General features: G+C 36.3%; 2 protein-coding genes across 2 annotated transcripts; one reads left to right on the top strand and one right to left on the bottom strand.

Annotated features, from left to right (window-relative positions):
- The first annotated feature begins 19,796 nt into the window (after positions 1 to 19,796).
- On the top strand, positions 19,797 to 20,948 carry LOC129742774 (uncharacterized). Its single transcript, XM_055734716.1, has 4 exons — positions 19,797 to 19,889; positions 19,948 to 20,181; positions 20,250 to 20,376; positions 20,871 to 20,948. The coding sequence occupies exons 1-4, from the start codon at positions 19,798 to 19,800 to the stop codon at positions 20,946 to 20,948; spliced, it is 531 nt and encodes a 176-aa protein (XP_055590691.1). The 5' UTR covers position 19,797.
- A 28,917-nt stretch (positions 20,949 to 49,865) lies between these two features.
- Positions 49,866 to 69,201, bottom strand: LOC129746930 (inactive hydroxysteroid dehydrogenase-like protein 1). The gene is made up of 4 exons (XM_055740877.1): positions 68,923 to 69,201; positions 68,613 to 68,849; positions 50,296 to 50,744; positions 49,866 to 50,220 (listed from the first exon to the last, which is right to left on the bottom strand). Exons 1-4 carry the CDS (start codon positions 69,086 to 69,088, stop codon positions 50,122 to 50,124), a joined length of 951 nt encoding a protein of 316 aa, XP_055596852.1. The 5' UTR covers positions 69,089 to 69,201; the 3' UTR covers positions 49,866 to 50,121.
- Between the last annotated feature and the right edge of the window lie 2,888 nt (positions 69,202 to 72,089).

Here is a 72,089-nt window from a genome sequence, read left to right as displayed (position 1 = left end):
ATGATTCCCGGCGAAGAATTCATCCTACACCGACTCAGGTGACTCACCCGCCGACGACGTGAAGTCCCGAGACCCGAGAGTATTTCGCGGCGCAAATACTCTTCCCCCTACGAGTTCGACTACGAAGAAGATCATCTCTTATCCCCACAGCCTCCCTCGTAGGGAGTGCGTTTTACTCAGATACTCCGCGGCGGTAGACACAACGTTCGCGACGTACCTAACAGCTCGGCATACGCAGAAGGTAAAGTCTTATCTTTGTATGCTTTACTGCTAGGATCGGACGCACACTACTCGAATGCCCCTCGCCGAAAGAGCATTCTACTCCGACCGTGGTCCGGTCTTCCTCCTCCCTTTTTGGCTGGCAACCCTAGGATTTTTGCACGCCGTGTGCTGAATCGAGAGCAGCTTATTCTAGACTCGCGCCTGTCACAGCACACGTACGGGTAATAAGCGCTTGCGACTCAGATTAATCCCGACGGTGATGTCATCCTACCCGACTTGAGTGGCTCATCCGACGGCGACGTGAGACCACTCTACCCGAGAGTACTCCGCGACGTGAATACTCTTCCCTACGAGTTCGACTGCGGAGAAGGTCATATCTTATCCCCACAGCCTCCGTCGCAGAGGGCGCGTTCGACTCGGATACTCCACGGCGGTAACGTTGGAGGTATCCTACACACAGACGCGCAACGTACCTAGCAGCTTGGCATACGCAGAAGGTAGAGTCTTATCTATGTATGCTTTACTCAGGTGCTATCCCTACACCGGTTGCGGACTGGTGCTGGTTCCAACTCCTCTGCAAGGCAGTCAAGATCCGGTTGAACCCATCGCTGACCACGCACCAAGTATTGGCATCCTCACACATCCTCCGCACGATGTTGTCGGCTGTCGTGTCTGGTCCTTCCAGGCTGCCACTCCGTACTGTAGAATGGACGAGGTCACATTCGCCAGGACCCTCCTTCTGCTGCAGCGGATCGCCGAGTTGTTCGACATGGTCCGTGAGAGGGCTGCTGTCGCCATTGCCGCTCTTTTACAGGCGTAGTTGACGTGGGCCGTAAAGCTCAGCCAGTCGTGGACCATCACCCCCAGTTATTTAATTGCAAGCTTGGACTCGATTGCGCACGGTCCAACTGCAATCGTCCCTGATTGTGCTGAGATCAGGTTGGTGATCAGCACCATCTCGGTCTTGTGGTGAGCCAGACGTAAGCTCTTGGAGCGCATCCAACTTTCCACCTTCTCGATAGCTACTGTGGCGAGTAGCTGAACCTTTTCGGTTGATGGACCCGATGCCAGGAGAACCACGTCATCGGCGAATCCCAAAAGTCTCACTCCCGTAGGGAGAAGCAGTCTCAGCAGTTCGTCGTAGACAATGTTCCACAATACCGGGCCAAGTATCGATCCTTGTGGAACCCCTGCCGAGACTCTCACTGTTTCCAGTCCCTCATATACTGTAGTTGGCGGTCACGGAAGTAACACTCCACCATTTTACACACTTAATCTTTTCTCCTGTGGTCGGAACGGTTTTCTCCTGTATTTTCAACAGCTGAAATTACAGGACAAATCTCGGGACAGAAAAAGTGCTCAGGAAAACAACTGTCAAATTCACCTGTAGCTTCGAATCCGTGTTTTCCTGTAATTGGCAGGACTGTTTAAATTTTCCTGTGAGTTCGAAAAGGCTTTCTCCCGAGATTTTTCATCAATTTAGGTTTCCTTCCTCCCATTTTTTATTTTTAAAATTTATCCCAATGCGATATTAGAAAAAAGAACACAATTTCTTGACGAAAAGATTGAAATTTATTTTCAATTGTTCGAACTTTTTTTTTCATTTTTTAAGTTTTATTTACCAATGTGGACACACATTCATAACCGCTACAAAATACACAGGCGGAACACCTTCTCTTTAAAAAAATTGTTGAAATTTTTAATAAAACGCCGGACGGCACTCATGCTTACCGAAGCGCCGTGCGAGCCTGACATATACCTTGCATTCCGGGGTGCTGGCCAAGATCACACGCGGGGGGAAAGGTCCGAATCAGCCTGATTCTCCAAAACTGATATTATTAACTGCGCTGGAACCTAGTCCCGGTCGCATGTTATTCGCAACTACAACTTTAATTTCTGGGGCTGTTGTTGATGAAAGGTGCCGCTATTTGATCGGACCACATACGCTGACCTTGTCGTCGGTTTCTTGATTAGCTTATTTTTTTTTAAATACCGGAACCTTCCGGTTTGGAGGAATTTCTTAAATTTTGACACATTTTTCATACAGCTATGCTGACTGTTGAAAGATGGTGAAAATTACCAGCACTTAAAATTTTCACAACTGACTGTCGAAAATAATCGCTGCAGTACACTCATCACACGATAGTGAAGGACAGAAAGATACAACACAACAAAAAACGCGCGATGACAGATGAGCCTTACGTGATACAGGCGATTGCTGTCCCGATTTCTGGACGATTGTTCGAGTTCCTGTGCACTCGTAGGAATTTCATCCCGTAATGAAGGAATTGTGAAGCGTCACGAGATTCGGAAGGGTTCCCATTCGAAATTGACCAACTTCCCTGTGATTCAAAGAGTCATTATCCTGAGCGCAAAAATTCAATCTTAGTGTGTACAAATATATGTCGGAATCGTACAGTTTACGAGAACCTTGGCTGGCAGCAAGTGAAAACGCTAGCTCTGGATTGCCAGCAGTGAAGATCTTCTATTACAGCCCTATGCGTCGGTCAATTGGCATCGGACCCTTAGGTAGGTAACAGGTTATGGGCCCAGACACGTCTGGAAGAAACACAGAGAAAGGGGTACTCTCAAGCTTCAGACTTACGGAAAGCATGAGTTACCAGCGCAGCGAAGGCAGTCGGTGCAGATATTTGCTGTTAGCAAGTAAAGACCGTTCACCAACCAGAGGAGGCAACATGTACAGAAGAACTAGCCAGAACAAAGACCATTAGCCAGGAGCGAATATTGGAAACAGCTGATTGCCGAGAGGGTTACTCTCGTGATGTTGTGCTACGCTGCGATCAGCATTCATCTGCTGAAAGGGACTTCTGGTACTTTAGGGAAGGTTTTTGGGTGACGGTTAGTTGCCAGCCGCGCCTAATTGTCGACTTTTTTTTATTAGTTGATCACTTAGGTGGTAAATCCTTTTTCCGAATCACATTCCAAGGCCCAGCGAGCTACTGCGTCCCCCCAGTTTGCCACTCTGCGTCCATGGGTGTAATTGGTCGACTCATGATACTATGTACCCCTAGGCCATAAAGTCCACCTGGGGACTCTGGCCATTATTCCCATCCGGACCAGCATCGAAGGCTGTTCCCGAGATGGGAGACCAAGTCCGCGCTTAAGCGCTCATCGGCTTACCCAATTTCAAGTAAAAAATCCAGCATATATAACCTGCCTCTTGTTACGATTCAAGACTAAAGATGTCTCCTCTGACGACTCGAGGTTCAGCCTTTACTCGTAAATCGAGGCTCGCTTGGTTTGCCCGACTCTAATCGCTCCGCCTCTGTTCGAGACCACTACAAGAGACCAATGACCTCTCCTCTAACGACTCGAGATCTTGGCTCCACTTGGTTTGGCTCGAGGCCCTTTCCTCTGTGCCCGTCCGTGTGCCGAATCGAGAGCGTGCTGTGGGAACAGCTCGTCGACGATCTCTAGCAGTTTGTTCGGACACGATTCCTGTGGCGCACCTCCGCTCCGCGTCTTGGCCATGACAATCCTGTAAGCGTCGCCCCAGGGGTTGTCGTTGACATCCTCGCAGAGTTGCCTGAATCGTACCTTTTTGCTCGCCTTGATTGCCCTGCAGACCTCGCGATTGCGTAGGGTACTCTTCGCTCCGCTCTTGCTGACGGGGACCTTGCGCTCTGCATATGTTGCCTAGCCCATTGGTAGCTAGTACGCAGGTCCGCGATTTCTGTCGTCCACCAGTAGACGGGTTGCCGAGTGTCCTTCGGCTTGGCCCTCCTTGTAACGGCAGTGTAACATGCGCGTTCGAGTACCCTCGTCAGGTTTTCCGCGGACAGGTTTTCCAAGTTCTGCTCCCAATTTAACACTTCGACGAAGACGTTCCGGTCGAATTGTGTTGTCTTCCAGAGGCGTGCTCCTGTTGTCGTTTCTCTTCTACCTGCATACGTACTTGTGCCCATGCGATAACGAATCGCAAAGTGATCGCAATCGGTAAACGCATCGCTTACCCTTCAGTCACCGACGTCGATGATGGACTCGCTCCCATTCCTGTGGTAGGTCCTTGTATCGCCTACATTCCCCAGGTCTACGTTCAGCCTTACCAGGGCTTCCAGTAGAAGCTGTCCCCTGGGGTTTTTAAGGGGACTACCCCATTATACGGCTCACGCGTTGAGGTCCCCGCCTATGACAACGGGGCTCCTGTCCATGAGACCTATATCTGCATGTGCGGCTCATGCGTATTCTTCATCGTATTTAAATGCATTGCATGATTTCATTACGACAATCCGTATATCTCCACCTACAATGTGCGGCCCATGCATAATCTTTATCGCAACCGCAACCGGAAGTTTCACGAACGCCACCTGACCGAAATCTGATCCGTTTCGATCTTACACAGATCATCGGATTCTCGACCTCAACATCCATGGCTATCTCTTCGAAGTTTTTAACCCTGACGGTAACCGTGGTGCTCAGGGCTCGGATTTCCGCAGCTTCGCCAACTATCTCCTGGGTGAGCGCACTTTACTCCGCGCTTTGCACCGTTGAGCCACGTCGGAGTTCGAGGATCATCTTGCCATGGCGTGTTCGGCGGATTCTCCTGACATCTCATCCTAGGCCCACAAGCCGCTTGTCTTCATCTGGCAGAGGACATCGGCGTAGGAACCTTCCGGTGCCTTCACCACCAACGCCTCCTCCTTGTTCCTGACCCGGTTGGGTTTGGATTTGGACTTGAGTTTGGCTTTGGCCTTCGTGGCCTTTTTCCTTTTGCGGTCAACCGTCTGCCACCCAGTTGGCGCTTCGGAAACTTGGCCTTTCTCTTCGGCCTCTTTTTCTCCCGGATCAGGGCTCCTGGTCTCGACTCTCCTAGAGACCTTCTTTTTCGCTTGCCGTTTCCGGCAAAATCCTCTTCGCTGTTCGTCTATGCGCAAACTTCTTCGGCCGAATAGAATCTGTCCGCAGAGGGGTCACCACATCCTCATGTGCCTTCTTCCGGCATTCTGGTGCAGTGAGCAGGCTCATCACCGCTCTGTTTGCCTTGACGAACATCGCCATCACGTTAGCGAGTTTCTCCCGCAATTCCTTGTGGATGTTAGGCTTCTTTCTAACACAATCCACAAGTCTCAGGGTCCTGAAGCTCCGGGGAGCTTAGGAGATTCTCGACTGCCTGCTGGGCTCCGACGAAGGGGTCTTAATGCTCTTCAACTTCCGCCGGCGTCCTCACCGGCTCGGCGAGATGCGTAACCGGCGAGCGACTTAACCTACCCCTGTCGAACGGATTGGGACAATCGTCCTACTGCGCCTCACTCACTTCCCCCCGAGTTTTATTTTTATTAATTTTATTCATAGTTGATCCCACGAGTTGCGAGGTAAATAAACGGTCCACAGTGACCTGCTTAGCGCAGCAAGGACTGGGATACTGTGGGGTGTGTTCTGATGCCTCACAGACAACCGTTTGGGGCTGACGTGACTGAACGACCCGCCAGCCTAGTGCAGAGAGACGGCCCTAGCAGGCGAAAAAATTGCTTTTTTTTCTTAGGATGGTCGAATAAAGTAGACCGAAACGTAAAACTAGCGAATGTTTTCAAAACATCACCCAACAAAATCAACAAAAGAAACCCCGAAAAATTACATCCTGCGGTGATCTAAATCGTCGTGAACCTTCACCAAATGGAATAGGTTTCCAATAGATGTTCCATGTTCATAGTCCGATTTTGTTTGCAAGGTTCTTTATAAGGGGGGGGGGGGAGGGGGGGCTATAGTTCTCTCGGCCGTACATCTGCGGTAATGCAAACACGTTTCCACTCTGCACCACGGAGAGGTGGAACTTTTTCGCAGAGCATTCATTCTGATACACATCTTGATTGATAGCCAAACAAGACGGCTTCAACCATGGCTTAGAAATACCTCTCTAGAAAATGGCGAGGTACAGCATCACTTTCTATTCAAACTTATGTTTGAATTTGTATTTAATTTTCGAAGAAGTTGTAGAACTATCCTTGGAGTAGTACCCATCGTTTCCGGAGATGTGCGTCTTCGAAAGAGGGAAGTAACTTCCGTCGTGAAAACAACACATTTCCCGGAATATTTTTTTTTATCCTGAAATCTGATCCTCAGTGTATTCTGGGGCTCTTGTCTTCTTTTGGCACTTAATTCCAACTTTTTTTAATGCAGTCTTCGTCGTGTTCTCGCCGCGTGCAGTTCGTCTTTCATACTTTGTCCGTACGTCGATTTCATTTCAGTTTTTGTATTCATTTGATCCGTTAATAGTCTCCGTTTATTTCAATGATAAGATTGCTTTCGTGATGTGGAATTGTTATTGAACATTGAAAGAATGACTCGTGTACGTTGTGCGGAAAAGTTTCATTTTCTTTTAAATGGAAAAATGCTGAGGAAGCAAGCTCAGAATTATAGCGCGTATCTGTGTTAGTGTTTTGCTGTTGAAATGAAAAATTTGAACGGTAGGCCTACTTGTTTTCGGCGGTCGTTACTGTGTTCTTGTAACGTGAAGATGGAAAGGCATGGGAGGTAGCTGGAGAGGGGTATTGTAGAAGAAAGTTGTGGCCACCATGTGTGAGTGGATTAAAATCTTGCTAGATGGTTGATGATTATTTGGGGCCGTGGTAAATGTGCTAATTATGGGGCATTGAATAGAAGGGGTGGATAGAAGCAGAAAGCATCACTGTGTTGTAGTTTTGCGGGAAAACGTGCGTAGCTTTGCCTGAATTCGAATGGTTCAAGTGATAAAATATGTTTGATTTGTAGTATGTCCACGAAGAGGAAAAAAGCTTAGCGGCTATTTTGAATTGTGTCAGGAATGGAAGAAAATGCTATCAGCTCGGAGATGTAGGATGGAGTACCACTTTTGCAGCTCTTTGGTTGAAGATATTTTATGGGCTTTGGGTAGTAATGTGAGTGTATGAAGAAAGAAAATTTGGAATCGAGCCTGGTTATGAATAGCTAAATTAGTAACCGTGCGCCTCTTACGTCAGAGAAAAAAAAACAAAAAAAGAAAGAGAGGCAAGCAGAAATTAATACAAGTTTTACTGCGCATTCATAGTTGTTGCTCAATTTTAATGGTTTACCGCTCGGGGTAAAAATAATTAAAGTAAGTGGTGTGCGTGAAAACGAAAAGACAGCAAAATCAATGAGATTGCGCTACGTTTGTATATACGGATGAGATGAAAATAAAGTAATTGAGCACGAAGTATGGTGAATAATGTGCCCGAAAATGAAGATGTGTGGGAAGGTAAACTACACTGAAGAGCAGGTGGTAAGGCCAACGTGAAGCGTGAAGACGTCAATCGCTGGAAAAATAAGAGTGAATAAGGTAGTGGTGATATTCTTTTCTTTGAGTATACCACAGCAAAATGGTAAGATGGTATGAGTATGAGTAAGTTGAGTAGGATGAGAAATATGGTAAGATGTTAAATAACTAAATAAAGATTCATAACAATTGTTTTGCAAAATATATATGTTAATGATCCATCATCTGAAAACTATCCAGGTATATACACTAGACTGCCCCAAATTTGTATGGGAAATTCAAAACCTGTGGAATGTTATGCGCTGTAGGCTTAAATTGATCCTAGGCCTAGTACAAGATCTCATGCCAAATTTGGGCCAGATCGGATCACGGGAAGGGGTCGCTCAACGAGCCTGAAGTTTGTATGGGATTTTGAGACATTTTGTTCGGGAGAAACATGAAAAACCAGTTTTTCGTCAATAACTTTGGTTCCCGTCGGCCGATTTCTTCCAAAAACGGGTTTTCTTAAAGCCTAAATTATGAAAAACATTTCATCCGAAGACTGCATATCGATAAGTGTTAAGACAAAAAAGTTATTAGGCTTCCAAAATGGGCTAACTTTTTTAAGGATGGTATTCATCACTGTAAATGAGTCGGGGCGGTCGAACTTATTGACGCCTCATTAGCAGTGATGAATACCACCGTAAAAAAAGTTAGCCCATTTTGGAAGTCCAATAACTTTTTTGTCTTAACTCTTATCGATATGCAGTCTTCGGATGAAATGTTTTTCATAATTTAGGCTTTAAGAAAACCCGTTTTTGGAAGAAATCGGCCGATGGGAACCAAAGTTATTGACGAAAAACTGGTTTTTCATGTTTCTCCCGAACAAAATGTCTCAAAATCCCATACAAACTTCAGGCTCGTTGAGCGACCCCTTCCCATGATCCGATCTGGCCCAAATTTGGCATGAGATCTTGTACTAGGCCTAGGATCAATTTTAGCCTGCAGCGCATAACTTTTTCAAAAGTCGGGTCATTTGGGGCACTCTAATATACACGGATGCCGGAATACCTGTAGTAAATTTATAAAATTAATCATTTTATAAATTTTTGGCTGGTTTCTTAGGTGATGGAAACATTCTTCCAGAAAAAACAACACATTTAAACGAAACACACATAACATAACAGTTCACACGAAGCCATGGCTACCGGGTATGTTGCACGCTGTCTTGAAAATTCGTCTTGCTAATAAAATATCTAAGGAAGGCAGAGAGGAACATACTTTGGCAAAACTGCGGTGAATCCGTACACCCATGGTGGATTTACTACATACATACATACATAATTCCAACTTTTTTTAATGCTTGCAATACTTTTTGCCGAGATTTTCGTGCAGTTCGTAGAACTGTACAACGCGCTCGCGAAACGCCTCTTATTTCGACGGCATTTTGAGCAAAACTAGGCAAACATAAACAAAACAAAAAATACTGGCGAAAAAAGGAGAAAAAAAGCTTACGCATGCACACTCTCATTTTTCTTTGACCTCGTTCGGGGCCTTGAAAAATTCCAAAATTTCAGTTGCCACCCGTTATTTAGAAGCAATATTATCACATACCAAATTTTTGTTTAGAACGGGCCAACTTCTATGAAGTGGTAGATAAAGATTGAGTTGCATCTACCACCACCACACATTGGGGCAAATGTGTTTCGCTCCACAAGCGGAAACTTGCAGTGCGAACGACCATCTTAATTTTTTTATGGCTTACCGATAATTAGTTGATACGAATTCATCTACGTTAAGATACTGTCGAGCTATTTCATGAATCAACGTACGTATGTACATTTGAGCTCTCAACATGAGTCCATTAGATGATCCCGGTCAGCACATGATGGTCTGGCTATGTCCGTAGCTCAATAAAACAGATTATGAAACATCATGTTCAGTACATATTTTTCTCACTCATTTCTACATGCCCAAACACCTCTGTTTTTATGATTATCTCACTTTTACATATCAAACCATTAAAGAGAAATAAAAATGCATCACCATGAGTAATTCGAACCTATTCGAGCGTGTCAAGCCACATCGTATTTAATCTGCAACGGGGGTAAAAGTTTAGATGGCAAGCAAAAGGTGACACCCTTCAAAGCCCTAACGCGTGGATGACAATCATTAAAATATCATTTAGAACGCTCGCTGGCTGGTAACAATTTTGGACAATGTTTGAAATTGATCCTCAAGACGGCCACTTTCGATTGAGTGGAAATTGATTGATCCGCCCTCGTAATAATTTCTTGAGAGGTTTTTTTTTTTGGTGTGTCGTAGGGTGAAAGGTGACGTTTATCATCGATTCAGCTCACAATTACCGGTAAATATTTTGAACGAATCATACAAATTACCCTCGTAATTGAATTGCCATCGATTATGATGAATGCGGTGCTTAATGCATTCTGAATCACGCCAACGGCTGTTAAGAGTTCTCATCAAATAATCCAAAGCAATTGTTAAAAAATAAAGAACTCGGAAAGAAATGAAAATCGCTTTGGATTGAAAACTCAATGCTTAGCAAGGCTTGAGTTGAGAACAAAATATGATTATCAAATCGAAAAACAAAAAAAAATCGAATATTTCAATAGTGATTTTAACGATGAGTTTGAAAGTAAAACTTGATTTCTGCAACAAATTTTCCAATGATTCTACAAACAATTTGACAGAATATTATTTCGAACGTTTTTCTTAGGAAAGGAAAATATCTAAGAAATTCACTTGAATGTCGAAATCGACTAAACCAACAGAAATGACCAATTGATCACCTGTAGCAAATGTTTAGGTTTCGGAGGAAAATTGACAGCAACACAGAATCGATTATTTATCCTTTTCCGTAAATTCCCAGTAAATCAAGTGTCGACCGTCAATTTTAGGGCATGTCCATGGGAGAAAAATTACTTTGGAATACAATCAATGCCATTGTACTTCTGCCGTGCTGCGGAAGAATGTTTTTGAACCATGGAACTGATCAAACAAGATTCTTATCAGCGGGATTAGTTAACATTTCATGAATCCTGAGTGAACTGCAGAAATACAAACACCCTATTTTATTACAGTTTAACAGGAAAAATTTGCGAACACGGCAAGGTACATCGTGGAACTATTTTTTTCGATTGGTATTTTTTTCTACTTAAATGGACTGGTGCTGTGACATGAGTAAAATTTTTGAACATATGCGTCACCGAGCCAAATAGTTTAAGCACTGATCATACTGACTTAGAACAAAACTTCAACCATTTCCTGTCTAATTTCTTTTGTCAGATTTCGTAGGTTCGCAATACCGACGGCAGGTGGTGAACCTGAAAAATGTGAGAAAAAAAAATGCCCTGTAGGAAAAATGTACCTGTTTAGCCCGTTTTTGTCGTGGAAATTGCCTGTTTTTTCTTTAAAGTTGGGTGGCATTTCCTGACTGGGATAGCATTTCATAAAATCGATCGATGCGCACTCTGAAATCGATATTGCGCACTGTTGGAAAAATAATCCAGAAAACGAAATCGAGTGTCCAGTCAGTATGTTCAGTGGATTGAGTTTGACTATATGTTCAGTTTATTGAATTTTCATAACAACAATCATGAAAAAAAGTTTACAACTTAAGAGATGCAATTCCATAAAATCGTCAGGGCAAAGGTAGGTTGTTAGGTAGCAGAACTTAAAATTTAAGGCGATCTTCAGGGCTAATAGTTATTCAAGACGTAGACCGTCTGACCTTTTTTGGTCCGGTCATAGATTTTTGGATAGAGGACGTCAGGCCCTAGGTGTTTAGGTTGCAGGTCTTCGGATCTTAGGTATTCAGACATAGGTTTAAAAGGTGTTAATCGTCATAGCAAAGATTTTGAGACCGTAAGACATCAGGCCGTAGTTTGTCAGGCTGCCAGACATCAGGCCGTAAGTCGTCAGGCCGTAGGTAATTAGGCCCTAAGTTGTCATGTAGTAGGTCACCAGGCCGTAGGTCGTCAGGCAGGCCGTATGACGTCAGGCAGGCCGTAGGTCATCAGGCAGGCCGTAGGTCGTCAGGCAGGCCGTAGGTTGTCAGGCAGGCCGTAGGTCGTCAGGCAGGCCGTAGGTTGTCAGGCAGGCCGTAGGTCGTCAGGCAGGCCGTAGGTCGTCAGGCAGGCCGTAGGTCGTCAGGCAGGCCGTAGGTCGTCAGGCAGGCCGTAGGTCGTCAGGCGGGCCGTAGGTCGTCAGGCAGGCCGTAGGTCGTCAGGCAGGCCGTAGGTCGTCAGGCAGGCCGTAGGTCGTCAGGCAGGCCGTAGGTCGTCAGGCAGGCCGTAGGTCGTCAGGCAGGCCGTAGGTCGTCAGGCAGGCCGTAGGTCGTCAGGCAGGCCGTAGGTCGTCAGGCAGGCCGTAGGTCGTCAGGCAGGCCGTAGGTCGTCAGGCAGGCCGTAAGTCGTCAGGAAGGCTGTAGTTCGTCAGGCAGGCCGTAGTTCGTCAGGCAGGCCGTAGTTCGTCAGGCCGTAGGTCGTCAGGCCGTAGGTCGTCAGGCCGTAGGTCGTCAGGCCGTAGGTCGTCAGGCCGTAGGTCGTCAGGCCGTAGGTCGTCAGGCCGTAGGTCGTCAGGCCGTAGGTCGTCAGGCCGTAGGTCGTCAGGCCGTAGGTCGTCAGGCCGTCGGTCGTCAGGTTGTCAGGCCTCGACGCTTGAACTCTCCTCTAACGACTTGAGAACCGACATCTCCTCGCATTGACTCGAGATTCTCACACAAAGCTCTCCTCTCCGCGACTTGAGACCCCTCCTCGCATCTACTCGAGGTTGACCTCTCCTCTGCACGATTCAAGGCCCGATCTCTTCTCTAAAGACTTGAGATCTGACTTCTCCTCGAAACGACTTGAGGTGACCACTTGTACCCCTCCTCTTGTTGATTAAGGGCCTGATCCCTTCTCTTACGTCTCGAGATCCGACCCCTTATCATAACGACTCGGGGTTGACCACACAAATCTCTCCGCCTGGAGGTTCGAGGTCTGACCTCTCCTCTAACGACTCCAAGCCTGACCTCTTATTTCTTATCTCGAGGTTCGCCACCTTGTCTGTCGTGTCCCAGATCGAGAGTAGCTTATCCTTGACTCGCTCCTGTCACGGCCCACGCGCGGGACCTAACGCAACGATTCGGATGATTCCCGACGAAGATGTCATTCTACCCGGCGTCGAGAGCCACTCTATCCGTGGGTGTTCCCCGATCGTGGAATAACCCTCTCCCAACGATTTGCACTGCGAGGAAGGTCAAGTTTTATCCCTGCAGCTTCTGTAGTTGGGAATCGCCCAACTCGGATAATCCCCGAAGGTGGAGAATCCTACGCACGAACGCGGCGCACCCACGGCATCCGCTATGCAGAAGGTGTTGCCTTATCTTTGTAGCTTCAAACAGTGGGGTCAGACGCACTGTACTCGACAGCCCCCCGTTGATGAGGTCAGTCTACTCCGACCGTGTTGTTCGGTCTTCTTTATCCCCCTTGGCTGGCAACTCTAGGATTTTCTGCCCGCGGTTTTTTCTGCTCGTTGTGTGCCAGATCGAGAGCAGCTTGTCCTGGACTCGAGCCTGTCACGGCACATGTTCGGGACTTTGAACTTCAAAGGTTTACAGACCTTAAGAGGTCAGGCTGAGGTCTTAAATTTTCTAAACGTAGCACATTAAGCCGTGAAGCGTAAGGCCATGGGTCATTTGACTGTAAGACATCAGACTGCACATCGTCAGTTACTAAATGCTTTAGCAGAATGTCTGGAAATCTTTAGGCAACTTTGTTATACGTTTCATATACATACATTATAGACCTTGTGTATTTGAGCCCTTGAATTCAGACCGTAAATAATCAGGTTGTAGGTCGCATGATCGTAGTTCGTTCGCGAGCCTTAACGTTGCAGATCTGATAGTGGTGGGTCTTCAAAAAAATTTTTTTTCTAAATTATTGTAGATCTTAAGGCTGCAGGTTAAGTCAAACTTAACAACCTTAGGCTCAGGTCGTACGTAAAATATATAGAAAATAATGTTGAACAAAAAGCTGTTCAAATTCTTATTATGTGCCAATAAAAAAGTCAATCGTCTTTGATGCATTTGACTACCAACTGATACATCACTTGTTTAGATAGTAGGGAGAAAATGAGATACCGTAACAAACCGTGCGACCATAAAAAGGGTGTCGATTAATTTACTTATGAGAAAATAAAGTTTAGTTATTAGATGGCATATAAAGTCTTAATTTCAATGAAATATAAATTGGATTAAGAAAGACAAAGAAAGATATTCGGAATAGTCAAAACATTTTGGATATTCATTGAAAATACAAGCATCTACCCTATTTCGAACCAAACACCAGCGCTCTTTTGTCATTCCAGTCTGACTATGATATAACACCTAGTGGCCGTTTTTGGATTTTGCATAGCCACGACACAGTGGAATCGCTGTTTTACTTCATTATTCTAATGAACACATGAATTTACTTGACAAAATTTGAAGAATAATGAATTATTTTTCATTATTCTGGTAAAACAAACCATTCGAATGCCAAAATAACGATACATCGAACAATAAAGTTTCCACTGTACTGTGGGGTACGTATCGCTTGTTTGATGTTGACTACTCCACGCATCTGTCTAGTCCGTTAGATTCAGGCCGCTGGTTTCACTTTCGTTCAGCACTCCATAATTGACAGGTGAGATAATTATTCTACAGCTTCTGTGTTTTTGTGCGGCTTTATGCAGACTTCTGATTCTACATTATGAGTATGAGTAACGGGCGTTTGGGTGTCAGTTTGTTGCCTTTGCCTAGTATTAATTTTAAGTAAGAAAAAATGTCTTTACATGAAACTATTAGATTGGAAAAAAATATCAGAATTATTTTCGAGGTAACAGGCTCAAAGCAAAAATATTATCGCTCATTTCTAACAAGGTCAAATGAAGCATTTTGCTACTGTTTTTGCTCTTTAACATCCATGAAGTGATAAGATGAAAATTATAAGTTATTTAGTATTTCAAGTGTTTCTTTATTCCCAAGTTATCTTTTGACAATATAAATTTGTTTTCAGCATTTCCGTACTAAAATGTTTGTTTCGTGTCAAAAAATAAAAAAAATTCGACACTTTTCAGAATCCTAGGAAAAACTAGTAAGGTTATCTGCAGGTTTCAGAATATGTTTTCCAAAAGGGTATTCACCAGCTTTGCAAAAAAAGTGGGTGGGCAACTCGTTACAATACTCATTTTTTTTTTTATTTTGGGCAGAAAGAATCCACTTATTGCGACTTGTTGCACTAATAACTATTTACGCAATTCAGTATTTAAAAGTGCTACTTTTCGACACTGTTTTTTTTTTTGTTTGTTCCACAACCTACTTCATCAGTCATTGGCATGGTCATTCACATGCGGTTATTTTCTGAGATATGCTTTTAGTAGGTTATTCAATATATTTTAAGGGAATTTTCGAAGTTTGCAAAAAATTTAGTATGCAACATGTTGCAAAACTGGGTTTTTTAGCATTCGGCTTTTCCACGCGTGCCGACTCGTACTGCAAAAAATTCACTTTTGGCTTCTAAACAATTTTTGAATCTAAACATTTTTGATGGAAGTGTTGGTACATTCCGAAAGTCATTGAAGTCAGGAATCGACACCGTTGCTGATTACTTAAGTTGCGTTACTTTTTCAGTTTGAAGAGATCAAGAAGAAAAATCAAATGGTTTTTTTCGGATAGAAGACATTTCCATTCACTAAAGAAAAAAGAGTAAAACTGAGAACATTTTTTATGAAAAATAACCGAGCAATCAGAATTCCCATAAAACGTGCTCAGAGAAGCCTAATAAGCCCTTCTACCTTTACCTAGAGAACTCAATACAACCCCAAATTTAAGGCTTTTAAAGTAGCTCTCGTAAAACATCGATTCAGCTGAATGTGAACTTCGGAGTTTCATCTCCAAGTAAAACGTGACTTTTGGTTGCTTGGGTACTGATTTCATATCAGGTAAGATATAAATCTATATACAGATTGACAATAATAACTTCTACATTCAAGAACTTTTATAATATACAATAAAAATAAATTAACCAAACAATAGGAACAATTCTTTGGAAGCTTAACTATCAGGTTGATTTAATCAATTATGAATTATGAGCTTTTCTCGATTTTTTTTCTATTAATAATAGAAAAAAAAATCAAGAAAAGCTCATAAAACTTCCGTAAAGCTCCATACATTTTTTCAGTCAGTAGAATAAGAAATTCCTACTGCATAGTAGGAATAAATGTCGTCTGTCGTCGTATAAAATGTCGTCTGAAGTCAGGTTTATAGAAATGATAGAATATGATATGATAGAAAGTCCGCCATATTTGTATATTTTAAAATGATTTTGCTCCTGCGCGGGCTTAAAGCGAGAAAATCATCGTCATGTTCTCCCTGCAATCCGCAGTGCATCCAGATGGCTGAAAATCAGATTGGAATTGAGTTATACTGACCAATGAGAGAACTGGAAAATACTGCCGTTGTCAACGACTTGAAGGCTATGAAAGCAAAGTCTTGCGCTTGCTTGTTACTTGCATTTATGCAATAAATTATGTTTCCCATTTGAGGCCCTTGGGGCCCAAAGGCCCCAAAGGGGTATAACCCAGACAACCAGAAGTCGTATTTTATTTTACAGATTATATCGTATAGAATGTTATTTAAACTCATTTTCGTATATCTGCACCTACAATGTGCGGCTCATGCATATTATTTATCGTATTTAAATGCATTGCATGATTTTATTTCGACGAGAAGAGAGACTCGTAATTATGTACATATGAACTCGACCTTTGTGTACGAGAAATAAAAAATCCTTGAAACGACCATTTTACGACGATAAGCCGTGATTGACAGATTTTGTCGTGCTTTGCATAAAATAATTCGAAATTAAGATTTTTTTCAATATAAAATACTATTAATATTATCATAACAACCAGGTGTTAGATCTTAGCAGAAAGTACATTTTTGTATCAAACAAGATTACTTAAATGAGAGATTATACTTTAAAAAGGAAAAAAAAACATATAATGTCGGATGAGTGGTACCTACAGTCGGTTAGTTCAGCGATGCAAAAGTACTAAAAGTTCTTCCCAGAGTGTTCACATTGAGCGCGAAACATTTCTACCTGTAATGCAGGCAAGCTTGCGAATTTTGATTTTTTTTGCCCGAGTCGAGTTTTTCTTTGACTCCATCCTTATGCTGCCTGAGTTGGGTAGCGAATCCGCTCAAGCTAACCCGGACAGAGCCGAGTCAAATAAAATCACCACTCAAGATCAAGATCAACTCCCTACTCAACCGAGTGGTGAGTTTAGCAGACTCGCAAGGACCTTGAGTCTGATGGGAAAAAAATCCGTAGAGTAAAAATAAAATCCGCTCACAGGTAGGCTGATTTTAAATCCTTGAGTCGGGAAGAGTCTCTTGGTTTTGACTCGCTTGAGTATTTTATTTTGACTCGCTTGAGTATTTTTGTTTTGACTCCGATTCTTTTCGGCTAGCTTGATTTTTTTTAGATTTTGACTCAAGGTTTTTCTGGCTTGCTGGAGTCGTTTTATTTTGACCGGCCTGAGTCGTTTTTTTCTACTCGCTTGAGGCGTATGGAGTTTGGATTCTAGCTCGGCTCGTCGTTCGTGCACTGGTAGAGATGATAGATTCCTTTACCTGTATTATACAGGCTGTATATACCGGGACAAGCGTCGGGTGTCTGGTTTGAACCAAATTTGTTCGCTGATTGTAATGCGCTATATAAATTACAAGAGAGTTTTTAATTTCTATCTGTAAACTATCTGTAACTTATTAAGAAACTGTTTTGAAAAATGACGGCATAAGCCAATTAAGTTTGTAATCATACAAGAAACAATACGTTAATGCAATTATTTATTATGGTCCATTTTCAAATTTTCAAAACTACTGAACATTTTCATTGATCATTGAGAAACTGCGCTTTGAAATTCTAAAACTGTAATTTAAAATAAAGAATGCTCTTTCAAAAATTCTAAATTTGACACTTTTAATACAAATTTATTACAATTTTATAATTGATATTAAAATTTTTGAAATTCGTAACTCGGGGTTGAAATTGAGTGCAAAATTAGACATTTCAGATATTAGCAGATTTCAGAAATCAAAATTATAAATTAAAAACATAACATTTGAAAATAAACATTAAAAATTCCATATAAAAAATTTGGAATTCATAGTTTAAAATGAAAAATCTGAAATTTTAAATTCAAAATCCGATTTAAAAATCAATTTTAAAAATTTAGAATTCAAGATTGCCAATTCTAAATCCAATTCCAAATTCCAATTTCACAATTCAATAAACAAAATACAAAACAATTCAAAATTCTTAATTTAAAGTTTAAATTTTGAATTCAAAATTCCAAATTTTTAATTCTTAATTCATAACGCTCGACTAAAATTTCCAAATGAAAAATTCTAGATCAAAAATTTAAAATTTACAATTCAATGATAAATTCTGAGTTATTATTGGCGAAACCGTGAATTTGATGAAACTAAAATTTAAAGTGGAAAAAAGTATTTTTATTGTCACTAATCAATAATTTATAATATTTTCAGTGGTTAAAAAGGTTTTGTATCAATAAAATTTGATCATAAGATGTAATGTAAGATTACTAAACATTAAGGATCGATTTCAGTTCAAATTATTCATCTCTTTAGCAATTTTAAGATTTTTTCTTGAAATAAAAACATGTTGAATATCAATTTTATAGTCTACATCTAATTAAAGTGAATTATTAAGTTTTTATGGAAATTATCGTCGTTATCACTTATGTCAATTTTGAAAAAGAGTTCAAGGAAAAATGCATCAAAAAAATTTCTTCTGCAAATTTCAATTTTTATTATTTTAATCTTCAAACCTTTGATTAACTAAAAAGTTTACTTTGTCGAAAAACATTTTGAAATTTGCTTAACTTAGACTTTTAAAGTGTGTTTCTCGAAATCGTTTATGGACAGATAATCCTTTGTTTTTCATTTGAATTTGAAAAAAATTAAGGTCCTGGAAATGGTTTCTGAACGATTTCTTAAAAAGCGTGATAAAATCAAAACAATGACCGTGAAAAAATAGAGCGTGAATTTGGCGAGTATTGATGAAATCGAACAGTGATAAAATCGAAAAACTAGAACTGTAATTATTGAATTTGGAATATGTTACTTTGAATTTTCAATAAAGATTTTCTATAGTAAATTTCGTATTTAAAAAAAAAGAATTATGGATGTTAAATATAAAATTTTGAATATAAAATTTTGAATGTGAAATTTAAATTATTGAATTTTGAAAGTTTTGAACTTAAATACTTAAATTTGAATTTTGAATTTCTAAATTTGGATTTTGAATTTTAAAATTAGGGTTTTTCATTTTAAATTTTGAATTTTAAAAATAGAATTTTGAATTTTGAAAATAAAATTTTGAATTTCGAATGATTAACAGCGAAGAAATTTGGTTCAAACCAGACACCCGACGCTTGTCCCGGTATATACAGCCTGTATAATACAGGTAAAGGAATCCATCATCTCTACCAGTGCACGAACGACGAGCCGAGCTAGAATCCAAACTCCATACGCCTCAAGCGAGTAGAAAAAACGACTCAGGCCGGTCAAAATAAAACGACTCCAGCAAGCCAGAAAAACCTTGAGTCAAAATCTAAAAAAAATCAAGCTAGCCGAAAAGAATCGGAGTCAAAACAAAAATACTCAAGCGAGTCAAAAAAAATACTCAAGCGAGTCAAAATAAAATACTCAAGCGAGTCAAAACCAAGAGACTCTTCCCGACTCAAGGATTTAAAATCAGCCTACCTGTGAGCGGATTTTATTTTTACTCTACGGATTTTTTTCCCATCAGACTCAAGGTCCTTGCTAGTCTGCTCAACTCACCACCGAAGAAAAAATCACATGTGCTGTGCTGAACAGATTTTCTACACGGAAAAATTGAGTTAATCATAAAATGTATTGCAATTACAGGTTCTAAATAACTTAGTGGTTGTTGTTCAAAATTTGTGTTTTCCCCATTCAATTCTGAGTAGTTTTGGGTTGACAGTATACAGATGTGAACTAAAACATGATTATTCAACTCTGTATAAAAAGTTTGCTGTTGTTGGAAAGCTTTGGACAGGGGTGTCGAAGCGAAAAAAAGAAAAAAAAATCCAACATTTTCATTTTCATTCTTCATTTTTTACTTTACTTTTGCAGAATGTATCGTTTCTTTTCCTTTAAACTTCGTAAAGTGGTGAGTATAGATGTAAGAATTTCGATTAACTTCAAACTTCAATATTTTTGTTGTTGTTATCTAATTTCAGACTGACTTGGCGGAAGAAAAATCTGTTCGATGAACATCAGGAAACAATTGAGGGGATACGAGTTATGGTTATCCCGTTCTACTTGGGTTGTCACGATGCGCCGACTGCTTCCGTTGATTGGGTAAGAATTATTAAATTAAATCAACAATAATTCAATAATGATTCTGTTACGTTTTCAGTATCGCATCAGAGAAGAATACCAGTCATGATAAAGGAACAAAGCAAATCACAGGGGGTAGACAAAAAGGAGAACAACAAAGATTAATCCGGTATTTCCTATTTCAACTCGGAGGAGTACGATTAGAAAAACCGTTCACAAGAACAGCAGCAGAAAACAGCATCCGAATCCGGTTACAGAAGAAGCCTATAGGACCGGCAATGAGGCGGATGTTAATCGAAATTTCAAGCAAAAGGTATAGACACTTGAAGTTTGTGATTTTACTTTCTCAGATTCTCCCTATTTTTTTTTACTTCAGCACAGGCGACTGAAGGTGCGGAAAAGTGCCGAGGAAGGATCTGCTCCGGACATCGTCTTCGGTGGATGTGCATCGAACAGTTCTTCCGACCGAGAACAAGAAGTCGATCCCTCTACGAAAGCAAAAAAAAATGTGAGTACATATTAGTAAAACGCACAAGCCCATAGAATGCATCGGGTATCTTAAAAAGATTTTCTTCCTCTTTACTTTTGCTTCAAAATTAAACTGAAATGCTATCCTATTTGTCAATCTTTTTTTTTTAATTACGTTTGAATCAATACCCACTTTTTTAGTTTTAGTCAAAACACCCTACAAATTGCCGTGTCGATTGGCTTAACTTATTGTTCAATTGTTCAAAAATGTATCTCAAAACTTAGCAGAATTATTTTTATTTTTAGTCTGACAAAACTCAAAATTCCAATATGACAAAATTTTACTTAATATTTTAAATACCTTAAGATTTTTAAATTTTCGTTGAAATTCCAATTTAGAATAAGAGCTGAAATAGTTTAGATTCAGAATTATAACTATATTTAAAAAAATCAATTTTTTGTAGAGTTAATTGTATATACAGTGCAAACTGTTTATTGTGCTATAACTAAATAATAAAATTTATTTTTTTTCAGATTTTACATCCCGTCCTGGCATATGAATTGGGCAACATTGCCATGAAGAAGTACCACATGATGGAAGTTTCAAGTTGAGCCATGAGTTTGCCGCCAAAATAAAAAAAAAACTTTATTCCGACACAAAGATGATCGATTTCATATTAAATTGACAATAAAGATTCAGTTGCTAGGTAAAAAATAATTTTTGTCGTTTTTTGAGAAATTGCATTAATTTTCACTTTTTTTGAAGATATCTTGAAATTGCATGGGCATCCCCATGTCAAAATATACAGAATTGACTAACTGGCTGAAAGCTTTCCAATGTGTAAAAGCTTTTTGCTCACGCTCTGTGTAAAGCGCCCAAACATAAAACTAAGTGGAGACACTTTTCTCGAATCTGTATGGATTTTTATACAGAACAGAGTAACTTTGTTTACCGTGTAGTCATCTAATTTGACTCTACTCACCACTTGAGCGATTTTTTTTTGGAGCGAGTATGCGGTGCTTGGTGAGTAAGGTTCAAAAAGGAATCTTGATTTTATTTTACTCTCGCTCAGCCTGGGGTGGATTTTTTTTCTGTTCCGCCTCACACACACGTTCGTATGAGCCGATTTTTACTCGTTGAGTTGATTTTTTGCAAGCTTGAATGCAGGCCGATACTGTATCCAATATCTTACCTATCGATGAAAATAAAAATTCACAGGAAATTTACGATAGGGATCAGGAATCCTCCGAAAACTGTAAGATACTGTTGTTATACGCCTATATGCTTAAGTTACAGTCTTATTTTTTTAGCTGGCAGCACAAGACTAGTTGATAAAACTCGAAACTGGTCTTCCGAATTCCATATTACCCACGCTGCTTTGAACTCCCTTGTAGGAATTCTGAACTCTGACTTACATCTCAATCTTCTGAGCGATGCCCGCACCATTTTGAGGACGCCCAGAAATCTGAGCATAATCAGTATGGGGAATGGTGGAAAGTATTGAGAGCTGCCTGGGCGGCCGAAGAGCCGAGCCAGGCACAGCACGGACCCAATGACGTCCAGCAATGTTGACGGATGCTGGTAATGCGGCCATATGTGTTCAAGTCCTAGAAAGGTCAGCACGGGTAGATGGATGCTGACAAGGCGGCGCGATGGAGTTAACTATAGAACGGCCAGCACTAGTTGGCGGGCGCTAGCAAGGCGGCGGGATGGTTTTCTAAGCAAATATCGGGGTCCTGGATGTTCGAACGCTTTTCACGATTGGTGGCGTTTGCAGGATTATGTGGCTTCGTCGAGATCTTCCATCAAAATGAAGCGGATCTTGCCTGCGGTCTTTGACCCCGATCTCAGGTCAAAGGCTTTGTGGTACATCCATGGATTCCTCCCATCATGTCCTTTTGTCATTCTAGGTAAATTTTTTTATTAGTTTATCACCCAGGTGGTAAATCCGCCTTCGTGACTCGAGACCTTCTTACGCTCATCCCTCTTGGCACAATTCGAGACGAGAACAACTCGTCTCTCCTCGTGTCTTGAGGGCCCTCTTTCGATCCGGCTCTTGACCCAATTCGAGACGAGAACAACTCACCTCTCCTCGAGTCTGAAGATACTCACATCCAGTGCTGCAATTTTCTGAAAGCACAAAATGAGAATGACTTTGAATTTCTATCAGTGTAGAAAGCTCAAGCTGACATGAATGGAGCCGAGACGTCAACAAATTCAAAAGCTTCTGATCAGCTCAGTCAATCTCATGCTTTCGTCAAGCTTAGTCGATATAGCTGTCAGTCAGTTGAAAGCTCATTCGTGAACCAGGACAAACTTGTTACGCTCGGCTGCTACGATAGCGATTTTCGCTCTTTGTATTCGATCAGTGAATGCAGCTTTAGCATTCAATCAGTGTCAGCGAAAGTTGCTGATAATTTCGGTAGACATTTGTTTTTGCCATTTTTGCAATTGGAATTTGAAATGAAAACACGATTTGTAAATCGCTATGACTAATCGATTTTTCAGATGAGGGACGGGTGGCTTCGTAGGTTAGAAATTTCTTACTGAATTAGAATTTTTTTAAACTAGTAGTATTTTAGCGACAATGACTTGAATGACAAAATATATTGTCTGTTTTTATGACGAATTATCTGCACGTAGTGTTTGTTCACAACCTTCTTTTAGTTTTTCTCAGATCATCTTTGTGATAAATAAAATGACCTCCTCATGAATTAATCAATTTTATTGCATTCGGATTATTTTACTAGCAAATTCATAAGTATTCCATAATATTAACCTGCAATCGTAATTGGTTTTGATAAGTTTCAGGAGAAAAATTTAAAAACAAAATGTTGAGAAGTTCAACAAATTTCAATATAAAAATGTGACATCGCATGCAAATGACCGACTACTCAAATAAAAACACAATTTTGAAAGGTTTATTTATAATTAATTGCATCGTTGATTGTCGTAAACATAGTTTCTTCCGCAAGCCTAGCGAGTCGATTCGCCCAAGCTTCGTCACCATTCGACTAAACTTAATGATATTGAAATGAAGCTTTCATCACTATCAGCATTGTTTGCCTGAAACTGAAAATGAAGATTTGCTAATCTCATGAACCTGCAAAAAGCCTGAATGTATACTAACAATCGATGTCTCCGATTGGTGAATGAGTGTGCAGAGTGCTTTCGGGATTGAGCTTTCTGTTCATTCTCGTATGAATCCAGTTGGAATTGATCTGACCGATACACTGCAATAAATTCAATTGAATATTGAAAGCTGACACTGAAATTTTGCAGCACTGCTCACATCACCTAACGTGTTCTCCGTCTCAACTCTTTGAGACTCAGTCTGAGACCCATCCACTGGGCGCTACATATTTACGGATCAAGGCCCTCTGCCCGTCGTGAGTCAATCATATCCGCAAATCGAGGCCAAGAACTTCCCCAAAAAGCAGACCGATCGACACCCGTTCGAACACTTGGTCGTCTCGCATATCGCGACTACCCGATACGCGTGACGACCCCTCCCTCTTGCGACTGAGCACTGTTACCAGGGCACCCTGTCGCACCACGTTTGTGCCACACTTGGTACGCATGCTGTCATCGAATCTTGACAGTACCAAGTGTGAAGTGTAGTTAGTTCTCTTGACCGTATGCCTCATTCTTGGTAATTCTTGTTAATTGAGCTACCAAGACGTGCAGCACCATCTATTCGCCAAATACGCCCCCGTTGACCTAATCGCGCTGGTTGGTGGTGCGCTAAGAAATATCAGGTGGTCCTCCTTCGTTTCTTTCTAAGGCGCTACCTTGCATAGTACACGCTTTTATTAAAGATTCCTACTAAACTAGGCAACACATATTATGCTGGTTACAAAATCAAAAGAAAAGTTAATCGATGGAGCCTTGAGTGTAAAATTGAACGCATTTTCGTTTGATTTCCTCCATCAAAGTCTTTACAGTGTCATCTGGTACCAGTTTCTCAGTTTTTTTTTTAACTTTCTTATCATATTCTTCTCGTCTTTGACTGCCTTCTTGCTCTTCCTAAGTTCCTGCTTCATTATTGCCCAGTTCTGCTCCATCGGACGCAGATCCGGACAGTTTGGCGGGTTCACGTCCTTTGAAAAAAAAAAAAATGGATAGAATTGGCCTCATACCTCTCCAGGGCACTTTTAAAGTAATGGCATTATGCCAAATCTGGCAAAAATGGCGGAGCTTTGCCATGCTGCTGCAAGAACCGCAAAAGGCACTTCTCGAGACACTCAGATTTGTAGATCTCGCCATTCACTGTACCCTTTGTCACGAAAGATTCACTCCTCAGTCCGCAAGAGCAGATGGTGATAGCGACATTTTCTTCTTAAGTTGGTCGTCCACATCAAACTTGCTCTTGTCGGTGAAAAACTTCAACCCCGGAATTTTCATAAATTCGGCTTTTATATACGTTTCGTAGTCCATCACACAGCAGCCATATTTTGTCAGCATCCTCACGTTTCCGTGCCCATTTTTAGCCGTCAATTGTTGCCGCTCATCGCGTTTTGGGAAGTTCTGTACCTTGTATGTATGTAGACCGGCTCACTTCTTTGCATTCTGGACGTAACTCTGCGCCATGCCGATCTTTTTAGCCAAATCACGGCTTGAGACGTTGGGATTTTCTTTAATCATTCTTTTCCGTCTTTTTGTTCTCCGGTCCTGGTTTTCTGCCAGCTCCTTTGTCGTGGCCCAACGTCAACTGCTCCTGGATCCGCTTATACACTCTGGAAACGGTTAAATGGTAAATGTTCAACATTTTCCCAACTGCCGGTGCGATAGGTCAGAAAATTCCAGGTGTCTGGAAAGAATTTTTTCTCTCGACTCGCGTGTGTTCACCTCCATTTTCGTTGAATCGAAAAACACGACTTCGAATTTGAAAGTATGTAAACAATACACGTCAATGAGAAAGTGTGCGTAATCTGGTTGATTTCTACCCAATGGTTCAAAAGTGATGCCCTGTTGAATGTGTCGCAATTATTTCATGTTCTCCCTTTATGAGGGATAATTTAATTTGCTTTTAATTCTCTGAAAGACCACTCTCAACGAAATTGATATTTTGAATTTAGGGTGAAACGTATATAGTTTTTCGGCTAGTATTGTTATAAAACGTCCTCGCAGCATCGATTCGATACTTCGGCTTACAGTACTGACAGAAGTAGACAGGTGTTGATAAATACTACCTATATAGATGTAATTTTTCATTTTCCTCACATTATCTGTGAATGTCTAAAAATTAACTGTAATAACCATATAAACGCCCTTTGACCGGGTATGGCACGAAACTAGGCAAGATTGCCAATCTTTCGATAAAGGTAAATCACACGAATATTAATAGGAACAATTTTTATTCCAAGAAAACGACCAAATCCCGTTTATCGGTTATCAGTTAACCGACAAAACAACGTCGCTTTTTCGGCTTGATCGAGCTACTCCGATAAGCCTAGAGTCTTGGGGAACATTTGCAACTGCATCGAATTTTGGCGATTCATCGCTAACGAAATCTAGAAACCTCAACTCAACGCACATGATGGGAAACATATAGCCAACTAGCTAAGCTTTTCCCTTTCAGGGAGTGGTTCGATTACGTAGAGGTATCGGGCCGAAGCCATCGACGACATAATCGTGGAAGCAACTGTTTTCACTTTTCAAGGTTCTTATCGGCTGCTGACAAGATAAAGAAAGCCCCTACGAATGCATGTGATCGAAAGTGAATCCCCAATGAGTCCCCCCGAAATCGGTAATGTTCCCACAGACAGTTCCAATCGAATGAACGATCAACCCATCCTCGTCTCCGGATTGGATCAGCCAAATCTGCGTGAGAAAAGCTGTCATTAAAGCTGGTCGAATCAATAAAATCTTAAGTTCACTTATGGCTTGATGACGAACCACACCGGATCGGGTCGATTTTGATCGAATCATCAGACGACGAAGATCGTAAATTGACATCGCGATGCGGCAAGATGGGACGAGCCTGTTTTAAACTTTTCCTTTCGTTTGAGACTGGACTGTTGACTTTGGTCGTAAAAGGAGGAAACTCACATTGTTTTGCGGAAAGGGAAATTGCGTTACAGTCAGTACACTCGATTGGGAAATTATGACAGCTCTAATGAATAGACTAGATTTTATTGAAACTTATGAAACAAAATTTAAAACTCACTCCTTTTGTTTTGAAAAAAAAAACAATTGTGCAAATTCTGCAGGTATCTTAAGATCATTTGTAATATTTGTGTTAAGTTGAGCTGGGCCGAATTTGGTGACAATATTTCAAGGAGTTTCTGGCATGAGACTGTTAATCGTGCGGTTTTATGGGGGGGAGGGTTATCGGGATGATCACTAACCGCCTCCTCCCCCAAGCGGGAAAAAACCTTTAAAAATACACAAAAACGCTCGAAGTTCTATAATAATTTAAATCTTTTCCAATTCGGTAGACCCTTGAATTTTCAAAATTTTCCACTCCGTTGGGATGTTCACCAAATGGAAGAGGTTATATTTTCCAATAGGCATTTCAAAAGCGTAGGGCTTCTTCTGGCAGTCTCACTTTTTATTCTTTCTTATAACATTCAGTTCATTTCATAATGTTATTCCTCTGAAACCCATTTTATTCGTTGAAAAAATCACGGAAGTTTAATTTTATTATTGATGATTTATACCACTAGACTGAGTCGATTTGAGGTCATTTTTGAATTTCTCAAACCCTGGGGTCTTAAAAGCTTCGTTTTGGTTCAAAACTCATCCAAGATTTTTTGCAGAATTTTTAAGTAACGTTTACATGAGTAAATTTGGACTTTTAGGTTTTTATGGGAAAATTTAATACTTTGTACTGAAAAATCATCATTATTTTTGTTTCTTCTGTGCAACCGAGCCTGCTAATGGTTTTTTTTGTGCCAATTTATAAATTCTTCAAAGGAAATTTTCCGTTGAACAACTTTGTTTAAGACCCCAGGGTTTAAGAAATTCAAAAATGACCCCAAATCGACTAAGTCTAATATACCACTCCAGTTTTATAAAAAAAATTATTGTTCAAGATACATTTTAAAATTTTTTTCCAAAATTGTATAATCACATGCGCTAAACAACTTTATTTCAGTACTTTTTTGGTTGCGAATATTGAATATATTTGTCGATTTGCTGTCGTTTTTAAAAAAGCCGTCATTCGACGGGGTTAAAATTTCTTCTTCTACAACTTACATAGAATTTTTTTTCTAAAAAGAATGACTCCAGAATTGTGGTTAGTTGGAAACCTTACTTTCAATAGCTATTTAAGATCGATAAACACATAGATTTCTGGCGCTACCTTAGTGATTTTTTTCGAAAAATAGTTCCGTTCCAGTTTCCTCATATTTTTAAGCTTGAGCGTAGATTCTGCTTTTGTATCTTTTAAAAGCTGCTTTTCAAATAGTTGTTATCTATAGGGGAGAGTGGGGATACTTGATCCCTTTTTTCTTATTTTCACCATATCTTTTTGGAAAAATTTAGCAACTCGTCGTCTTTGACATTTTCTGACAGCTTGTAACTTGAAGTTTCTATGCTCCAAAAATTAGAACGATACTTAAACCCGTTGATGAACTAGAAGCATTTTCGTGAGAGTAAAAAAATTGCGATTTTTCTGAATTTAGGGTGATCCCCTTTTGAAGAAGACTTGATCTTTTATTCAGGAAGCCCTGATCCATGTATAAAAATCAAACAAAACTCCAAGATAGAATGTTAATTGACTATTTTGGTCATGGTTGTTCTCATTTCACAATTTATAGCAGACATAAGAAGAAAATTCTATAACTTTGTCTTAACGCTTATAACATTGCATACTTAAAGGCGCTATTTTTTATAATTCAGAGAAAATTAATTATTTTTACTCTTTTCTTCAGACAATTGTTTGATAAATATTAGTTTTTGGATAAATATTAGTAATTTCGTAATCACGAACTTGGATTTGGTAGGCTGATTGTTCTAAACACTGTTTTCAGTTAACATTTAAAGAATAATTTAAAAATTTTTGAAAAGCATAACATAATACATGTGCACAATTAATTTTTTTAGTAAGTTACAATAATATTTTGAAATTGATCAATGATGAATTGTATTGTTTGTTTTACATTCAACATATAACAAAGGTTATGTTATTTTTGTTTTAATGAAATAAGAGTTAAAGAACTTACATATTAGTTGAATATACATCACTTACAACATTCTGAAATTATCTTGTTGAATTTGTTGATGTTAATAGACGGTCGCTTAGAAAAAGGTTGGGTTTATTATAGCTTTTACAAATATCAGCCAAAGAAAATCTTGCTAAATAATTTTTAATTTTTATCACACTGTTTTTATAGAGAGATTGTTACGCTAGTGGGCCAATATATGTTATTGACAATAAGTTTAATGATTTCTCTTTTAAGTGATGTACATGTATACTCTTGATTTTTCGGTTTGTATTGTAGAGTTAAGAAACATTTTGTTAGGAACAATGAAAGCACCGGAGAATATGTTAACTAAGATCTATACACTTGTCAAAAGTGTCTCCTGATCATATCCCTTTTCCCGCATCCCCACAAAAATTGTTTTGCTAGGATGCAGAGGTGACCTCGGTCCTAAAGCGTAAATTTACAGTCTATAAACCCTTTCTCTTATTTTCCTCTCTATCTATTGACTACTATCTATCTTTTGACCTCTGGACAAAATTGATGGCCTCGGTCAATCACGGAGTAGCAACCATTGGTGATGTAGAATTCATTCTACTGAGCCACACCTGCGGTTATGGAATTCGAAATGTCTTGGTACTATTATGATGGAATAAACTATGGAAAACTAGAACTTTATATCATTTTAAAAGTATAATTGAGAATTTTTAACGGCATTTCGGGTTCAATGACTTACGGTGGATGTGAGTAGTCAATCAGCTAAGCAAAGCTAAGCTAAATATTAGTAATTTCGTAATCAGCAATCATAACGATCAATTCAGAAGAAGAATATGCCGTTTGGAGGGGGGATCAATTGTACCCATAATCAACATTTGCGAAAACTTTTTCTGAAAAAAGTTCAGAGTTTTCCATTGCTTTGAAAATATGGCATTATGAAGTTCATTTTACGCTCGAACGATTGATACATTGGATCAAATATTTTTTACATTATTTTCCCATGTAAGGAACATTTTAAATTGATGAAAAAAGATCTTCAAGTTACATTTTGTAAATTTTTTTTAACAAAGTTCAATTACTCAAACAATTATTTTGTTAAAAATTTTTAAACTACAAGCATTGTTATTTTGCTCATTTTGGCACATTTTTCTAGAACATTTGATCTTTGTAAGACATTCCAGTTTCGAGATATAGCAAAGGAATCAAGTATCCCCAGGGATCAAGTATCCTCATTCTCCCCTATATGTTTTACGTGAAACGTCCACATAGTTGCAAAATTGAAAACTATAAAAATTTCGTAGTGCGCTGGTATGAAGCAGCTCAAGAAAAAACGATAATTGAAAAGTTTCTCAAAATTTTCTTCTAATCAAAAAGAAGTTTATTACATATTTCCAAAAACATATCACACAACATACGAAAATCATTTTTTGATTAAATGGATTTAAAATGTTTCAAGTGATCCGATAAAGTTCAGTTTTTGACTTTTTGTTGCTTTAAACCCCGTAGCGCAATGTAGCATAAATATCATGATGAAATAAGTCAAACGTCTCTGGGAGTATTTTTTTTTTTTTCAAAAATAAGTATTGCTTATTTTTGCACCATTCGAAAGATGTGTCTTTCCCCTTTCATTTGATAAATAAATTGAACGAGTTTTTCCGTTTTTGTTGTTCCAACTCCACTGTCAACCGCATGATCTAATAAGAAAATTCCCTGGCTACAACATTTTCAAAGATATCAAAGTGATACAAATTGAGAGAAAAGTGTTAAAATGTAATAAAATGATTGACCATTATTTCAACATATTAAAAAAAAAAAAACAACCTGAAAACTGTTTCGCTTCTTCGCCACACTTTACCACACCACTTTTATCTGGATATTGTGTTTAAAAATGATAATATTTATTTTTATTTATTTTTTTCTATTTTCAATTAGCGATTGACTTTATCCCTATGAATTTAACCACAGAGAAATTTAACCCTGTTGTAGTTATTCCCAAATCAGCGGTTATCGTTAAGTGCTCTGAACTTTCAACAACTATAAAAAAAATTGGACTGGAAAACCATTTCAATGGAATAATTTCAACCGTACGGGACGGGGTATTATCTTTTGAAAGAAAAAAAAAATCTCGACAAAATGCACCTGCACTTTAGTTCACTGAACTGAACCATCTTGTTGTATTAATTTCTGGATGGTTTGCATTCGCTCGCCGAAGTAAGTAGGTAGATTTTTCAATTCTGTTATGGTTATTTTAAGTGTCAACCCGAGTGTCGTTCGAAGTTAAATTCTTGGAATAAAAATCTTTACGTTTTTGTTGTTCATCTCTTTAGCAAGTTGATTGATTCTAGCAAACATATGACTAATTTTTTTTTTCATTTTAATTTTACTATCAAACAAAACACTGAATTCGACATTCGAGAGAAACATTATAATTGAGAGAAAAACATTTGACAATTTTCAGTACCATAAAACGGGGTAACTTTGATCACGGGGGTAACTTTGACCATCAATAAATTTTTACACATTATCATCAATAACTTAGTCTATAATTTAAATTTTTGAAAAACTTTTTTCTGCGTTTGAAAGCCAATAAATTGAGTATCAAGTAGACAAAATAAGGTTTGCATTTGAAATTGTTTTCTGTTAGTAATAATGTTATTTCAAAATCTTAAAATATCTAAGGCTTGCAAACAAACAGCTCTCCTGATGACACCAAAAAGTATTTAGAACAAACGGGTGGTTGAATGTGAAAGAACAATTTTATTCTTTGTTAATGTATAGTTATAGTGCTATTTTTATAGTCATTTAATGTTAATGTTAATGTTTAGTGTTTTGATATTAAAAAAGTAAGGAAATTTTCCAAGAGTAAGCTCTAATTGGACAAATGGGTAGGAATCCTATCCAATTATTAACCTTTAAAAAAAAAAATGAAAATGGAAATAGTGGGAGGGCCTAGCGGAATGTGTGAAGGTAAAATTTTATTTGTATTTTGAAACTTAAACTATTTAGCAATTATTATAATTTTTGCCCCTAGATGTATGCAGCATATTTTTTTTCGGTTATAAATTTTTTTTAAAGAAAACGTGAAAAAGCAAGGTAAAGAATTTGTTTTGTATTCTTTATGATCAAGAAAAACTCGTTAAAACCGTCAAAATGGAGACTGGTCAATGTAACCCCAAAGCATCAATTCCTGAACAGTGACGAAATCAATTTTTAAATCAAATTTAAAGTGGTTCAAAAAATTTCTGCAACCATGTTTTACGTTCATAGTCCCGTTCTGGTTTAAAAAATATGAAACATGTCACATTCCCCTTAACCGAAAAAATAATCGAAATATATTGAATAAAGTGATCAATATTACCCCGGATTACGGTAATTTTTTGGTTGAAATTTTCACACACTCCAACCTTTTTTCTCTAAATTTCGAAATATGTATTTTAAAACAAACTTATATAATTTTTTTTGAATAATTTTTGGGAAAATTGTTCCACATCAAAAATAACTTAGATATTTCAACTTATATGAAAAGTGAATTTTGTGCATATTTTTTAGATGGTTGTCGTTGCTTCCCAACCCCGCCTTTAGGCGAGACTTATGCTTCATCTCTCCTACCAAACTTAGGATCTTTTTTCTCAACAAATCTATCCAGATTGATGGTAAATCTTAAACCTTACTATGGATTTCTGAGGCTATCAAATCGATGAATGTTCGAAAAATATTTACAGTTTTGTCATATTTTTAAGCTTCTCTTAGCTGTAGTTTTGATAACTTCTAGTCAAGCAGTTTGCATTACTTTGAGTTGTTAGATTAACATATTTGAAAACATTCTGCGCAAAAAGTACGTAAAAATAATTTTTGGCATTGGTTTTATGCCGATTTTAGTGGACCCCGTCCAAAGGCGGGGCTGGGCACTAGAGGGTTAAATCGTATTCAGAAGATCTTCTCACATTGTATTCTATTCATAAAATCATACCTGAGATGCAATGAGGATTCTTTATATTAGTTTATTATACTAAGATACTCTAGATTTCGACAGGAGCTAGTTTTCGACAGATTTTTAATAAAAGGTTTATCTTACCATTTGGTTGTTCAAGCTGAATATGTTCATATTTTTATATGTTTGCTCTCCCATGCAAGCATATGTTGAATATAATAATGATTCTTAATTAATTGTTTATTAGTAGTAGTAAACCATTAATTTAAAAGTAGCTTTCTAAATCATCTGTTAAATTCGATGCCATCGACCAAATAAGAAGGACTTTGAATCATGAATTAAATCACCTTTTCTGTGAAAAAAAATAACATGGATGGATAAGATTCTGAATTAAATGTTTATGGTAATTTAATTCATATTTTTGTAAAGGTTTTATGAAATTTCAACTGTTTTTTCAAGCTGTCGAAAGGTAGCGCTCAAAATTCACCTAATTTACTGTTTCCATTGTGCAAAACTACGTGAAGAAGACAAGCAAATTCACTATGCAAATATTCAGATTCTTTGCAAACAAAGGTGGTGAAAATATCCTTGCCGAAAACTAAAATATTTGGTGTTGAAAACTAAAATTGAATGTCGAAAACTTGTCCATAGAGAAGTTTTAGTAAAAAGATAGTAAGAACTTTGTTTTTAGACTTTCTATCAATTAATAGGTAGAAAATAAAGAAAAAAAGTCTGATTAAAAGAACTTGATTTTCTGATAAAACAAGCAAAGTATGCCGAAATCTAGGTATTGTACCCTACTATCTGGAAGAAGAAGAAGCATGTACGTTGTTCGTATAAAAATAATAAATTTCAATTTTCAAATTTCCCTCTATTTCCAAATAGATCTAATGAATGAAAAATTATCAAATTATGATAACGTTTTTTAAGGCTACGACTGAAAGTGCTGCCATCTTGAAGAATTTAAGAGTACTTACTTTGCTCGCGCGACATAAAACCTTTGAAATGTATCGAGCGTTGTCGCGCAGCAACTTCTTTACAAGGTTGCACCGTCGGCAAAAGTCGTACACAACCTTGCTCATAACATTGAACGTTCGTTTCTAGCATAATATTTGCTTTTGAGCTAAGACCTTTTTTGAGTTGGAGAAAACTTTTAAAAAATAACGGCAAAACTTGAAAAAAAGCAGTGTTTAGCAAGAAAATCGTATTCTTGTTAGTGTTTGATGACTACAATGCTAATGCTTTATAACAGCGTAGATAAAAATTGAAAATTTTTGTGCATAATAATGTTAGCGCTTAGAAACTCTTAAATGAATTTATAGCTTCAACTGTGATATGACTTAGAACGAAGGTAAATTAATCACTTTATGTCAATCCAACTTTTGTATATTTGAGTAATTAAAAAATTTCAAGGCTGTGAAAGTAATTTGTTATCTCTTCAATAATTGCTACCGTAATCCGGGGTAATATTGATCACTTTTTTTCAATATTTTTCGATTATTTTTTCTGTAAAGGGGAATGTGGCATGTTTCATATTTTTAAAATCAGTACTGGACTCCTATGAACACATGGTTGCAGAAATTTAATAGACTACTTTGAATTTGATTTAAAAGTCGATTTCGTCTCTGTTTTGAATTTGATGCTTTGGGGTTACATTGATCAGTCTCTATTTTGATGGTTTAATCGAGTTTTCTTGATCATAAAGGATACAAAACACCTTCATAATATTAACAAATGCTAGTTTATCAACTTTACCTTGCTTTTGAACGTTTTCTTTCAAAAACATTTTTAATTGAAAGAAGAACTATTATGTTGCATACATTTAGGGGCAAAAATTAAAAAAAATGGTATCGATAGTTGATAAATATTTGATACATAGTAAATAAGAGTCGACAACCTCATATATCAAAGTGATTGAACTCAAAGCAAATTTTCGATTACCTTCTTGATAAATATCTTTTCTCTTTGACTTGCTCTTTCTTATAATAATTTTTATCCCTTTTTAAGTTTTGATGTTAGCAGTGCTTCCATGTAAGGTCTGATATTTGCTTAATACTACTTACTTATACGTTGAAAAACAAAGCTGATTTGTTCGAATTCGCTTCCTGATTTCGAAGTCGACACACGGAGATTATTAATCACCGGAAATGGAATGTTTCAATAATTGGGTGCCGCCAAAAGCTCTCGCAAGCGTGCTACAACAGCAAACGTCCACAAACATTCTCTACCCAGCCACACGCCGAGTCTCGGACGTTCCTTTCTCCATAAAGCTCTCATTTTTAAATATCCATATAAATTTTTATTAATATTAATTGGTTACGTGACGCAATTTTAATTGGAATTTCACGCTGCGTGAAGTTTTGCGGCCTGGCCATACATACACATCAACACATAGTAGCTGCTATTGCCATTTCACTATGGAGGGTGTTCGATTGCCATAAGTCATTCACATAACAAAATTTACGTTCTTCCGCTTCGTCCTGTTTAAAGCGGAATTGAGGAAAAAGCCGTGAAGCTTCCGGTTTTGCAGCGTGGTAGATTTTTTTTGGTCTGTTCATTATGGCTTTTAAACAATGCAGTTTTACGTCAAAACCTAAAGGCATTCGTCACCAACACACATCGGACAATACAGGAAACACCAGTTCAATTGGTCATCGTTTTTTGTGTTCTAAAAAGAGAGTGCCATACTTTTTATATCGAAATGAAGTCTGTGTGAGATTCAGCTGTGCATAAATAATGTATCAATGGTTGATAGCTTTTTGAAGCAAAGGACCTGAAATTCAAGGATTAGAACAGTCGAAAATTTTCCAACATATACATTGGAATAGCTCTACAAAAAAATGTGTTTTGGATTCTAAACCATGACGACTGAAATTCTCTTCTGCCAGAAGGCGCGTTTTCAGTTGATTATTTAATTTTACCGAATATTCAACATTCAGATATCAGATTTGAATGTGCATTAGGGAAAACGAAAATTTGGATGATTTACCGTAAACTGGGGGAACTTTGATCAGCAGGGTAACTTTCATCAATATGAAATTTTTGCAGATAATCATCAATCACTAAGTATAAAGTTAAAATATCTGAAAAATGTTTACTACGTTTGAAAGCCTATTAATTGAATTTCAAATAAGCTAAGTTTGGTTATTATTAAGAGATTTTTCTATATTACTTAAAATATAATTTTAAAATCTTAAAATATCTGGTTTTTTGAAGGCTCACAAACAAATATTTCTTCTGATCAAATTTAAGCATTTATGAGCAAATGGGTTGTTTTATGTGAAAGTTCAATTTTTTTCTTGGTTTTGGTTTAGTATTAGTGTTATTTTTATGGTCATTTGATGATAATTTTCTGGATATTGAAAAAAAAAACGGTCGTTTCCCACGAAAAAGCCTGTACAGAAAAAAAGGCTAAACCCCTATCAAATGATTCAATTAGAAGAAAAAATTTACATGGAAACAATGCGAGGACCTAGGCAATTGCATGAAGGCAAAATTTCATTTGTTTTTGAGGCCAAAGAAAAATGAGAAATGTTTATAGTTTTTACCCCTAGATGTATGCAGCAACATTGTCCATCTTCTGATTATAAATGTTTTGAAGAAAAAAACGTTGAAAAAATCAGTTTAGTCCTAACAAAAATAACTGTTATTAATGATTATGCCTTCTTTGCTAAATGGCACCATAAAAGTAGTTTTAGAGATGTTGAGGTACGTGAAAACCATAGTGATCAAAGCTCCCCCGAAACTTAAAATCTGGTTGTGTAACAAACTTAATTCTAACCACCAATGTCCTTCGAAATTACTGCAATCAATGATCATATTTTATACTCCTCACCTCAGTAAGTGTTTTAAGTTTTTAGGTATTAGGTACGAAAAAGCAACCCCTTCTAAAATATTCAAAAATGAATGAAAAAAGTGATCAAAGTTTTCGAAACTGGAATGTCCTACAAAGATCAAATGTTCTAGAAGAATGTGCCAAATGGAGCAAAACAACTATGCCCCAAGCTCAAAAATTGTTAACAAAATAATTGTTTGAGTAATTGAACTTTGTTTGAAAAATTTCACGAAATGTAACCTCAAGATCTTTTTTCATTACTTCAAAATGTTCCTTACATGGAAAAATTATTACCAATATATTTGTTCCAATAAATCAATCGTTCGAGCGTAATATGAATTTCATTATACCATATTTTCAAAGCAATGGAAAACTCTCAACTTTATTAAAAAGTAGTTTTCTAAAACTTTGATTATGGGTACAATTGATCCCTAGAATTAAAAACAGTATATTCTTCTTCTGAATTGATCGTGATCATTGCTGATTACGAGATCACTTATATTTATCCAATAACTAATATTTTTCAAACAAATTTTTGAAGAAAAAGGCTAATATAATTAATTTTCTCTTAATTACAGAAAATAGCGCCTTTAAGTGTGCAATGTCATTAGCATTGAGACAAAGTTATAGAAATTTCTTCTTCTGTCAGTTATAAATTGTGAAATGAGACCAAACATGACCAAAATAGTCAATTGAAATTCTATCTTGAGGTTCTGTTTGATTTTTTTCCAAGGATTAGGGCTTCCTGAATAAAGGATTAAGTCTCCTTTAATAGAGGATCAAGTCTCCCTTAAATTCAAAAATATCGCATTTTTTTTACTCCCACGAAAATGCTTCTCGTTCATCTACGGGTTCAAGTATCGTTCTAATTTTTGGAGCATAGAAACTTGAAGTTACACGCTGTCAGAAAATGTTAAAGGGTGCGAGTTATTAAATTTTTCCAAAAAGGTATAGTGAAAATATTAAAAGGGGATCAAGTATCCCCACTCTCCCCTACCGTTTATCAGCTCCCAAGTAACAATTTGGCCTATTTGGCCCTGATTTGACGACGCCTTTAAAGATTATTCTATAAGCAATAAAACACATCCAACAGATTAGCTTTATTCAACCTTATAGACATAGTTTTAAGAAACCCTTCAGGGCACTCTTAAGACTATCCACACCTCTTTTAAAACTACGTCATGGAATCTGATACATAGGTAAGGAGCTTTCTGTTCCGTGTTTTTTCTCGTTTTATCTCTTACTCTCCCAAGCATATGGTGAGTGATGTAGATTGTATTTAAATAACTATTAAAATATTTTCATTTATTTATATCTTCGCATGAAACTTCCTGCAACCTAAGATTTCTGATGAAATAAGCGCGCCTTGAAGAAAATCAAGTTTGACCACATTTTAAGCATTCTTTAATTAAAATATAATAATTTAAGAAACATATAAAATTGCTAAAATGATGTAATTTTGTTGCATAGAAATTCAGTACCTATACTACAAATAGTACCGCAAACATTGTCAAATTTGTTGAAAATGTCCAGTTTATGGTAGGTTTTATAATATTATTTTCAGCAAGATGCCGTCATTAATTTAGGTTGAGTTTCACAACCAACATGGCGCTTAGTAAGTTAATATTGAAAATCTTAAAACAGTTGCTAAACAGTTTTAAAATAGTTTTATGCCGGTTAGAAAAATGTTGTAAAAAACAATTTCAATAAACAGTTTTATGATAATTTCAAGACAGCATGAATCACAGCTTCGTTTGCCGTTTCTCTAAATGGAATACACGCTCATGATGGATTAATCCTTTTTTGAGTAGGAGAAGTTTGTCGCAATAAAAGAGAACATTTCGATTTGTTGCTTGGCAAAAGGCATTCATGCAACTATTTGTTTTGTTTCCTTTTGACTATGAGGATTATCATTTATCTTTAAATAAACCAGTAGGTATTGTTATCAAATAACCCCAGACTGTTTTGTTATAGATCATTTTTTCTTTTCCAAATGCACATATTTTTAAATTATAATATTTTTTTAAGTTTGTAAATTTCGAAAATCGTATGTGGTATACTTAATTATAATACCGGGGGTCAAATGACCCCTAACACTCTTTCCGCTGAAACTCTTTTGATTCTTAGCCGATTTTTACAAAATTTATAGTTATGGAAAACTTGTAACATGAATCAAATATGAACTCCAGAAAATATTCAGCTACAATGATTTATTTTAAAGTTATTCAAAGTCTAAGAACAAAAATCCGAAAAACATGCTTTGAGATAAAGGCTGTAAGTTAGTTATTAAGAGCTCGAAAAAAATCATTTAGTGCTTGAAAACGCTGAAGTTAGAAGCTACATGTTGCTCTATTGTCTTTAGATTTATAAAACACGATACTCAGAATTTTTGACGACAAAAGTAGCTGTTTTAGATCATTTTATCAATCTGCATTTTCTGAGACTATTTTATAAATTACATTCGGCTTTGCACTTGAATTTGAACATTTTAACGCAAGAATATTGCAATTAAACTATATGCATTAAAACGATTATTTCATACCGGTTCTAGTGATGTGTTGGCAATGCGATATTTAGCAAAAATATGATAAACAAAACAGTGAAGTAAACTAGTGACATCACTTGAACCGGTATAAGCATTCCTTTCTTGAGTATATAGTTTTATTGCCAAAATCTTTCGTTGACATTCGCAAGATCCAGTGCAAAGCCTAATTTAGGTGTTTCAATAGTCTCAGAAAATGCAGATTGATAAAAAGTTCACAAAATTGCTACCTTTGAATAATCGTCAAAAATTCTGTGTTTCGTGTTTAGTTAATCAAAATATACCAAAATGTTACAAATTACGTCAACTTTCTAGTTCTCTTTAAAAAAAATTCTACTGTGACTGGAACAGCTTTGGCGGTTTGTTCATTAAAAAGTAAGGCTTTAACACCATCTTTTTACATTTTTTATGGCTATGATCTTTAGAAATTAAGAAAAATTATATGTGCAGCTTCTAACTTCAGCTTTTTGAAGCACTAAGTGAATTTTTTTTCTCGAGCACTTAAAAAGTGACTTTCAGCCAGTGCCGATGTGGTCTAGCGGATAGGCTGGCACGAGTCTGGTTTTGGTATGTCAGGCGTACTGGGTTTCATTCCCGGTATCAGCAAAAAATCTTTCGGGTTTGAATCCCATAAGTTGCTGACAGGTAAGATGTGTTTCCTATTATTACTAACTTTATAATAAGAATATTCAATCAGTTGCCAGCTGGCCAGGTATATACACGGATGTCGACCAAACTGATCATGTACATCACAATCTTAAAACGACGTATCACAAACTATAGAAACTTTTTTTTTTGTTTCGATTATACCTAGTCGTTTTACCATCTTTATGGCATTCGCGACTTTATCAACGTTGCAGTTAGCGGATCGTTATTGAAAAACTATCCGGTACAACCGTGTTCGATGTTTACTCTTGGGCTCAAACTCGCGGACATCGGCTCAGGAGAAAACAGACTTGCCAACTGAGCTATTTTACAAGCCCACAAACTATAGAAACGATAGACTAAATCTGACAAAAGATAAGATTTAAGAGTGCTAAGTTCTCAGAAAAACAGTTTTTATATGGATTTTCTGGAACTTTGAAGGTCTCATTTTTCTAATATCCTCTCCACATTTCGATTTATCAGAAGAAAATCCCATCAAACGCGCTCTATTTATTGCCAAATGACACCCGTCGAAAATCTATTTCACCAACCACATTCATGAATTTATCAAAATGACATTTTCGGTCAATCACAGCAGCGGACCGTCATTAACTTTCCATTCTGTGGTTTGTCCCACGCGATCGGAAAAATCTCTTTCCCCAACCCACAGACAGCCATAGTAGCAGCATCCGGTCCAGTGTAATATTCTCGAAATGTTTTGTGATAGCAATCAGGGATGAGCAGGACGGCAGGAAATTTATTTTGGAGCCATTTTTCCGTTCTTTCCGAGTGACATTTTTTTTGTGATTGGATTCCCCCAAGACGTCTTCAGGCTATCGACATGTTTTAGCATATGTTAGTGGAGCAGCGGCTCGTTAACTTTTCACCCTCAATTTAGGTGACCCTCGTTTTTTCTTCGGTGTAAAATATGTGCTCAATTGAAAGTTGGTCGCAAATTTAATGGAGAAGGATACAAGCTTTTCCACGGTTGGGTACGGAGGGAAATTTTCTTTCTTATTCGCCAAATTTGCAATCTTCCCTGCAAAAATTGTTAACACAAATTACATACCTTATATTTCAAGAAGCATGCAAATATGGTGAAAGAAATCATGCAACGCTTCGATCAACCGACATCTCATCCCATGGTTGAAAAATGTTTCATTTCCGGAAAAAATGGGCCTTCGAAAATGAGCGCCATTTACGCTCCGAAATCACCACAATTGATTGAACCTGGAACAAAAAGCGGCAAATTTGCATTTTTGATTCGAAACAAACGCACAATTTCGTTTTTTACTTCCCGTTCAAATACATTTCCCAGAACTGTGGGTTATTGGAGATTCATCTGTAGGAAGCCTCCAAACAATGTGAAACGCCAATTTTACATTTGGAGGTACGAGTTTTTTTTTGTTGGATTGAAAAATTCTCTGATGAAATAACCTTCAATAGATTCATCAACGGAAGCTGTGGACGTCCAAATGAGTTGAAAATATTAACATCGATGAAACAATTCAATGTTCCGACACTAAATAGGTCTTCTTGGTTTCTTACTGGAAGGAAATTGAAAAAGTGTAAACCGAATAACGTAGAAAAATGCAGTACAAATTCACGTTTCAGAGTATTAATCACTATGGGGCAAACTGAGCACTCCTTTGATTCATAATCAGCTTTAAAGGGTGTTTAGATCGGGTGTGTAAATCGATTATTTGTTTAATAAAAATAATCAATGCATCTTTCTTTTAGAAGTTCAAGATGTATAAAATACGGAAAAAATATTATGCAGGCAGAAAAAAACCAAAATATGGGCGCTAATATAATCATAGCAGCTTTGCCTACTAGCGACACGTCGCATCCGTCACGACGTTGAAAATAATAACGACGCATAGCAAGTTTGGTCTTGGTTTGGGTCTTCTTACGGTTTTGCTTAACTATCGCTAATTATTTATTGACTGGGCGAAGTTCTGGCGTGTCTGCGTGTTCTTTTCCTTGGGCACAACATGCAAGTTGTTAGAAGCATACCACTCCATGGCCTTTTTTTCATAATGGCAGAGTGTCAAATTCGGCCAATACAGCACAGACAATTTATATTTCTTCTGGAAAGGCAGCAAACGCTTTTGAAGACACTCTTTCACGTAAATTTCCTGGTTCGTGCTTGCCAAACGAGATTTTTCTTGGCAAACTTTGATAGTTTAATTTGCTTGAAAATGTCTGCAACCTTTCTTCTTCCAGTTGCTGAATTTTAGTCTTGTCCAGGAAGATGTCTGAAGTCTGCCTTTGCTACGATTTCATCGTCCATTACCACGCATTCACACTTTGTCAACAACGTCGTATACAGCTTCCGAAATCTGGTTTTTGACATAAGGTTTACTTATCGATAATGAAACAACAATAAAAGAGAAACCATTACCATCAATATTTCCTTAACTTCTTAAATTTTGATTTCATATTAAACAAAAAACTCATGTATATTTACGACATATTTCTCTACTTTTATAGTTATTTTTCTCAATAAATTATTGACACAAGAGTATAGTGTCAAAGGGCAAAACTTTAAAAGTTTGAAAAATAAAGATCACCTTAATCTTGAGGCTAAACCGGTTTAGCCTCAATATTAAGGTGATCTTTGTTTTTCAAACTTTTAAAGTTTTGCCCTTTGACACTATACTCTTGTGTCAATAATTTTAGATTTTACAGTGTTGCCACAAATAAATATAATTTTATAATTTACATTTTTTCTATCTTTTTTCAGAAATTTCTAAACCTTAACACATAGGACGGCCTTTAGTTATATGTAGTTTTTAAAAAAAAAACCACTGTTCCCCCCCATAATATTGACTCTTTATCAAAATATCTAACTGTATAGAATTTCATTTTGATAGGACAACTTTAAGACGACCCAAAAAATTTTAAAAATTGAAAAATTTCCATTTTAAAAATTTTAATTAATATTCGCAACACTTAAAAAATTTATCAATTTCATTCAAGTGAGTAATTTACGTTAAGGAACAACCTTTTGGAAGACTATAAGTATTTTCGGGCATAGCAAAAAAAGTTTGTTTATATTTTTCCATACTTTTTGTATGGGAATATACATATAAGAAATCAAAAATTTATAAAAAAAACAAACTTTAATTTTTCTAGTTCATTTTTCATTTGTTTTTCTTCTTCGAAAAACTTTCGCAACAACTTAAAATCTTGAAAAATTGGAAAAATGTATAAATTTTTTTCCAAAAATGTGAAAGTGATTTTAATAAGAATAATATTTTTGTTCTCAATGTTCTTAGCATTACAGTAACATTCTGATTGAGGTAACTGTTTTTGGAGCACGTTCAAGGTTCAACCAATGCAATGTAAAAAACTGTGGTATGAAGAAAATGTTTGTTTAAATTGCTTCTAAATGATTATAGATCCTATTTTTTCGCCGGAACCTTAATAAAGTTTTCTTATATTATTTACTACCTTTTTGAAACCAATTGTCCAGTTATACAATCATGGAAGTTTCTCGAGTTTTCAAATTTTAAAACGAATTTGAAATATATTTGTTATTACACCATAGTTTTATGCGCGGTATCAAATCCACCGTTTACATGTAGGACTTGAAATCAGAGATGCCAATATGCCTGATTTTTCTGATTTTTACGAATGTGATGAAAAATGGGTAGTAAGGAACTGTAAGGTAATCCCTTTAATTTTTATTAAATACTAGCTGACCCGTTGTGCTTTGCTACACTTTCCGGAAATAAATGTTATTTGTAAAAATTTATTAAAATTTAGATTTTAGAGAGCATTGTTTTAAATCAAACCTCATCATACTTCAGAACCAACAACTTTGAAATGAGAGCTGCAGCTGCAGTTCTGAATAGCAATTCAATGATGGTATATATTATTTACTGAAACTTGATCTCTAAACTCGTTTATCAAGTTCTGAAATTTGTACTCTGTACCCAAAAAAACCTTTTTTAAATATGGCCCCTTCTTTGAAAAGCTCTTTATCTTAAATTTGCATGGGAGCTCTCTAATCTTTTTCAATTTTGTCCCCCACTGCTTGAAGAAGGTAGGCAAATTTAACAGGCTCGATACCCAAACAGCACTTATCATGGTAATGAAAAATATAATAAATAAGTTATGCATTAAATACAGTGCAAATTTCTTTTTTTTTTAATAAATTTACTACGGTAAACATATAAATATTTAAAAAAAATCAGGTTCATCACTAAATAAGTTCTCAACGTTTTTTTAATTTTCTCTTTGAAAGTCAAATATTCAAAAATGTAGGCAAAAACAAATTTCTAAATTTACATTTGTCCCGTATATTGGGGCAAGTGTCAATGCAAAGCTAATTTACAGATGCGTCAGAGTAATGGCTTTAAAATGGATTTAATACGAATTCCTGTTTTTTTGTTCTATCAAGTTTCACTGATATATCTGCAGTATTCCTGCAATATAAATTTATGTTTGTTACTCCACTTTTAACGAATGCTGTTCAAAGGGAATAACCTTCATTTACAAAGACATTTAAGAATTTTCAATATCCGCTGCAGTTTCAACATTCGGAACACCCCTTCTGGTATTTCCAACATATTGAATCATTTTGAAGATGAATTTCTTAAAAGTTCGACGTTTGCCCTTGCCCCACCGTGTAAGTTGACAGAAGGGAATATTGTTTTTAACACTTTAAGGGTAAACTAAAAATTTCTCTTAAAAATTTTGCGTCCAGTTGAATATTAGTTCTAAAGTCTCGCTTTTCAAAAACGAAGCGGATCAAAAGTCTCTTTTATGCAGCCATGTAACACAAAAACACTTTTCATGTTAAGTGCGTACTTGAATTGGTATGTAAGCAAAAAGTACGATGTTTTTTTCAAAACTGTTTAAAATAAAAAGCTCCCATTTTCATTTCTAAATTGGTTTCAGTTGTTTATTTGTGCCGAAGTAACAATTTCTAGAAGAAAACATAATTTTTAATTTTTTTTAACAGAAAAAGCTGAACGTTTGAACTTGTTCTAATGTTCCTTGAATGAAAAGTCGAATGCTACCTTCATTAAGGGGGGGGTAGGGTCTAACACTTTCAAAAAATCGATTTTTTTATTTTTTTATTTTCTTATTGTAAAACATTTCAAGAATGTTGTGTCAAATTTTCAAGTCAATTGAAGCAAAACTGTAGAAGTTATAGGCCTTTATCTCCTCCTATCTAATACTGCAAGAAAGCAAGAGCAGAAACTTCAAACGCGTTTTTCTCGAAAGCACATTTTTAAAGTCCGTGGACATCGTCATTTGAAAACTACTTATCCGATTCTATTCAAATTTGGAACATATTTTCTACATATAAAATACCAGACCCCAACGTTTTTCTTTTTTGATTTTTTTACTTTGGGGAGATTTTACAGGTAAAAAATGGCGGATTTTTAAGTGAAAAATCGTAGTTTTTACTTCAAACAGCCACAAAAATTTCATTAAAATATTTTTAAGTTAAATAAAAACGTTGGGGTCCAGAAAAACATCTATTAAAAATATTTTGCTCTGATTTTTTGACTTCAGATGATTCTGTGCTGAGATACAGTGTCCACCGCAAATCCTGTTTTCTAAAAGGCATCCTCGAAAATGCTCCGTCACCGGCTCATTTTTCAATATTTTTCTACGAAAAAATTACTAAATGTTCTTTTAACAATGCATTGTATAATGCAAAAAATTTGAATACATTTGTTTGAACGATAGCTCTAGAAAAAAATCGTGAAAATGGTGTTTTTTTATACCCGTTAGACCCTACCCCCCCCTTAACACGAACTAAATATGGAAGTATTTTTGCAAATCTTTCAATTGGTTTTGATTTGATTGATAAAATACCAATCCGTGTCACATCTAGGCGTCATTTATTACCACGTGCTGTGTACAAATCAAATAAGCAAGAAAAAACACATCTAGGTTGCATATCGCCCCACGTGTTTGAGAAACAGGCGCCTTATTGTTAAATTTTCCAGCAATCAATGAACAGTGTGCTTTGGTTACTATCCTCTTGCGTCGACGTTTGCTCGCCCATGGAGACGAAGAACAAACCCCAGGTTGAGAAATACGCGCCAAAATATTCCTAGTGATCAGTATGCTATGCCTGGGTTACTTTCCTTTTGCGACGTTGTTCGCGACGCCTCGACCATAGAGACGAAAAACAAACCGCCGAAAGGAAAAAAAAAACCTCAAGAAAATGGATGTCATGACTTTAATTTGTTTCGAAAAACTACAAATTTTGTATGGAAGCCTCTCCTTCCTTAAGTCGGATGGAGTTTTGACTATTACAGAAACCATCCCCGGCATCAAAAACCCTCAGATGCCAGTTTTGACGATGATCGGTTCAGTAGTTTCCGAGTCTATAGGGAACAGACAGACAGACAAACATTCATTTTTATATATTCTGCATGCAGAAAAAATCCAAAATATGAGCGCTAAAAATCATAGCAGCTTTGCCTACTAGCGAAACTTCGCATACGTCGCGACGTTGAAAATAATAACGACGCAGCGCGAGTTTCCTAGGAGACTTGGAGCATGCGATTGATGGCCTAAGGAAAATGTATAGTAAATAACATAAACAATGTTCAAGTACTACATCGAAATCGCCTACTGGACTGAAAAAAGAAAAACAAACCTGCGAATGACAGGAATCCCGCTAGTAAAAAAGCGTCGCTAGTCCTACTGTCGCTATTCGGTTTGGTGCTATACACATAATATATAGAAAAGGAACTGAAGGGAATCTTTTGATTGCTTTGATTCAGTTTAATTATTCCGTTACTTTAACGTAGCCTTATTTTGCCTGATTTTTATTTCACCAGTTCCCTGATTTAAAAAAAAATGTTGGCAGCCCTGCTTGAAATATTTTCTCTCAAAAAACGTGTTAATTCGCGAGAACCGTGGAAATTAAACGTGCTTATGGCAAAAAGCAGGGAAAATAGAAGTCATGTAAGAAAAAACTGAACAAAATCAATCCGCATGAATAAACCTTAGTGCAATCCTGATCAACTTTGGATGATGTTTGTCTAAATAATTAATCTGTTTTTAAAAGTTTCTCTAATGTCACATTTTTTCGTCTATGTCTCGCTTAATTTTCGTGAAATGTCCCGCATTTTTCTAAAAGTATCTGGCAAGCCTAATTTAAGGGCAATGAATATGGACAATAGACTGAGTCGATTTGGTGTCATTTTTGAATTTCTCAAACCTTTGGGTCTAAAAACCTTCGTCTTGGCTCAAAACTCATCCATGATTTTTTCTAGAATTTAAAGGTAACGTTTTTATGAGTAAATTTGAACTTTTAGGTTTGTATGAGAAAATTGAATATTTATTTTGTACTGAAAAATCAACATGATTTTTGTTTCTTCTGTGGAACCGAACCAGCTGACAGTTGACCAGGGCTGGCTCGGTTCCTCAGAAGAAACAAAAATGATGTTGATTTTTCAGTACAAAATATTCAATTTTCCCATAAAAACCTAAAAGTTCAAATTTACTCATGTAAACGTTACTTAAAAATTCTACAAAAAATCATGGATGAGTTTTGGACCAAGACGAAGCTTTTTAGACTCCAGGGTTTGAGAAATTCAAAAAATTACCCCAAATCGAATCAGTCAAATGGACAAACATTTTTTTTGCATCTGAAATATTTTAAGGAAACCAACGACCCAAAGTAGAGATAAGAAATTTTCAGTGCCGATTAGGTTTGTATGGGAAAATTAAAAATTTTGTTTCAAAAATCAACATACTTTTTGTTTCTCCTTTGGAACTGAACCTGCCAATGACTTTCGTGCCAATTTTTAAATTAATTGAAAGAAATTTCCCGCTGAATAAGTTTGTCAAAGACAGAAAATTAGTATCTTATCCGACAAATAAGTTATTATTTATTGGCTTGAAAAACAATTGACATTGGAGAACACTCAATTCATCTACATAAATGTTAAAAGACATATCAACAGCTTCTAACTTAGTCGCCTAATAAGATACGAAGTTACTGTCTTCGACAAAGTTGTTAAGTGGAAAATTTCTTTTAAAATTTTTTAAGATAGTCAAAAAATATTACCAAACCCGGTTGCACAGAAGGAACAAAACTGATGGTGATTTTTAGTATAAAATATTAAATTTTCTCATAAAAACCGAGGGAACAAAGATATATTTTCATAGTTTTTCTGCCACGAAAAAATTTCAAAAAATGCACAGCTCTGGCTTTCTGGCTTTTTGTCCGATGGGAATGGCAATGGGAAACGAGAATTTCGATTTTTTTTTTCTACCGGATTACATACAAACGCACAGCTGCTTACTGTCGGTGGTTTGAAACAAGCACATGTTTTTTCCTCCGTTTTTCTTCGGTTAAACTGCTTAACATTTAAAAATTTTGAATCAAAAGTTGCCATTAGAGTGTGCCTAATGACCCGACTTTTTATAAAGTTATGCGCTGCAGGCAACACGCCAGAAATTTGTATGAGTTTTTAAACATTTTTTTTCGGGAGAAACATCCCAATTATTCATGAATAACTTTGGTCCCCTTCGGCCGATATCTTTTGAATATAGTTTTTCTCAAAGCCTCAATTATGACAAATATTGAATCTGAAGACTGCATACCGGTAAAAGTTATGATAAAGAATTTATTAGGCTTCAAAAATGGGCTTAATAAAATGGGGTTTATTGATCCTCTTTTCAAGTGTTCATTATATTTCTTAGGGAAAATTAGACATTTTAAACCCCATTAATTTTTTCGCTGAAAAATTCACTGGAACTTTCTTTAATGATTAAATCAACTTTTGTTTAACGAAATACTTTATCATTGAGGTACTAATTTCACAAATTTAATAAATTGCATAACCACTATGAAACATTTACGCTTCGATAATTTTTCTTAAATTTGTAATCATTTAAGACTTACTCTTAGCTACATTTCTAAATAATTTTTTTTTAAATATGTATCGTTTTGTTATGTTTTGATTCTAAAAAGTGTTTCATTCGGAGTAGAGTAATTTGTGTTGAAGTTTAAATTGCTAAATTTTATAAATTTATCACCAAGCATGCTTCAAAAAGTCAGTTATTTGTGATAGATTTTTTAACAAGAATTATAAGAGGTAGGACTATAAGTCAGTCTTCAAATGTTTCTAAATATGATTGAAACGCATACAAACTTTAACCGAAAAAGTAGTGAAAGTCATGTTCCTTAGCCCCTGGTGTTATGCAACATTAGAAGAAAATTATCAACCTGTTTACCTTGTTTATCGTTCAACCAAAGTTGATTAAAAGCATAAAACTAAGCTCCTGTGAATTTTTCAGCGAAAAAAAGGGGTTTAAAAGGATCATTTCTTTTAAAAGATTTAAATGAACACATGAAAAGGGGATCAAGAAACCCAACTCTCCCCTTTTGGCGCCTCATCAACATTGATTAAAAAATGCCAGCCTTGAAAAAGTAAGCTCATTTTTTAAGTCTAATAAATTCTTTATCTTAACTTTTAGAGAACGGAGTGTGGAGGCGAAAGATGAACCACGAGCTCGCGCGACTCTACGGCGAACCCAGTATCCAGAAGGTGGTGAAGGCTGGCCGGATACGCTGGGCAGGACATGTTGCGAGAATGCCGGACGACTGTCCTGCAAAACAGGTGTTCGCTACGAATCCGGTAGGAACAAGACGAGCGGGGGCGCAACGAGCGAGATGGTAAGACCAAGTGGAGCGTGATCTGGTGAACGTGGGGTGCCCGAGGAATTGGAGAACGGTTGCCATGGACCGAAAGAATTATAGGAATTATGTTCGTCAAGTTATGTCGTGAGACGGAATACTATGTAAATAAAATAAATAACTTTTATCTAAATGCAGTCTTTGAATGAAACATTTGTCATAATTTTGGCTTTGAGAAAACCCATATTCAATAGAAATCATACCAAAGTTATTCCAAATTATTTTTCAAGTTTCTCCCGAACGAAATGTCTCAATGCCCTAATTTAGCACGAGATCTTGTAATAGGCCTAGAATCTAAGAATATTAGAATAGATTATTAGGGATTATTAGAATATAACCCTTTGATAGAGACTTGGTGTTAGGCAGTTCCAAGGACATTGAAATATCATTTTAATCAATAAAAAAATACTTTGCAGCAACTCCAAAAGAGTTCTCTCAAGAATATTAACAGATAGCAGTGTTTTGTTTTGACATCACTCCTTTTTACAATCGCTAGCACCCACATCTGAAACAAAGCCTTGGAAGCTGTCCCCTTTTGAGGAAAAAAAAAATCAAAAGAAGAAAATCATTTTAGGGACCACCTCAGTAAATTTCAGTAGGTGGACTTAGTCCTTTTGCCTCTTATCGAAATTTTCCAAGTATCTTACACCCAACTCTAGCCAAGCAACAGTAAAAGTCTTAAGTTTTTACTCAATTTCTATGCCTATAGGTTAGTCCCTCATCTCTCCTACTCAATAAAAAACGCATTATTTTATTGAATTTATTTAAAATACATAATAGAAATACTTTACATGGCGGAACAGTTGCCTAATGAGTGGATGTCCATGAGTTCGAGCCCAAGAGCCGACATCAAATACAATTGTACTAATGCTTTTTAATGACTGCTCGCCAACTGCATCGTTGTTAAAAAAAGGTTTTTAAATGACTATAAAAGAAACAAAGAAACTTAAAAACGTAAATAAAAACAAAATCTGAATATTTTCAAATACAAAAAGCTTTCGATTAAGAAGACTTCGTTTTGAAAACTCGTCTGGTTAGCGTCATCAGCATAGTGGCCGTAAGCGTTACAAGCCAAGTAGGAAACAGTCGAATGAACGCCATCTGTAACAAAACATGAGAACATGTTATCAGGGTTACAAATCTGTTATTGATTGAGCTCGTGTTGTAATTCAGTACCTGTAAGCCATGGAATGCACATCCCGTGGTGCGATCAGTTTTTCCGATTTTTTTCACTGCATGCTTCCCATACGTTGGAGCGTCCAGAGAAATAAGCCGGGTCAGTCCGATGCTATGGTATTTGGATGTCATGTTTGTGGCAACGACCATCGGAAGCACTATCTGACATGACACTCCGGTTCCGATCAGCTCCTGTTGCAGTGCCTTGGTGAAACTGACCAGGAACGCTTTCGATCCGGAATAGGTGGATGCAAACGGAAGTGGGAAAACTGCGGTACCAGACGCTACGTTGATGATCGCTCCCTTTTTACGGCTTCTCATATCCGGAAGCAGCATGTGGGTCAGCATCACCGGTGGAATTGAGTTGACGGAAATGGTGTCTTCGATTTCTTCACGGGTCAGCTGTTCGTGACGCACCGGTGTCCTGTGGAGCATGCCTGCGTTGTTGACTGAGGACAATAAAAAATGTTTAAACTTTTAAAGTTTTTTTTTAAGGAAGGAGATATGATTTGGAATTAATTTTCAAATAAACATATTCAATGCAGACAGCCAGTGCGTGTTTTTGGTAATCGGCGGTGGCAGAAGGACTTAGAAAATAAACATTCGTTAGCTAACCGACTCAGATGGTGCATTGGGTAAGATATTGGGCTGCTAACCCAAGATGAGATGTTGCAGTAAGTTCGATTCTCACTATATTGTTTTAGATGAATTATCCCATGACATGACAATCCCATACAATTTTTATCTTGTTTCGCTTGAATGGAGTGGTCATGCATTATTCAGCTTGGGAGCTGGAGTCTTTACCCAAGTAACAATTTTAGCTTTGTTATCGCCAGCAAAATTTCACTAGGATTTGTCGTACTTTAACTCATGTCTCACCAAACAAAGTTTAGTATTCGGAAATTCAATGAATTTCCGTTTTTTCAACTTCCAATACGCGACCGTTAGATCCAAAATTCGTTGATAGACTGACTCCTGGTGAGGCAAATAGAAATTTTCTGCAGCATTTCTGAAGCATTTATTTTTACTTTTCGACAAAAAATGAGCAGTTTTCGAAGGGGCTTAAGATAAAAATTCATGCCGGAACCAAACAAAATCAACAAAGCTTTTGTTTGATATATAAAGCATGCTCAGTTTGATGTAATGAAATGAGATGTTCTCAATGAGAAACTCTCTCGAAGACTTTAAAAAAGTTTTTATAACGATAATTTTAAGGAACCGAAATTTTTTACCCACTTACTGGTGGGTGATTAAATCAGACCAATTTGACATTTGAGCGATTTCGCATTTTTCTCATTTTTTTCTGTTTTTCAGCCCTGGACTGGCTCGACACTTCATCGCGTGCTTTCAATGTATTTTTTCGAATACGTTCACGCATATTTTGAGTTATACATACTTAAATGTGTTGATTGCATATTTCATGATATATGCTCATAAATAAAGTTTACAAAAAACTAATGATTTATGCTCTTAGCTATTATAATCACTACAGAAAAGAAAATTATAAATTGTATCACCCCATCTCCCTTTCTTTGAAATGAACAAAGCATTATTATAATGATCTAACAAAAAACATTCTCTTAAAAACTCAACCTCAGTATGAACTCGTATTTTTCATTTATGATAAACAGATATTTGAGGAATCATTTCATCCAATACCCACATTGCACACTTGTACAGAACATCAATCTAGCGGAACTAAATTAATAGCGCCCATGGATGAAAAGATAGATTTTTGATGTCTTCGACAACATTGCATAATTTTACTAGGCGCCTTCTTTGAAATAAAATATAGAGTCGAGGGGTCCACCAATAGCAAGTTAAAAAAGCTAACTTTTTTGTTAAGCATTTTAGAGCTTTGGCTTATTCTACAAAGTTATTTATCTTTACAAAATACATTACTTTGTTCAACAAGCCAAAGTTCTACAATTTTATTCTAAGGAGTTACAACGAAATTAAAAAAATAACCTTGAAAAATTAGTTTTTTTTATCTGAAACGTAGTAGGTAAGACAAAACAATTTTCAGTCTTCGAAACAAAGTTGAAAAAAGTTAAGATCTACAATTGTTTAGTACATTATTATGTGTTTTGAAATTGCTGAAGCGCTGTAGAAAGCATTTTGTAATATATTAACGATTTTCAAAGAAAAGTTTATCGAATTGCGCAAATTTTCGCACCATCAGCTAATGTGGATTTTATTTTTGATGTTAAGAGGAATCATTACCATATAAAACTAGCGTGGAACTCGGTGGAACTCGAAGCAATGTTAAGATTGTAAATCTAGTATTATGTTCACAAATATCACTTTTTTTAGACACTTTATTAGTTTCTTAGTTTCTTTGATGCAATTAACTTGCAGAATTTGAGAATTAGAAATAATTAGATGATTTAACCGGTTTTTCGTTTCAAATTTATCAATACAATCTGTACATCATTATATAAATGATATCTGTACCAACACGTGAAAGTGATTTAACTTCAAAAGTAAAGTAGCTTTCAGCTTTCAGTGGCAGGCCAATTTTTGCTCTATTTAACGAAAAAAACACTTTTGAGATAATGATTTCTCGTTTGATTACAAACTCAATTTGAGTAAAGGATCTTTGACCATTTTGATAAATTTGAAACGGAAAACCGGGTAAATCATCTAATCATTTCTAATTCTCAAATTCTGCAAGTTAATTGCATCAAAGAAACTAAGAAACTAATAAAGTGTCTAAAAAAAGTGATATTTGTGAACAAAATACTAGATTTTCAATCTTAAAATTGCTTCGAGTTCCACCGAGTTCCACGCTAGTTTTATATGGTAATGATTCCTCTTAACATAAAAAAAAATCCACATTAGCTGATGGTGCGAAAATTTGCGCAATTCGATAAACTTTTCTTTGAAAATCGTTAATATATCACACTAAATGCTTTCTACAGCGCTTCAGCAATTTCAAAACACATAATAATGTACTAAACAATTGTAGATCTTAACTTTTTTCAACTTTGTTTCGAAGACTGAAAATTGTTTTGTCTTACCTACAACGTTTCAGATTAAAAAAACTAATTTTTCAAGGTTATTTTTTTAATTTCATTGTAATTCCTTAGAATGAAATTGTAGAACTTTGGCTTGTTCAGCAAAGTTTTGTATTTTGTAAAGATAAACAACTTTGTAGAATAAGCCAAAGCTCTAAAATGCTTAACAAAAAAGTTAGCTTTTTTAACTTGCTATTGGTGGACTTCTCGACTCTATATTTTATTTCAAAGAAGGCACCTTGTAAAATTATGCAATGTTGTCGAAAACATCAAAAGTCTATCTTATCATCCCTGGGCGCTATTAATTTAGTTCCGCTAGATTGATGTTCTGTACCAGGGTGCATTGCTTGAGTTTCATGCAATTTTCACTGATTAACAGCATTTTAAAGTCGCCAATCAGCAGAAGTCGCCATCTTGGATTTCTTTATGGCGTCGGATAGCGAAATTTGACTTCTATTAGTTTAGTTCTTTCTCTCAATACTCATATTGTGGGGGTTTCATTTGATTTTCAATGATAAACAGCATTTCAAAGTTCAGCGTAAGCCGCCATCTTGGTTTTTAAGATGGCGTCCGATATCAAAATTCGAAATCTACTCGTTTAACCATTTCTTTCAATACCAATATTGTTGGGGTTTTATGCGATTTCAAGTCGTTTTCAACATTTTAAAGTTCAGCAGAAACCGTCATCTTGGATTTCAAGATGGCGTCAGATAACGGAATTCGACTTCTACTGGTTGATTTCTTTCCACTAATACCCGTATAGTAAGGGTTTTATGAGATTTTCAGTAATTTAAAGTATTTTGAAGTTGAGTTATAGCCGCCATCTTGGAATTTAAGAACACCACTTTCACCTAATAACTATATTGTGGAGGTTTCTTGATATTTTCAATAAATTACAGTTTTGGAAAACAAAGCGGAAGCCGCCATCTTGGATTAATGATGGCGTCAAGCAAGAAAAAATATCCTACTATTTTGGCCCTTTCACCCAATACTCATATTGTAGAAATATTCATACCACTTCTGGTAATTTAAAGGTTTCAATGATTTTTAAATATTTTTTTTATTTTAACTAAACACCAACACACATAACTTATCAAAAATGTGTGAAAATGGGAATTCCAATTCAAATATGCGCTATCGAACCTGAGTGTGTCCTGTTTTGACATCTTGATCGGGAACTGTCACTAAGTTTTATGGCAGTTTAATAATCAAGCACTGAGTGCTATTATAGAACATGCAAAAGAAAGCTCGGTGCACATTTCTTAGTTTGTGTTTTATTATAGTTTAAACAGAGCATTCATAACTTTTTCAAAAGAACTAAAACAGTATTAAAAGCTTTATTGCACTTGCACTTGCACTTGGATTGCACTTGAAAATGAGATAAGATCAATCCGTGTAAGTCCCGTTATGATCAGCGAAAAAAGAAACAAAAAAGCAGAACCAGTCTAGTACAAACATTTAACCGCAACTAATAGCGATTGTTTGTTTACATTTCCGTCAACATAAAAAAAAACACGATGAGTGATATTGATTGTAAACCTTGTTGGTGCTTTTCTACTACGAGTGATTGGAAAGAAAAAAAAAGATGGAAAACTTGCCTTCATATCGGTTGATCTATGCAAAGGTTATGCATGCTCGCACATGTTATGAAACTTGCTTATTTAAATCAAATAAATGTTATTGAAACAAGTGTTACTTCTTTGTACTTCAAGTTCATATTGCAAAATGATTTACTTGAACTTCAACTCGTGTAGTCGAATTTATATCGGTTTTTTTTGTTTTGGTAGTCTCCACATGGTATTGTCAATACAGAGAGAAAAATAAAATTATATGAAGGCGATCGATTTCACTAAAATTTTTTTTTTTACTTTCCAGTCTCCCAAAGTCTAAATGCAGCAGTTATCAATCAATGCTTACACACGCTTATAGTTATAAACATTGAAAGCTTAAGGGCTCATTTTGGTCTGCAGATGCACTTCTAACTTGGTACCGGTGAGAATGCAGTGGATACTTATCATAGGGTACCTACCGATCATCAGGCGTCGCATCAGTCGTCGCTTTAGGCGTCGCACTTATCTAACGCAATGCGATAGATGTAAGACAGAAACACACGGATGTGCAATCTTCAGTTCGAAAGATTGACTAGACAAGAAAAAGCCAAAAAAAAATCTACCATGAGAGAAAAAAGTACAGAGAAATCAGTACAAAATTTACTTTCAATCACCTTTGTAAAAAGACTGGATTTGGAAATTATCTCGCTTGATGAACATTTTTACGACTCTTTTGTTTAAACTTATACAACTTCTTCAATCCATAACATTTTTTACAATCTTTTGGTCCCATACTAACTTTTTCTTGTCTAGTTAAGATCATTTTAACCGTATATAACACAACCGTAGACACTAATACACCGAAATGCCCATGTTCCTTTTATAAAATTTTTGCTCATGTCTCATGTACTTGCGAATAAGTGTTTGAAAAATAGCATGACAAAGAGGTGGCATCTTAAATAAAAAAGTTCAAGTTTTCAAGATTTTTGGTTTTACAGTATGAAAACGTCAGTGGAACAAAAATTATCACGTTCCGGGTATCCAGAAACAGCTGAATAAGCTAAATTGTCCCTATTTATGCGTGACAGAGAAATATTTGCCGATAATGATGCTAAAGTTGAAGGACTGAAAGATGCAATCAACAAAAATATTGTTCCATTTTTAGACCTGACATTACCAAAATTTTGTATAAACAACAACCAACCAATTAAGAGATTTGCGTAAAAGATTAGTTCAGAAATTATTTAGAGCCCTTCTTACATTTATTATCGACTTTATGCAAATTAGCTATAAATATAAAAATGGATTTCTGTCTGTCTGTTTCCTATAGACTCGGAAATTACTGAACTGATTTGCGTGAAACTTGGCTGGTGGGGGTATTGAAGGCAGGGGAAGGTTCCTATTATAGTTTAAGACTCCTCCCCCTCTCATGAAGAGAGTGAGGGGCCCCCCAAACAATAGACAATTTTTGGATAACTCTAGAACCAATCAATCATATTTGGCAAATTTGGCATGGGAAGGTATTTGGATACGAAAAATATGTCAATGATTATTTGAGACCCCTCCCTCTTTCCAGTAGGGAGACATAAAGGGTAGAGGGGGCCTAATTTTTTACATAACTCAAAAACTGGTATGGGAGGTTATTTGGATACGAAAAATATTTCTATAATTATTTGTGGCCCCTCTCTCTTTCCAGTAGAGAGATATGTAAATAGAGGGAAATGCCCTCTTTTATGATTTTTTACAAACTCATAAACTAATTAAGTAAATGGAACCAAATTTGGCATAGGCGGGTTTTTGAGAACGTGATATGTTGAGACCCCTTCCCTTCTTCCAGCGAGTAGAAAGGAAAAAGGTAGGGGAGTTTCATACAATTTTTACAGCATAACTCGAGAACTACAACAGAAAATGGAGCCAAATTTGACATGGAACGATATTTGGGTGCGAGAAATGCTTCAATGAATATTTGGTATCCCTCACTACTTCGAAGAGGTGGATGAAAAGGGGGAGGAGAGGTCTCCCTTACAATTTTCAGTAGAATGGAGAGCTGATCGAGCAAATGGAACCATATTTGGCATGTGAGGGTATTTGATTATGAGGAATGTTTCTATTATAAGTTGAAGCCCCACCATTTTTAGCGGAAAGATATAGCGGGGTTCCATATAAATTTTTTGCATAGCTCGAGAATTTATCGGTCAAATGATACCAAAAAATTTGGCATCAAAAAGTATTTGAACACGAAAAATACTTTTAAGAATATTAAGTTCTCACCCCTCCATTCAATGGGAAGAATGATAAGAAGGGGGGGGGGGGGGGGATATTTCAATACGAAAAATTTATCTATGTGAAACAATTCCTTTCTTGCAGTAGAAGGATAGAATGGAAATATTGGAAGGGAAGAGGAAAGCTTATATTTGAAACAACATGGAAAATCATTTTGGTATGATTCTATGATTATTTGACTCACCATCCTCCTTTCAGTGAGTAGGTAAATAGGAGGAGGGAGATAAGCCCAATACGACCTCTCTTATCAGTTTTTTAGCATAAATCCAGAACATATCAAGCAAAAACAACTTTTAAGTTGGATTGATTGCGTACGATTTTTTTGAGACCCTCCTTTTTCAGGGCGAAGCTTAAAGAAACAGATTAAAATTGTCAGATCTTTAACACAAATAGATCAAGATTCAGAAGATTAGTTAAGTCATTTTTGAGCTGCAATTGGAAACTCCAGCTACAGCTCTCATTTTATAGCGGTTGCTTATGAATTATGTTATAATTTGATTTAATATAATGCCAACAAAACAATAAAAATTTGAATAATTTCTGAAAATACCATTTGTTTAGTGTAAGTGTAGCGAAGTACACCGGGTCAGCTAGTTAGCTAAAAATAAACACAATACCTACGTTATAACTATTGACTTTTGCCAGCGCTGACTGAGAGTGAAAATGTAAGAGATTTGCGTTACAGATTTTTATGTGTTCTTGAACAGTTAGAAAGCAGAAAATTATTTTCATGATTTTTTTTACAATTAAAAGTTAAACATATAGTAAATTTGAAGAATTGTTTTTCGACAAATTAAACTATCTATAGGTGTTGAGGATTAAGTTCCAACAGCATTTACAAATGCAGTACTAAAACAGTTTGAAATTTTGATCATCCATATCTTTGTCAATCTATCAATAACGGCGAATTCAATGTTAATAAATCTAATGTGAACTTTTAGATAAAATTATAAACTAAAAGTTGATTTTCTGAAAATAACTTCCAATATTTATGAGAAAAACATGGATTTATACAAACCAATGCTCGAAGGGTCCAAAGAAAGGCAATTGACCATATTTAAAAAGTTAAATTTACGCCAGCAATGGAACAACATTGACGTTAAAGTTAACATACACGAGCTGATAAAACCGCTATATAGCTCAAATGCTGACCAATGTTATAAAAAATGCCCGCAAAAGAACTGCTTTTTGCATGGTGGTCGCTGCAAGTGTGTTTGTGGGGTTTGCAAGATCGCTACAAGCTTTGTATGAAAATTTCAAATTTATAAGTTTTTACACCTCCCAAAATTTTTATCGGTTATTTTTGCTGTTAGAAATAGCAATAATAACATTAAAAAGTCCTAAATTTGCGCAACATGTTTTAATTTTGCATGTAAATTTATATGGGAAAACAAAATTTTTCATTCGAAACCACCTTAGATGTACCGAAAGTCAAAAAATAATTACTATGGATGAAAAATATTCCTTGGTTCTTGCAGTACATTTTATGTAAACAAACCTCAAACCTTACTTGTACCCAAATAAAAATCAATGTTATATAAAGAAAATATTTTCAAAATATTTTTTTTTATTCAAGGCGTTTTAAATTGTTTATTGGTAAGCTGTTAAACCGTAGAATTGAAATGAAAAATCACAAAAACTGCTTTGCTAATAAAATGAGTTTGTTCAGAGTTGAGAGTTCAGATATTTTATTTTGGAATGGTTATCTATAACTTTCTTTTACTAAATACTTATGCCATATTCGTTTTCATCCTGGTGGTGCACCGGTAGTGCACCAAGTGCTGTCAAAACGTTTTTTTTTATATGAAGATGACAGCAGTTGGTGCACCACCATCTTTCCACCAGATGAAAACGAATATGGCATTAGCTTCTTCTCATGTTAGCAAAAATTATGCTGAGGGCAAAAAAAAATTGTTTGCTTGGTTTATATAGAAATGCATGTTAACCAATGGAATATTTAAAAAAATATTTGTTTAAGATTTCCAAAAATATAAAAAAAATTCCAAACAAAAAAAAAATCAAGTGAGACTTTTTTAACGTAAGATTATAATTCTGAGTGTAAATCAATTCTAAATGTTAATTGACAATTCGTACTAACGACTTTTTGGAAACAATACAGTATATTGCTGCGCTTTCTTCCAGGATTTTAATATAAACGAACTCGAGAAGGCAGTTGTTGTATTAGTGAGGCAAGTTTTCTCTAGAGATGGCCAACTTAAGGAATTCAAAAAGGGCCACAATTCCAAGCAGGGGCCACAATAAGGGACCATTCAAATATTACGTAACGCGTTTAGGGGGGGTGGGGAGTATAGCAGTTTGTTACGGTTTGTGAATTTTTGATAGAAAATCTTATAAAAATGTGTTACGTAGGGACGTGGCGGGTCGAAAATGAGCAAAAATTGCGTTACGAAATATTTTAACGGCCCCTCAGGAGCGTTTCAATCAATAGTTTGATCGGATTTATCCACAGATTTGAAGCTAGGACATATTTTTACTGCATTTCAGGCTAATAAAATCAATCATATTTGTCAAAGGACATTCTAAGCTGCACATGATGGGAAATTGAGTCAACCATGCTTTAGGTACCAAGGTCCGGTACATTTACCTTAATTTGTTTTAGTTAAACTTAAAAATACTGTTTTTTTTGCATAAATGATATAACGGCAAACATGTCAAAGCAATCAAATTTTTTTTTTGGTAATCTTATTAAGTTGTCTCCAATCACCATCAAATGCGAAGAAAGAATTTCATTAATGTTTCTCTGATTTGCGCAATAATCTATGAATCACAAGAAATCATGAAGGGGCAAAAGTATGAACTGAAGATCTCCAAATTCGCGCATGTTGTTCACCCATGCCTATAGGATTTGTATCAGAAGCGAACACAGAAGATACTGCTGAAAGCAAAAATTGATTCAACATATTTTTTTATTTGACCTTAAGCAGAAATGTGGGTTTGGAATGGTCGTATCATTCGAAATTTTGCCCTTTACGTGGGGTAAAAGCAACCTGTATACTAGAGTGCCCCAAATGACCCGACTTTTGAAAAAGCTATGTGCTGCAGGCTAACATTAATCCTAGGCCTAGTACAAGATCTCATGCCAAATTTGGGCCAGATCGGATCACGGGAAGGGGTCGCTCAACGAGCCTGAATTTTGGATGGAATTTTGAGATATTATGTTTGGGAGAAACATGAAAAACCAGTTTTTCATGGATAACTTTGATTTCCTACGGTCGATTTCTTTTGAAAACAGGTTTTCTTAAAGCCCAAATTATGACAAATATTTTATCCGAAGACTGCAAATCGATTTGAGTTAAAATAGAAAAGTTTTTAGTTTTCAAACATGGGCTAAGATTTTAAGGGTCACAGGTTTTGAATTTACGATACAAATTTGGGGCAGTCTACTGTATACATATCTCAGGTGCTTATTTAGTGTTAGTAAAAGTTTTATTTTTTGTAAACATTGTAACCAAGACAATTCGTGACGTCAGCTGCATTTTCAAACTCGCCTAGGATACATAAACATCCTGGCAAGTGACGTAGGCTTTGTTAACCTTTTTATTTTTGAATTACGAGTTCTGTAATAGTGTGCGTGTTTGTTCATCACCTTCTTTGTACCACATTGGGGTAAAAGTACGTTTTGACAGCAGCTAAGCATTTTCACTTCCTCCATTCGATTATCTTCGTAATTTTTAAGAGGAGAGATAAAAAACTAAGAAATCAAATGCTGTTTTTGTGTTTTTGGAAAAAGAACTGAAACATTTCTAGAAAAATAGGATAGCACTAAGGTTGTACATTTTCCTAACTGTAGGGATGAGATGAAGAATATACAGAAAATAAATCAAATTTAATTAGGAATAAAATAAAATAATAGTTGTATTCGGCAACACTGTAGATGAATAAAATAAAATAAATTTCTATGAGAACATTTGCTATTTTGGCAGCACTTGACAAACAAACAAAACAAAGTCAGTCATTGATCTATTCTTGCGAGCGACAGACGTGTTTAGGTGAATCTCTGAATTGAGATTCGTAAAATCACGACACTCACCATCCTGTACAGTTTTTGGAAATTTAGACAGATAAGTTAACAACTATTTCTGACATCATTCGAGAAAATCTTGGAAACTTGATACTGAAGATTCAAATGCATTCACCAATTTTGTTCAAGACTGCAAAACAATGCATCAAGAGAGATCATTGATTACTTCTTGTTAAAATCTTCTTTAAAATTTCCCGTATTTTGCAGAGTTGTGAAAAGTTGACAAAAAGAAAACTTTTCTATCTTTTTTCTGAAAATTCAAAATAACTTGAGGTCTTGGGAAAAGTTAATCATTGATTTAAAACCTTTATTTTCAAAATCTTTGTCATGAATTATTGAATTGACGGTTGGACGTTCAAAATAGAAATCTATTGCCATGTTGTGGTTTTTTTCCGAAAGCTGTGTCCCCGGAAATGCTTGATCTGTACTAAGTAAAGGCCCATTTACAGTTACCGTGAAAATTAACATGAAAAATCTTATTCCGTCAATAACATAACAAAGCGACGATACTAGGTTTTGTATTATAATGGAATCGATGGGGTTGAAAGATGAAATTTCAGCCGGACTCGTTCCAAAAACTTGAAAGAAAGAATTGTTTTTATTCCGATTTCCCCGCCATGATGAAATTTCCGCGGTGAAAACCGGGGCAATCGAAATAGAAACAGTTCTAGAAGGTTTTTAGGAACAAATCCAGATGAATTTTTATATTTCAATCATATCCCATCGATTTAACCATGTTAAACATGCTAGTTGTGTCGCGTGAGTTTCTTATGAGTTATTGATAAAAAAAAGATTTTTCACGTTCATTTTCACTCGCGCTGTATACCAAGCTTAATGTCACTTTGAATACCAAAATTTTCCAATTTTTCTTTAACATCATCTCCGAATGTTGTTTCGGATTACAATCGCCAAATGGCGCCAACACAGTCATCGAATCGCATTTTTGCGTCACCCAGGTATGAAAATAGTATATCTCTTTTTCTCTATAACAACACCACCAACTTGACTTTTTTCCACACGTATCCGGGCCGGACAAATCCGGGCTATTTCAGCTTACAACCGGGCAAAATCCGGGCATTTGATTTCAAAATTGTCAACCGGAAATCCTGACAATAAAGTCTGCTTCATTTAATATTGGAACAAATTCTTTTGCTCATTGTGGCGCTCCTAGTGGACGGATTTGGAAACTTTTTTCACCCACGTGTCGGGAAATTCATTACCTTTCACCATGTATTTATGTCAAACACCAAACGATAGCATTTAGTAAACAACATCCATGGAAGCCGAACGGAGAGATCAAATTGTGCACAGTTTTCTTACGAGTACGAGTACGAGAATTTCTTCGAAACAGCAATGAATAATTTTTATAATTTTTTTTATGAAAGAGTAAAGAAGATGCTACATTTGTATGAAAAACAAATTATGAATTCGTTAATAAATGACTGAACTACACGCAATTGTTTGTGTTCCAATATTAAATGAAGCAGATTTTACATCCGTCGAACTTGGTCAGCACTTGGTCGTACAGCTTTCGAGCACGGATTCTGGCCACATTGTTCTGCTTCAGCGTCCGATTTGGCTGTTTTCTGGCTCGGAATGACCTTATTCCTTCCCGGAGACGAATTCGTCGCACCGTACTGTGAGCGGCCTGGAACTTATTGGCCAAATCGCGGTCTGAAAGATTGGGATTCCTCTTGACGGCCTTGATGACTTTCCCACGCAGTTTCCGGTCGACAGTTCCACTCCGACGCTTCGAATGCGGCTTCCGAGCCGTCGTCAATGTTTCCTTGTACTGCTTGATAACACGCCATACGGTATTTCTGGGCATTTTAAGCTGTTTAGCTAGCTTCGATGCCGACAACAATGAATTTTCAAGAAAACTGTGCACAATTTGATCTCTCCGTTCGGCTTCCATGGCGGTTGTTTACAAAATGCTATCGTTTGGTGTTATGACATAAATACATGGTGAAAGGTAATGAATTTCCCGACACGTGGGTGAAAAAAGTTTCCAAATCCGTCCACTAGGAGCGCCACAATAAGCAAAAGAATTTGTTCCAATATTAAATGAAGCAGACTTTATCCGGGCAAATTTGGTCAACACCCATGAATAACTCAACAAAAATAAAACATAAAAAAATTGAAAAATATTTTTTTCTTAAAAACTTATAAGACACATTCCACGCGCTTGTACCGCTCAAAAGTGATTTTTTTCCGTTCGCGTATCAAAAAATCTCAAAATTGTCTAGATAATTCAAATCACACGAAACCAACCAGAAAAGAGAAAAAAGTTTTTTAACACATGTGTTAGATGATTTTGAAAATCAGTTTTTTTGTTGAAAAAAGTGGTGTTTTTGACAACTTTTACAAAATCATTAATTTTAATAAATGGATGATTTTTTTTCGGAAATATTTTAAGTAGTTTCAGAAGCTAAAAAACACGGCTTCATTTTGTAGAAAAAAGAATTTTTTAATATCCAATATAGTTGGTTTGAAAAGCGAACAAAAACAGTCGCAAATGAGTGAATTCACGTCACAAAAAAAGGGAAGTTTTTAATTTTACGAGAAAACTCTGACTTTTTTTTAAATAAAAAAATGAGATTTTCTTCAAAAATGATAAGACGATTCTGAAATACTAAAATTTATAGAAATCGGTCGGAATCTAGCTGAGTTACAACAGCGCGAATGAGTGAATTCACGTCACAAAATTTGATTTTTCGTTAAATTGTATATGAAAATGTGCTCTGAAAGCTGTTTTGTCCCTCCAGATGGTCGGATTTTGACAAATCGAGCATAATTTAGTTGATTTATTAATAAGTTCATTATTTTCAAATAAAAAAGATTGAAAAAAAAATTAAAAATTTTTTTTTGGTGAATCTTTAAATACAGACAGTAGTAATTTTAACATATGATCCCTCAATATGTTGCTATTCAAGTGCCAATCAAAATAAGGAAAAAGTTAGGTGCAGATACTAAAAAAATATTATTGTAAAAGTCGGAACAACAAAATATCGTTTTTGAAAGTCTTCATAAAATTTGAAGACTCCGAAGAATGGTTCAGTATAGCTACAGACAGTATAACTTTATATTTCGTGACGTGAATTCAGTCAACTACCCTGTTCTGTTTGAACTGAGTGAATTCACGTCACAACTTCAAATCAGCATAACTTCGTTCGTTGTTGTTCAATCGAGAAGTTCTGTACATCAAATTGTGGGTAATTATTTTCTTTACAACTCATTCGAAGACACCGATATTCTATTTCCACAGAGAGAACAGGAATTCAAGGATGTATGTACTAAAGTCCGAAATGGTTAATTCTAGCGTGAATTCACGTCACAAAAGTAATTAGTCACAACAAAAACAACTTAAATTTTAAAATGACCAAATTGTATTCATTTTGAAGGAAATTCAATTTGCGACCGTTTGCTACAATTTTTTTCATGTTCAAGTAAATTGGTTGACTTCTAGAACGATAACAGTGCAGAAAAGTCCGGAAAAGCGATTTCACGTCACGGTGGAATGTGTCATAAGCTGATTTTAAATCGTATTTTTGGTATCCGAAAAACTTTTCGTGAATTCTTTTATAAAACTTGCCAAAAAAAATCGTTCTGGACGAATTAGTAAAACAATTTTCAATTTTCAATTCATTTTGTTTGTTTTTGTTTGACTGACAAATGATTGACAAATGAAGTGAATAAATGCGGCAAAATCCGGGCTTTTTGAAATTCTATTTTAAATATACGAGCAAACCCGGATAAAACCGGGCAATCTGTCCAATTTTTTATAGGGTATAACCTTGTAGGGGAGGAGCGGGCTATATGCGCCTATTAAGCAGAACACTGATTTAATCAATATTCACGTCGAATATGTGTATAAAAACTATATACACGTGTGCAGGCATCTGTTTTCTATACATTGGAGTAATTTTAATGTTAAATTTTTTTTCTGTTTCCAAAAAAACGATTTTATTGTTATTGTTGTCTAAAATGCCGAACCTCAAACCGTGCGGGCTAAATGCGCCTATTTATGTTTTTGAACAAAATTTCTGTTTTTTGGGCAATATTTCCGTATAATTTCATTGAAAATGCTAGAAAGTAATAATTTCCGTATGACAAAGCTGAAGTTTTATAAAAATCTATGTATACTAGCAGACCCGGTAAACTTCGTCTTACCATGTTAAACTTGGCGTCAATTTAATTTATTTTTTCGCTTTTTGACTTAAAAACAACATCAAGACTTGAGTTGTTAATGGTATCGCTTTCTTGAACATGTCCTAGTTTTTTAACATATCCATCTTTTCCGTTTGCTCGAATTGTCCCGCTCAATTATATCGGAATCAAATCTAGGAATTTCAACTCAATTCCACGGGTCTTTTCATAAATTATTAAAAAATTCTCTCCTATCAATTTTACATGCATATTACATGAATCCTTTTCGTTTACTTTTCTTTGATTCGGATGCTTTGAATATTGGCGAATGAAATCAGGTAACAGCTTCCCGTTGCAAATTCGATTTTTTCAGCACTCAATGCGTTGCAACGTTACCATCAAACTTGGCAAGCCTCTTGCTTTAAAAAAAATCTACTCTTTATAACTTGGTCCATTAATAACATATGTGATTATATCTATGTTTTAATTATTGTATACCATTTAGTTGATTTTCTCCGCTTTGCTCGAGTTCACTTTAAGGTTTACATAAATCGAAATCAAAAGTTTCTCATTTATTGGAATTCATTGCATATGAAACTTTATGGAAGAAAAATTTTTAATATCGGGACAATTTATGGAGTTTTGCCCAATATTCTGCCTAGCGCAGCACTTTTAGCTCCCGAGTAGCTTTTGATGGTATATTTTTTAAGAACTGAAGAAACAAAAACATTAGATAAGATTTTTTACAAACCATTTTCAAGCAGCTTCGCTTTCCTCGCCTTTGGAAGCAGTGGTTTTTTATTTCCATATTTTAATCAAAATCATGTTCAAAAAAAAAGTTCGCCCTTTTTTTTATTTGTTCTAGCAAAAAATGCAAATTAAATCAAGAAGACTTTATTTATTGGGTTAATGTTCAAAGGAATTGAATTTGGTTTTGAAAGAAGAAAATTTATGTTTAATTTTTTTGTTATTCAACCGTATTAAAGCATTTTTATTTTCATTTTTTCCTTAAAGACATACCTGCCAATTTAAACCATTGTTGTCTGATTTAAAATTTTCCTAAACAGTGTTGAAGGTGATTTGCGATTCTATTTAAGATTATGAGATATTTTCAAGATTCAATAACATTTAATTGGAATGCAGGTTTTGAAAAATTAAATACATAAAAAAGAACTAATCTTTTAAGGCTTCGATCATTTCATTCTTTTTTCTGGAAATTTTCATGTACATTTACCTCGAATTTTACCTCGACATTTAAAAATTTTAAATATCCGCTTCAAATTTAACACTCGGGATACCCTATCTGACTAATTTAGAGAAAAATTGGTATATGTTTCATGGCTAAAAGGCGTGTTGCCACTTGTTTCACCGTGTGAAATGACAGGAGTTAATATTATTTTCAACACTTTTAGGTCATTATAAAAACTTATCAAAAAAAATTCTGCTTCTGCTATCAAAAAAATTATGCTTCTGGAAAATCAATCACAAAAAAATTTACAACAAACAATCGGATCTAAAGTCTCTTCTATGTAGTCAAAATTTGTTAAACAAAAACACACATTTATGTTAAGTACGTACTTGAATTCTGTGTAAACAAACAGGGAACCTGTAAACAGTTTTTTGGTGAACGATTTAAAAAAAAAGTTAAGTTTATTTAGTCAGATTGTGTATTCGGGCCCAACCATTTATAAATTAAGAAACCATGCATACATTTTTTTGTAAATGTTGAACGTTTGCAATTCTTTGCATTCGGCCTTTAAATGAACATCAATCCTATATAATCTATTTTAAAGGACAGGTTCTTGTTTAGTTCATGTGTCTGTTCATTTGCAACGGGTTTTTTGGTTGTTCTATAAAATTAAAGGCGCTTGATACAACTTCTGTGAAGCACATTTGTACATGTTCGTTAAATATTTCTAGCGAATTGGATTATAAACCAAATCTTTCCATTTTTCTTTTTTCAAATGTCCGCAAAGAGTCATACCATTATTTCATACGCATCAGTACTAAATTCATATTATTCAGACAACAATTCCTTCTTTAAATAACACGAATTAAAATTTTAATTTTTTCATATCGTTTAAATGGTTTTGATTTGATCGGCAAAATATCAATCCGGATCAAATGTAAGCGTCATTCTTTACTGTGTGCTGTACAAATGATCTAGGAATCAAGAAGAAAAAACACATCTAGGCTTCATATGGCCACCACATGCATTGAAATTATACTTGGTTCAGAAATGCGCGCCCAAATATTCTCACTAAACAGTATGCTATGCCATAGTTACTAACCTCCTACGACGTTTGCTGGCGACGCCTCTACCATAGAGACGAAAAACAAACAGCCCGCCTGGCGCCCAAAGTAAAGAAAATCTCGAAAAAATCGAAGGCCATGACTTTAATTTGATTCAATTTATTACAAATTTAATGATTACGGACAATTGATGCAACTTTTTGTTGTTTTTATTCGATATAAACCGATTCGCATGCCTACAGAATATTCTAAAAATAATTTCATTTGAATCGTTTGGGTAGTTTCGGAGGAGTAGTACTACAAACACCGTTACAAGAGAATTTTATATAATAGATTATAGATTTATGGAATAAAACCAAAGTTGGGGTTGCCATACTATGGAGGCAGATCATCCATGAGAAAAACTTTATCAAATCTGTTTTTAGATCTTCAATTCTCTCTTAAGATGTTATTCAGAGCTTAGATTTGAAGGTTCAATGATAAAAATTATTTGTTTATTCTATTTAACCTGTTATTTTAGGATGGAGGCATTTTACAAACATGATGGGGGCATACAAAAACACTCTATTATTCCATTATATAATCATTATTTAACCTCCACAAAAGCTGAAATATGTTTAATTTCTTAGGTTCATTTGAGTAAGAAACAAAAACCATCCTAGTTTTTGTTTTAAGCTTCTTTACGTATATTTTTTAAAAGTCGAAATAATACATCAAAATGTATCAAAAACTTGTATGATTTTTTAATTTTTTTTGAGTTTGTAAATTCATATAATTCTTTCATGCCTTATGTTCTAAGCGTATCACCCTCAAAATGCGTTGGTCAGATAAACTATCTAGTCAGTCATTTCTTAAAACAGCCGTAGGGTCATTTAACCCGATAGGCCCATTTAGGAAACCTTTCCCCTACAGTATCAATTCTTCGGAAAATATCACTTCCTCATGCGGATTAGGATTTTAAAATTCGAATTCACGTTATTTTGACACCATTCTAAATAATCACAAATCATTGATCCAACGACTCACCCAAAATTCCTACTTCCAGTCCTTGCAGTTCTTCTCGAATTTTGTCATACACTACCGTGCCGTCGGCAAAATCGATCACCAGAATCTTCACCTCAACTGTGGGACAGTTTTGCTTGATCTCGGCTGCAACCTGAACGAGTTTGGATTCAGTGCGCGAAATCAGCACCACATTCATTCCAGCTTTGGCCAAATTTATTGCGTACTCCTTCCCGATTCCATCGGAACCTCCGGTCACAACTGTAGATATGAGAGGGATTTTTGTTTTGTTTTGATTTCTTTTAAACTGGGAACATAATTGTGGTTGAGTTACCAGCCCATTTTCCAAAGCGCTCTGGAAGTGGAATGTTGCCTTTAGTCAGTGTATGCCAGAAGATCTGACATGGTGATATGAGCACATCGATCAGGTACACAAGCAACGCGTAGAATCCGATTACGGCTAGCCACCGGCTGTAAAAAATATCTTCCAAAGTAAACATTGCACTCCGATGGACGCACTACAGACTCGAAAACAACGCGTGCTTAGTATCGGCCTGTTCGAATAAAACTGGCCCGCGAAGAACTGCCAAGAAGTTCGTTGGTGAAAAACTTTTCAGCTTAGACACTCTAATGAATTGGAATGTAGTTATGGCGCGGTTAGGTTTTCCACCGCTTATTTAGCCCTGGATTGACTGTGAGTCGGTTCAGTACCGTTCAGTCTAGTATACGGTAACAGGACTGGGTTAGTTAATCAGTTGAGCCATGAAAAACGAAGATGGATGATAGTTGGGCCAATACGGTGAAATTCGAATCTTCTTGTAAAAGTATACATTGGAACCCTTGCGGTTTCAGGGAAACTTTCTGCTTGGAACTGGTTTTGAAATCGTTTATTACGCAATAAAAGCATTGAAGATGTTATGCTGTTATTTTAAAAGAACCTTACACGTTTTTGAATGAGAAGCAAAACATTAATTGATTAATATTGAACAGTTTTAATCAATGAAAAGAAGCGACTACACCACTATAATGAGCGCTTTTCTATGCTTCCATTGAACTTTTCCATACTCCTTCAACGGAACTTTCCTTAGATCAGAGGTCGTTAACTTGTGATTCTTCGAGTCCGTGTGCAAAAATAATTGAAATCACCAAAAAAAGATAGCGCAGTAAAGTTCTAACGTTAATTCAAATCGGTCAAAATTGTTGAGCTGAATAATTAATTTGACTGAGTCGTTTTGAGATCATTTTTGAATTTCTCAAACCATGGGATCTTAAAAGCTCCGCTTTGGCTCAAAACTCATCTATGATATTTTTTGCAGAATTTATAAGTAACGTTTACATGAATAAATTTGAACTTTTAGGTTTGTATGGGGAAATTTAATATTTTGTTCTGAAAAATCAGCATCATTATTGTTTTTTTTGTAAGACTGTTGACTGGTGTTTTTGAAAATGGTAGAAATTCTGACATTTTGAAATTTTTACCATGCAAAAATGTTTTCAAGATCTTTGGAATGTATTTTTTTTACAGCACTGTTTCTATTTCAGCCGTATGTGATAGAAATATTGCTATTTTTGCATCACAGCATGCGAAACTACAACATGTGTTGTTAAAAAACTCGAAAGTCACAGATCTTGAAAATGTTTTTGCATGGCAAAATTTTCAAAATGTGCAAAAACTGACAAAATTTCTACCACTTTTTCCCAACACCAGTGAACTTGCTCTAAAGGGAATTCTTCGCTGAACAACCTTGTCTAAGCTCATAACTTCGCATCTTATAAGGAAAAAAAAGTTATTAGCTGTTTAATAGGAGAATACTTTTCATTCAATACGTTGCGAGTCACTAGCAGTGATGTCAAATGAATTTATAGTTTTTCAATGTCAAAAGACAAACCCTTTTCAATAGCCTTTTTTTGCCTAATAAGACACGAAGTTACGGATTTGAACAAAGTTGTTCTGCGAGTAATTCCTCATTGTTGAACAACTGAACTGAGAACTTTTAGTTAAAATGTAATCCAATTTTAAGACAGCCCCATCTGAGGGATGCACAACGTGAAAATTTGAATGAAAAATCTCAGAAAATTTGAAGCTACTGAAAAGAATTACTTTTAAGTTAAATTTTCTCGAAAATTCAAATATGCTGTCGGATTTGCAAGGAGTTATCTTAGTGGAAAGTAATTTGACATTATTTTACCTGTTTAGGCACAATTTTCCAGTATGCTTGGATAACGTGCCACTATTAAGCCTAAAGGGTGAAACGGTCAAAATTTGGTCAAGGGAAAACACGTGTAAATCGGGGAAATCGTTTATTTAAAAAAATCGAATTAAATTTCTTTTTCAAGTTTAATAAGTATAAAAATCAGGACAAATTTTCAGTTAGGCTTCCGCTTTTCCAAATCCGAATTGCCGGGCCTTACGCTTAACCCCTGCCATCAGATTTTGTACAGCCACCTTGTCCACCTTCTTCGCCGCAGAAAGCCAGTTTGCCTTGAACTGTCGCTCGTCCTCAACAATTTTTTTGGTCTTCTTTAGGTTCCGCTTGACAATAACCCAGTATTTCTCAATTGGGCGGAGCTCTGGCGTGTTGGGAGGGTTCTTGTCCTTGGGAACCACCTGCACGTTGTTCGCGGCATGCCACTCCATGGCCTCTTTACCGCAATGGCAAGATGCCAAATCTGGCCAAAACAGTACGGAACAATCGTGTTTCTTCAGGAAAGACAGCAGACGTTTATTCAAATACTCTTTCACGTAAATTTCTTGGTTGACAGTCCCGGAAGCTATGAAAATGCTGCTTTTCAAGCCACAGGTACAGATGGCTTGCCAAACCAGATATTTCTTCGTGAACCTTGACAGTTTCATGTGCTTGAAAATATCTGTTACCTTTCCCCTTCCTTTTGCCGTATAAAACTCCTTTTTTTTTTCTTATTATAGAGACTTTCAGCCTTGGGCTGGTTCGTCTCTTTCTAGGCGTACATCTTTCGAAGTAATGATGGCTAGCATCCCACAAATGCTAAAACCACCAGACCACAGAAAGTGTACTATGTATGCCATGACCAGGATTCGATCTCATGAACTTTGGCGTAGATGACTTGAACTCTAACCACTACGCCGAAGCCGCTGGCGTATAAAACTCCTGTCCCGGAAGCTGCTTGTAGTCGGCTTTGACGTAGGTTTCGTCGTCCATTACCACGCAGTCAAACTTCGTCAGCATTGTCGTGTACAGCCTCCAGGATCGCGCTTTGGCCGCCGTCGTCACTACCTTCTTGTAAGTCGATAGTCCGGTTCGTTTTTAGCTCGATGCACGGTTGTGGACGATACACCCAGCTTATTTGCGGCATCTCGAAGAGAAAGGGTTTCGCTTGAAACTACCGGCAACTCTCTTTGTCGTCTCAGCGGCTTCCGGTTTTCGATTTCCCCCCGATCCAGACTTCCTGGCTGTCGACAAACGTTCCCCAAACACTTTAATTACATTTGTAACGGTTGATTTGGCAACTTTTAGCGATGTT

Source organism: Uranotaenia lowii, chromosome 2, assembly GCF_029784155.1.
Source record: "Uranotaenia lowii strain MFRU-FL chromosome 2, ASM2978415v1, whole genome shotgun sequence".
In the NCBI taxonomy this organism is placed as follows: Eukaryota; Metazoa; Arthropoda; class Insecta; order Diptera; family Culicidae; genus Uranotaenia; species Uranotaenia lowii.
Note: the sequence above shows the minus strand (reverse complement) of the source record. Positions and strands in the feature narration are given on the sequence as shown.

Coding starts and splice junctions, on each gene's coding strand:
- LOC129742774 (XM_055734716.1), top strand. CDS start 19,798: ATGAACATCAGGAAACAATTGAGGGGATACGAGTTATGGTTATCCCGT. Junction 19,890..19,947: donor CGACTGCTTCCGTTGATTGG/GTAAGAATTATT, acceptor TTACGTTTTCAG/TATCGCATCAGAGAAGAATA. Junction 20,377..20,870: donor CTACGAAAGCAAAAAAAAAT/GTGAGTACATAT, acceptor ATTTTTTTTCAG/ATTTTACATCCCGTCCTGGC.
- LOC129746930 (XM_055740877.1), bottom strand. CDS start 69,088: ATGTTTACTTTGGAAGATATTTTTTACAGCCGGTGGCTAGCCGTAATC. Junction 68,850..68,922: donor GCGCTTTGGAAAATGGGCTG/GTAACTCAACCA, acceptor TCATATCTACAG/TTGTGACCGGAGGTTCCGAT. Junction 50,221..50,295: donor GTGCATTCCATGGCTTACAG/GTACTGAATTAC, acceptor GTTTTGTTACAG/ATGGCGTTCATTCGACTGTT.